Raw genomic sequence first — 72,089 nt, 5'->3', positions numbered from 1 at the left:
TCAGATATGTTACATATGGACCTAGTTAACCTAAGGAAAAAATGGGTTGCAGATATATTCAGTTAAAAGTCTGATTCACCGATTAGTCCCTTATCAGTCGCCGGCCTATATGGTACCAGCTACCGATATCCTGAACAGTGAGCAGATATAAGCCATGGGATGAAACTAATCTCGATGGAAAACAAAAGTCATTCCCAAAATTGTCTTGTGTAGGTACACCAAGAAGCATGTTAAGCACAACAGGCTAAACATCAACCAAAATTACACATGTCAGACAAAACAATCTCCAAAAGATAGCTTCAGTGTGCAGGTTTAAGCACACTAGTAAAGCAAAACAAGTGAAAAGGTGTGCTAACTGCAATAGGCCAAACATTTAACAACAAGCAAACATGGTCATTCAAACTGGTATTGTGCCAGTCTAAGTACACTGGTTATGGTTAAATAAAAATGGAAAGGTGTGTTAACTACAAGATGCAGCAACCAAATGTAGTCATTCAAAGTGGTATTGTTGAAACTAGAACTGATGAAATTGAACTACGCAGTTCATACTTGCACATATCGAACATCAAGTTGTGAATAACTAGAATAAACAAGGCATACTACGAACAACCAAAGATAGCATTTGAAACTGAACATATGCTAACTACAAACAACCGAACAATCAAAAAACTTTAAAAGAGGCATATGCTAGCTATAACAGGCTTGAGAACAAGCAAATATATGCATTCCTATCAGTATGTTTAAAACTGGATTGATGGAATGTACTGCACAGTAAATAATTGCACATATAGAGCATCACATTGTGAGCAACTGAAATAAACAAGGCATACTGCAAACCACCAGATATAGCAATTAAAACTGCACATATTCCCACTACAATACAAAAAGGGACTCTACAAAACAAATCATGGGTTTCCCCCTGTGAAGAGGCATGGAAAAACAAATCAATGGTTTCCTCACTTGTCATGGATGGGCTCATTCCCGTGGGAAGAGCACAGACCCAGGATGCGCTCCAAGTTGTCGTAGATGGGCTCCTTCCCCTTGGAAGAGCACGGCTGTAGGGTGCCCTCCCTGATGTCGCAGACGGGTGCTTTCCCCTTGGAAGAGCAGATGGGCTATTTCCCCTTGGAAGAGCCAGAGAGGGTGCCCTCCTCGTGGTCACCATCGATGAGGTTTGACATGGAAGCTGTGGATCCCAAGCTAGCGTCGCAGAACGTGTCCTTCAGAAATGACAAAAGGGCCTCGATGGCGATGTAGAATGGCAAATTGTTGACAGCAAGCTAGAGGAGATCAGCGGCGTGGCCATGGATGAGATCGATGGCGGTTGAACCCGAGGGGTTGGGGGTGGGCCACCTAACCCATGACACAGCCCGCCTCAGGGCATCGCTGTCGATGACCTCGATGTTGTAGCCGGCGGACGAGACATGCCCGCATACTCTAGCCCGCTGCTTGAGTGCCTGCCGCCAGTAATGGTCATCAGCTTCCTCGACAACATCGGGCGAAGAGACGGCTATACACCTCTTTTGGGCCAGTCGCTCCTCGAGCTCCACGGGAAGCGTAGCCGGGCTTAGGTTGCGACGCTCTGGAGTGGGGGATGGGGATATGTGGGAAAGGGGGCGTTTGGAAGGCGTCATCTAAGAAAATCAGGGCGGCCTGGGTATGGAGATCGGTGGGTAAGCTGCACGGGCAAACCGGCAGATGTTGACAAGGGCGGCCTTGCGGCGGCGGTGGCGGGGACTTTGCTAGGGTTTGGAGCGAGGGAGGGGGTGTGTGTGTGCGCACACCCGAGGAGGTTTTGGTGGGTGTGTGTGTGGAGGGGGGCACAGGGTGTTTGAGGAAATGACATGGGTACTGAAAATTTTACTACGCAGGAGTCAAAGGTGGGAGTGAAATGTCGGGCAATTGAAAATTTTGATGATAGTGCATCATACACGACTCGGAGATAACAACCGTGTGTCATGAAACAAAAAACCCTCGAGGCGGGCAGATATTTTCTAGGGATGCAGGCGGGATTGGGAATAAGAAACATCGCACACGGTCCGGAGATAACAACCGTGTGTTATAAAACAGAAAAATCCTCGAGGCGGGCATATATTTTTGAGAGGGGGAGCCTCGTGGAGCCCAATGTACTGTGCGGATGTGTGCGTGATAGGTGCACCAGCGTGGCACATGGTTAGTTTGAGTGAACCGTGTCTGTTGCGTCATCCGACTTGTCTAATGTTCATAAATTTGGTGAAAAATGACGCGGGAGAGGGTCAGAACACAAACACACTTGCATGTGGACCAAATTTATGTATCAAAAGGGTGGTTTGATTTTCAAATACCAAATGCAACTTCAATGTGGAAGCTCTCTCACAAAGAGCACGGTATTGCTTGCCCCCACCCCCACCTCCTCATGTCAGCACAAAGGGAATCATAAGCTATGAATGCATGCCCCCTCCCCCTCAACCGAGGTTCACCTATCAAAGTGCGAAGTAGCTAGCAGCCCCCCTCCTCCCTCATGTTGGCATGAAGGGAATCCTAAGCTATGAATGCATGCCCCCCCAACCGAGGTTCACCATAGCAAAGTGCGAAGTAGCTAGTAGCCCCCCTCCCTTGTGTCGGCACGAAGGGAATCCTAAGCTATGAATGCATGCCACCCAACCGAGGTTCACCTAGCAAAGTGTGAAGTAGAGCTAGCAGCCCCCCTCCCTCGTGTCGGCACGAAGGGATTCCTAAGCTATGAATGCATGCCACCCCAATCGAGGTTCACCTAGCAAAGTGTGAAGTAGCTAGCAGCCCCCCACCCTCGTGTCGGCACGAAGGGAATCCTAGCTAAGCTATGAATGCATGCCCTCCCCCCCAACCGAGGTTCACCCTAGCAAAGTGCGAAGTAGCTAGCAGTCACCCCTCCCTTGTCACGTCACGGAGGGAATCCTAAGCTATGAATGCACATCCCCCCAACCGAGTTTCACCTAGCAAAGTGCGAAGTAGCTAGCATCCCCCCTCGTGTCGACACGAAGGGAATCCTAAGCTATCAGCATGCCCCTCCCCCCAACCGAGGTTCACCTAGCAAAGTGTGAAGTAGCTAGCAGCCCCCACCCCCTCATGTTGCCACGAAGGGAATCCTAATTAAGCTATGAGTGCATGCCCCCCCCCAACCGAGGTTCACCTAGCAAAGTGCGATGTAGCACCCCCCACACACTTTCAGTCAGCGGGCCAGAGAGGCATATATCTCACCAAGATGGATCGTAAAACGAGCCAAGAATAATCCACCTTGGTCGTACAACATCTCTCTTGTTGTTGGTCAAAGTGATGGTCGTCCATGCGACCCCGGAGATGGGCTAGCTCGCCAATAATCACGCAAGTAGCTAGTCCCCGAAGACAACCACTGCATGCATGTGGCCCAAACATATGTATGGAGAGGTGTGTTTTTGAGTAACAATGGAACAACTTTGATGTGGCACCGTGATTTCGAACTAGAAATCCCCACACTGAGTGAGTGTTAGGTTCACGATGCATATGTATGTTACACCACACTTCAAGCCAACGACGGGGACTCATATATGCATGCATGCGTGCATAGTATATGCGCCCAAACTTAATTAGGTCTGAATCTCTCCATGACCTATACTACGATAACACAAACGAAATGAAGAATCCACCATGGTAACCTATCATGTTGTTGGTCAAGGTGATCATGGATGTCAACGCGGGCCCACGAATATAAAGGCTTGTCGCCGATAACCATGCGAGGGAGTGTATTGTTTGAAGGCAACCACTACATGCATATGTATGGAGGTGATGCGTGCATGCATGTTTGAATACACAACATTGATCTGGCGCGTGTGTCAAAAATCGTACACTAGCTCCCCACACAGAGCGAGATCGGTACATGATGGTGTCGTTGTACTAGCCACTTCGACTCAATGGGAGGGATTCATGAGTACACATGCATGTGTGTGTGCTCAAAGTGTATCATGCATGTCATCCCAGAGCAAAAATAATAATCCCCTCCTAAGTCAAATTAACCTCTCATGTTGTCAGGAAAAAAGAAGTGATGGACCAAGCGAGCCCACAAATGGAAAGCATCGATATCGCTGATAACCGCTTAAGTGGGTGCGAGAGGACAACCACCACCGCTTTGCATGTGGGCCAAACATATATATGTTGAATACCCAAAATGCACATCTTTGATGTGCCACATGCCTCAAGAACCGTAAACCATGCACCCACACAGAGCGAGGTTCATATCAAGCGTACTACATATGATGGTCCCCTCCCCCCCTCTTCACTGCATACTATATGCTCCTGCCGTAATATATGTACAAACCAAAAGAATCCTCATCGATGGTGAAATTAATTATAACCTCTCCCGATGTAGGTCAAAGTGATGCATGCATGCATCGATGATGGCCTCGTGGGCCCACAGATGGAAGTGTCACACGTGAGTGTCCTAGCTAGGATATATATGCATGTGGCCCAAAAAGGTGTTGTGTGATGTTTGAATAACCAATTTCACAATTTTGATGTGGCACGTGCCTCGGTAACCAAAAAGTCCCGACACTGAGTGAGGTGTACTTGTTCATGGACGCATACATATAGTATATATGCTAGTCCCCTCCCACCTTTTCGACGCATACTATATACCCCCATAACACAAACAAAAAAGATTCTACCTTGCTGGTCAGATTAATCTCATTGCCGGTTGTTCGTCAAAGTGATGGACGACTACCTCGCGGGCCCACAGAAAGCGTCACACGCGAGTATCGAGTGTCATGTAGGACAACCATCGACTGCATGTGGCAAAACATTTATGTATGAAAGGGTTGTGTAATGTTTCAAATAATGATTTCACGACTCTGATGTGGCACCAGCCTGAATAACAAAATGGCCAACTCACACGGTGGCTCACAACTTGTAGTGTACTGCGAGCCACCCGCCACACCCTGATAATCCCCAAGTGCAGGGAATCGTCGTAGAAATTCCCAAAGGTGGAAGTGATAAGTATGGAGTGTCGAACACACAAGGAGCTAAAATTAAGATCAATATTCTCTCAAGTCCTATCTGCCACTGATACGACTCTACGTACACCGAACGTTTGCTTCCAACTAGAAACGAGAAATAAAACTACGTTGTCGGTATGAAGAGGATAACTTTGCATGGTATCGGAGAGATAAAATATGAAAGTAGGTGATGTTATCATAAATTTAGAATATATTACTAAATATTATAAATAGTGAGTGTGGAATAATGATGGGTCAGTGTGCGGAATTGTCCTAGGCAATTGTTAACAAGACCGGTACTCGTCATTGCAATTTCATATGAGGGAGAGGCATAAGCTAACATAATTTATCTTCTTGGATCATATGCTCTTATGATTGGAACTCTAGCAAGCATCCGCAACTACTAAAGATCATTAAGGTAAAACCCAACCATAGCATTAAAGCATCAAGTCCCCTTTATCCCATACGGAACAACCCCCTTACTCGGGTTTATGCTTCTGTCACTCAAGCAACCCACTATAAGCGAATCATGAACGTATTGCAACACCCTATAGAGGGAATCACTCACACTTGCGCGACACGAAAGGCACAATAGGACATCACCAAAATAAAACATACAAGTCATACCAACCTAGATCATCAATCAACCCAAAGACAAAGGATATCTACTCAAAACATCATAGGATGGCAACACATCATTGGATCATAATATGTGGCATAAAGCACCATGTTGAAGTAGGGATTACAGCGGGGTGCGGGAGAGTGGATCGCGTAAAAGAGATGAGGATGGTGATGATGATGGTGATGTTGATGAAGACGATCACCGCGGCGATGATTCCCCTCCCGATGGCACTCTGGCGCCACCGAGAGAGAGGAGGAGAGGTTCTCCCACTTGTGCTTCCTCCTCCATGGCCTTCCCCTGGATGGAGGGAGGTTCCCCCTCTGGTCGTTGGCCTTCATGGTGATGATGGCCCCTCCGGGATCCTCCTCAATGCCCTCCGGTGATGATGGCCCCCTCTGGCAGGGTGCCAGAGAGGGCCTAGGTTGATTTCTTGTGGCTACAGAGGCTTGCGGCGGTGGAACTTCCGATCTAGGTTATTTTCTGGGGGTTTCTGTATTTATAGGAATTTTTTACGTCGGTTTCACGTCAGGGGGGTCTCCGAGTTGTCCACAAGATAGGGGCCCACGCCTAGGGGGTGCGGCGCGCCCCCCACTCCCGTGGACAGCTCGGGACTCTTATGGCCCAACTCTTTCATTTCGGGGGCTTCTTTTGGACCATAAAAATCATCAAAAATTGGCACGTCAATTGGACTCAGTTTGGTATTCCTTTTCTACAATACTCAAAACAAGGGAAAACAGAAACTGGCACTGGGCTCTAGGTTAATAGGTTAGTCCCAAAAATCATATAAAATAGCATATAAATGCATATAAAACATCTAAGATGGATAATATAATAGCATGAATACTTCATAAATTATAGATACATTGGAGACGTATCAGCATCCCCAAGCTTAATTCCTGCTCGTCCTCGAGTAGGTAAATGATAAAAGAAATAATTTATGAAGTGTGAATGCTAGCAAGTGCATAAGTTTCATCAATGATAGTTCCAACCACTTATCCTAGCATCATTACATATCATAGCAGTAGCTCAACTCATGAAACTTCTCATGATCAAGTAACAAGCTATTCGCATGTTAAAGTATAGATCATAAACTTTCTTGAAAACTAACAAACCATGCTCTTAGTCATCAAACAATTGCAATTCATCTTATTTTCGGGAAGGGTCTATGTAAGAGCTTTGATTCAGCAAACTCCACATACTCAACTATCATTTAATCTTTCACAATTGCTAACACTCATGTGATATTTATGGGTTCAAATTTTAATCGGACACAGAGAAAGATAGGGGCTTATAGTTTCGCTTCCCAACCTTTTACCTCAAGGGTAATGTCAACAATAATTATGAGAACCTACATCCAGGTGGATATATATATCCGGATCGATCCAACACAAAGTGCTTGCCAAAGGAAAAGGTGTAAAAAGGAAAGGTGATGACCACCATGACTCTTGTATAAGGGTAGAAGATAAAAGTAAAAGATAGGCCCTTCGTAGAGGGAAGCAGAGGTTGTCATGCGCTTTTATGGTTGGATGCACAAAATCTTAATGCAAAAGAACGTCACTTTATATTGCCACTTGTGATATGGACCTTTATTATGCAGTCTGTCACTTTTATTTCTTCCACATCACAAGATCGTATAAAGCTTATTTTCTCCACATTAATAGATCATGCATATTTGGAGAGAAATTTTTATTGCTTGCAATAATGACAACTTACTTGAAGGATCTTACTCAATCCATAGGTAGATATGGTGGACTCTCATGGCAAAACTGGGTTTAAGGATATTCGGAAGCACAAGTAGTATCTCTACTTGGTGCAAAGAATTTGGCTAGCATGAGGGGGAAAGACAAGCTCAACATGTTGGATGATCCAAGACAATATAACGTTTCGAATATAGGAAAACATAACCCATTAAGTTGTCTTCGTTGTCCAACATCAACTTTTTAGCATGTCATATTTTAATGAGTGTTCGCAATTGCAAAAGATGTCCAAGATAGTATATTTATATGTGAAATATCTCTTCCTTCAATATTCTTTCATGAATTGTTCAAGTGACCAATCCTACGTTTGCTAACTTCCAATAAGTTTACTACCTATACTTATTATGTGTGAAGTCATTACTCCCCATGTTGTAAGCATATGAAATGTATATAAATTCAGATTTATGATATTCAATTCATTCAACCATTTACTCATAGGATATTTGTGAAGCATGTGAGTAAATGACAAACTACTCCAAAAAGATATAAGTGAAGAACACTGAGTAGTCAAATAATTAACTAGCCATGGGAGGATTCTTTTTCATTCAAGATTTCAGATTCAATGATTTTATTCAAACAGCAAGTAAAATTGAAAATACGCTCCAAGCAAGACACATATCATCTGACGAATAAAAATATAGCTCCGAGTAAGGTATACCGATAGTTTTGAAGATGAAAGAGGGGATGCCTTCCGGGGCATCCCCAAGCTTAGGCGCTTGAGTATTCCTTGAATATCACCTTGGGGTGCCTTGGGCATCCCCAAGATTAGGGTCTTTCCACTCCTTATTCTCCTCATATCGATATCTCACCCAAAGCTTGAAAACTTCAATCACACAAAACTTAACGGAACTTCGTAAGATAGGTTAGAATGATAAAGAGTAAACCATTCACTTTGGTACTATCAAAGACAAGGTTCATAATTTTTCTCACACAATGCCTACTGTGCCATATCATTTCTACAATATATATTGAGAAATATAAGCCATAGAAACTAGAAAACAAGCAAACTATGCAATGAAAATAGAATCTGACAGAAATAGAACAGTCTGTAATGATCTGAATACCAACCATACTTCTCCTACTCCAAAAATTATGAAATAAATTTGTGGACGTGAGGAATTTGTCTGTTAATCTTCTGAAAAAGAATCAACTCAATCGCACTCTTCTGTAAAAAAAATGACAGCTAATCTCGTGAGCGCAAAGTTTCTGTTTTTTACAGCAAGATCACATTAACATTCACCCAAGTCTTCCCAAAGGTCTTACTTGGCACTTTATTGAAACAAAAGCTATAATACATGGTTAATACATTAGCTTAATCATGAGAACACACAAAGACAATAAGGGTAAATATTGGGTTGTCTCCCAACAAGCGCTTTTCTTTAATGCCTTTTAGCTAGGCATGATGATTTCAATGATGCTCACATAAAAGATAAGAATTGAAACATAAAGAGAGCATCATGAAGAATATGAATAGCACATTTAAACCTAACCCACTTCCTATGCCTAGGGATTTTGTGAGCACATAATTTATGGGAACAAGAATCAACTAGCATAGGAAGGCAAAACAAGTATAACTTCAAAAGTTTAAGCACATAGAGAGGAAACTTGATATTATTGCAACTCCTACAAGCATGTATTCCTCCCTCATAATAATTTTCAGTAGCATCATGAATGAGTTAAACAATATAACCAGCACATAAAGCATTATGTTCATGATCTACAAGCATAGAAATTTCACTAGTCTTCACATAAGCAAAATTCTTCTCATTCGAAATAGTGGAATCATTACTAACTAAAGTTGACACTCTTCCAGATCCACTTTAGATTATAATATTATTCATAATCCAAAAGATATAATTGAATTTCATGGAGAATTCTACAATTAATATAGACAAACCAATATCCAAGCTCAAAATATATAAGTGAAGCACACGAAGCATTCTATAAAACCATACTCAAAAGATTTAAGTGAAGCACAAAGAGCAATTCTATAAGATCATACTTAAAAGATATAAGTGAAGCACATGAAGCATTCTATAAATCAATGAAGGGATATCTCATACTAGCATGGTTCTTAAAGGAAAAGCAAAAAACACAAAGGACACAAATCATGTGAACAAAACAAAAAACCGAGGTATACCGATAATTGTTGAAGAAGAAAGATGGGATGCCAACCGGGGCATCCCCAAGCTTAGATGCTTGAGTATCCTTAGAATATTTACTTGGGGTGACTTGGGCATCCCCAAGATTGAGATATTGCCTCTCTTTATTCTTCTCACATCGGTAACTCCTCGCTCTTTGAACACTTCATCCACACAAAACTTTAACAAAAACTTTGTGAGATCCGTTAGTATAATAAAGCAAATCACTACCTTTAGGTACTGTTGAAAACTTATTCCAATTCCATATTAGAACTATATCTACTGTATTCCAACTTCACCATGGTTCATACCCCCCGATACTACCCATAGATTCATCAAAATAAGCGAACAAGTCATAGAAAACAGAATCTGTCAAAAACAGGATAGTCTGTAGTAATCTGGAAGTTTAGTAGACTTCTGTAACTCCAAAAAATTCTAAAAATATATGAAAATTTAAAAATTTGTACAGAAGTAATGTGCAAAAAGTTTCAGACCCATTTGACTTTCCAGTAAAAAATTTAAAATCGCGCGCTACAGCCAAAGTTTCTGTTTTTGTACTGCAAAAGTAAACAAGCAATCTAATCATCCTAAAACCAAGGCTTGGCACATTATTTTTATAATACAATGGATATATACAAGGGGATAATTATTTTCAGAGAATCTTCCATGAATTTTTTTACATTGTTTCCATGAGCATGAACGCAAGTGTTCAAGGTCGACCCTCACTTCTCCAATGCATAACCTTCCAATCACTTCTCTTATTGAAAAACTTTTTAGGTATGAGAGGCTAGTAATTTTTTTTGTATTTTCATTCTTTATTTTTTTATGTTTCACCCACAACTAAACAGAAACAAAAAAGGAAAAACAAAATCTACTTAGTGAAGAAAGCAAACAAGCACACATGAGAATATCAACCCCACGCTATTGCTCCCCGGCAACGGCGCCAGAAAAGAGCTTGATAATCCCCAAGTGCAGGGAATCATCGTAGCAATTCCCAAAGGTGGAAGTGATAAGTATGGAGTGTTGAACCCACAAGGAGCTAAAATTAATATCAATATTCTCTCAAGTCCTATCTGCCACTGATACGACTCTACGTACACCGAACGTTTGCTTCCAACTAGAAACGAGAAATAAAACTACGTTGTCGGTATGAAGAGGATAACTTTGCATGGTATCGGAGAGCTAAAACATGAAAGTAGGTGATGTTATCATAAAGTTAGAATATATTACTAAATATTATAAATAGCGAGTGTGGAATAATGATGGGTCAGTGTGCGGAATTGTCCTAGGCAATTGTTAACAGGACCGATAGTCGTCATTGCAATTTCATATGAGGGAGAGGCATAAGCTAACATAATTTATCTTCTTGGATCATATGCACTTATGATTGGAACTCTAGCAAGCATCCGCAACTACTAAAGATCATTAAGCTAAAACCCAACCATAGCATTAAAGCATCAAGTCCCCTTTATCCCATACGCAACAACCCCCTTACTCGGGTTTATGCTTCTGTCACTCAAGCAACCCACTATAAGCGAATCATGAACGTATTGCAACACCCTATAGCGGGAATCCCTCACACTTGCGCGACACGGAGGGCACAATAGGACAACACAAAAATAAAACATACAACTCGTACCAATCTAGATCATCAATCAACCCAAAGACAAAGGATATCTACTCAAAACATCATTGGATCATAATATGTGGCATAAAGCACCATGTTCAAGTAGGGATTACAGCGGGGTGCGGGAGATTGCACCGCGTAAAAGAGATGAGGATGGTGATGATGATGGTGATGTTGATGAAGACGATCACCACGGTGATGATTCCCCTCCCGATGGCACTCCGGCGCCACCGAGAGAGAGGAGGAGAGGTTCTCCCCCTTGTGCTTCCTCCTCCATGGCCTTACCCCTGGATGGAGGGAGGTTCCCCCTCTGGTCCTTGGCCTTCATGGTGATGATGGCCCCTTTAGGATCCTCCTCCATGCCCTCCGGTGATGATGGCCCCCTCCGGCAGGGTGCCAGATAGGGCCTAGATTGATTTCTTGTGGCTACAGAGGCTTGCGGCGGCGGAACTTCCAATCTAGGTTATTTTCTGGGGGTTTCTGTATTTATAGGAGTTTTTGACATCGGTTTCACGTCAGGGGGGTCTCCGAGTCATCCACGAGATAGGGGCCCAGGCCCAGGGGGATGGGGCGCGCCCCCACCCTCGTGGACGGCTCGGGACTCTTCTGGCCCAACTCTTTCACTCCGGGGGCTTCTTTTGGTCCATAAAAAATCATCAAAAATTGACACGTCAATTGGACTCCGTTTGGTATTCCTTTTTTGCAATACTCAAAAACAAGGGAAAAACAGAAACTAGCACTGGGCTCTAGGTTAATAGGTTAGTCCCAAAAATCATACAAAATAGCATATAAATGCATATAAAACATCTAATATGGATAATATAATAGCATGAATACTTCATATATTATAGATACGTTGGAGACGTATCAGCATCCCCAAGCTTAATTCCTGCTCGTCCTCGAGTAGGTAAATGATAAAAGAAATCATTTATGAAGTGTGAATGCTAGCAAGTGCATAAGTTTCATCAATGATAGTTCCAACCACTTATCCTAGCATCATTACATATCATAGCAGTAGCTCAACTCATGAAACTTCTCATGATCAAGTAACAAGCTATTCACATGTTAAAGTATAGATCATAAACTTTCTTGAAAACTAACAAACCGTGCTCTTAGTCATCAAACAATTGAAATTCATCTTATTTTCGGGAAGGGTCTATGTAAGAGCTTTGATTCAGCAAACTCCACATACTCAACTATCATTTAATCTTTCACAATTGCTAACACTCATGTGATATTTATGGGTTCAAAGTTTTAGGGACATCTAAGATGGATAATATAATAGCATGAATATTTCATAAATTATAGATACGTTGGAGACGTATCACCCCCAGACACACACACCCCCACACACACCGCGAATCCACCGCAACTATGATGCATGTTAACATAATTATCCCGCGGTGAACATACATGTTACCAAAGGAGGGACGTTTTAATTTCAAAAAAATCACAGAGATCATTAAGACGTTTTAGTACATTGATTCATTGATTTTCTATGGGTATAATGTGCAAAAACCTAATTTGAGCTACATGCACACGTGACAGTGCACCTAAATGAATTGCAAAAACACGTGTCTCACTGGGTGCATGTTTACTCCCCGTGAAACAAATTTCAAACATTGAGAATCTTGATTTTTAAATTCTAGTACATCCAAAACTTATTTGAAGTTCATGAAACTTATCATGTTGTTATATGGACACCAATACAAAGTGGCATTGTACTTTTTTGTCAAATTTGAGACCATCTTTGATGTAATATTTAGCTAATTACAGACGGGAGATTATTAATAATTAGGAACCAATATCCCAAACGGATTATTTATTCGAACCGTGAGCGTTAGACCAATACTGGATACGTGTCATGCTTCGGTTAAGCAATAAAGCAGCAGCATTAATCATCCAAATAGAAAAACAATATATGTGCCGCCGCGTGACCCGTGTGGCATGCGAGCAGATGTGAGTTGACGGGACGCATGCGAGCAGTCTGTCGCGTAGGCAGACGGGGAGGCGTGCGTGCAGGTGTGTGAACTGATGGAGGCGTGCTCGCTGCGCAGTGTCATCAGGAGGCGTGCAAGTAGCTGTGTGAAACTTTGGTAGGCATTCCAGCAGTCCGGTGCGCAGGCTCACCGGGAGGCGAGCCATCAGTTTGACCGCCGCCCGCCTCTTTCCCACAACTCCCACTACTCCATATTAATGGTGCACCCGAGCGGCCACACCTCCCATCCTTGGTGCGCACACACAATCCTCTCTCTCTGCTTGCATCCTCGACGCCGCTCTCAGTCCTCAAAGCCCTCAGTGTATGAGGATGCCGCCGAAGCGCCCCATCGGAGGGAGTGGCGACGCCGGGGCTGCTAAAGCACCGGAGCATGGTGTGGAGATGGAGACAGAGGTTGCCATCACCGCCGGCGAGTTATCGCTACACCCTGACGTCGTCGACGACGTCGAGCTTCCACAGCCAGAGGCGGAGTTCCACACTGACTTCGAGGACCACTCCGGCGACGACTCTGACAACCACTCCGGCGACGACGACGGACAACTGGTTAGTCATCTATACCCATTTATGTGTCAAATTTATCATAGGGTTTCTCTGGTTACTCCTTCCTCCCCCTTTTTGGAATAGAAATCTTGTGGTTATGTTCTCCCAGTCCATGAAATCTGAGTAAGTTTCATTAGATCCGTGTAGTGTATTGATTGTTTGAATGGTACAGGTGATAAGTGATTAGTTGTTTCATCTGTGCAAATGATTTCTGGTAGTAATCCGACTAGGGTTAGTGTTCGTGCTAATAATTCCTAGCCAGGACTTGACAATAGATTTTGAATGACCTACCTATGTTTGTGCCATTATTTTCTTCAAGATTGGTTTGTACATAGACGACTGTGCTTAAAAATCGAACCATGATCTCTGGATATGTATAAATAAATGCCATAAATTCCTAATCCTACTTCACGTCATGTAATCAGTGATTTGATGTCAATTTTTTTACTATTTGTATAGGTGCTGTCTGATGATGTGAACAACGAGGATGAAGATGCCCAGAGGAGATACAAGAGGCGAATCCTGAGGGAGCTTTATGCGGGAACACATAACAGGTGTATTAGCACCTGGAACGACAGCTATGGATTCCCATTTTGCAACCACAAGATTCATGATGCGTATCTATGTGTTATGGCGCATCCAAGAGGACGGACCATTGGCTCCTTCAAGTAGAAGTATTCTCGCAGGGTGGCGCACGGCGCGTATGCTGAGTACCTGGAGAAGCTTCAGGATTGTGCTGGTCGCATGTGAGATGAGATGTGGGATGGATCGAACAATGTACGCTTGAGTATGCTTAATGACGGTTGAACTATGTACTTATGGTTGAACTAAGCTCATGTACGTGCATGCTTATTATCTATGTCTGAGTATGTTAAATATTTCGCCGAATTTTGGTAAAAATTATAGCGGGGGACCAATAAATCAGGACGGAGGTAGTACGTCAATCACACATGGTTCCCAAAATTGAAACTGTGTGCAATGACTTTCATTTTGCCTGCTACGTCAATCACACATGGTTCGCTCTAGCAAACCGGCGGCCCCAAAAATTTTTGTGGGACAAAAAACCCTCACCACCCAATTCAAAAAATAAAAAAGAAAACCCTCACCATCCCCACGTCACAAAAACCCTCACCCCACCTGCCACCCCCTAGGCCCCTCCGGTACGTTCCCCATTCACACCTGCACAAGCTCCTCCGCGTCTATGCCATGGCACCGCCTATCGCCATGGTAAACACTCAGCTCGACGCCTGCCGCCGCTGCCAGGCTGCTGGCAAAGCCCACCGCATTTCGCCACTTCCGCTTGCCGCCGCCTATCGCCATCGACTTTCTCGACGCTGCTCGCGGTCGACCCAGCTCCGCACGGTTGGGGAATCTGACGTACTGAGGGTTCTTTCTCATGGACGACAATGTAACTCATGTAACGAGATATTATCTCATCTCTTATCCCAGTTCATCTGCCTCCTTTAATCACCCAGCGGAAATGGCCATGAATTCATTTTTATTCGAGCTGATTTGAGGGGTTTCTTTCATTCATAGAATGTACAGTGCGCCGACCCTTCAGGACTTGGCGACCGCCGCCAGAGATTCCATCTCATCGTACCAGACAACTTGAGGATGCATGAGGTATGTTCAATCTCACCCTAAATCAGTTGGCATGGCCTACTTTCCTGAACATATTCTAAATATTGCTACATTTGGATAAAAGGTGCCACATGCACCATATATGTCAAAGGGGATTTTCCCCCTCTTCTTTCTATATTAGGAAAATTAATGATTGTTCTTTCGATTACTCTCATATTTCCATGACATCATGTTTACCCTATCTGTTTAATTATAGACTTTTGTCCTTCGATTTCAACTGCTGTACAGTTTTTTCAATTTGGGCCCATATTTGCATGTTATCATATTTTCTTTAACAATCCTACCATTTTCTGTAGGACATCCATTGCTATGCAACAGATTATGTAGTGCACAATTTTTCCCTTTACATACATTAAGGCTCCACGAATGTCTACTGCACACAAATCATGGATTTACAATCGTTGCTACTGTAAGACTTGATGAACGTGGTGACTCCTATTTTGGCACTGGATTTTGGAATGAAATTGCAAAGTTTTATGTATTGAAAGCTGGCATTAAAATTGCACTGCACATAGAAGGGCCTGGTCATGAGATATATGCTAACTTCCCTGACAAAATCATCCGTCCAAACTTTGTTCAAAGTAAGTTTTCTTTTCAACTATCTATATATGTTGACTTACCCAGCAATGTCAAATGAATTGTGTAGTATTTAAGCAACCAATTGTTATTCCCTTTTCTTACTATATCCCTACCTAATAACTTCTAGTTACCAATACACTTTTCTATTGCCCTGTTTTAACTAAATATTCCCTGTACTCCCATTTCTATGAGAAAGCGCCGCTGACAAGGAGACTCCGGAGATGGAGAATGGGGCTGCCAACAAGTGGAGGCGGGGCGAGATAGAACCGCAAGCGACTCCAGCAGGCCTAGACTTAATCAGCAGCCTCCCCGATGATATGTTGAGAGTCATCATCTCCCTCCTCCCAATCAAATATGGGGCGCGGACAACCCTCCTTTCCCGGTGGTGGCGCCCCCTATGGAACTCCAGCCCTCTTGACCTCATCGACACCCATGAGTTCTGCCATGGCTATATGAAAAGCTTGGATGCGTTCTCCAAGATCCTTGGCCCAACCAAAGGCCTTACAATGGGAAAGTTCCGTTCCAACGGCAAGGACCAAGCCAAGCTTGACGACTGGTTCCGATCCCCCACCCTATATCAGCTCGAGGATCTCACTTCTGATGATGGGCATATGCGGTCGCTGCCAACGTCCGCACTTCGCCTCGCGCCCACGCTGCGCGTCGCCAAGTTCAGGAAGTGCCATTTCCCGCCCCTTAATGACGCGCCCGCTCTTATTCTACCACGACGAAAGCACCTCGATCTCATCGCCGTCTTCCTCTCAAAGGGTGACATGGAGCGCCTGCTCCGTGGCTGTACTGCACTCGAGTACCTTCGTCTTCAGGCGATCAATGGGTTGAGTACCTTCCACATCACCTCCATGACTCTCCGGACTATTTATGTGTGTTACTGGTGCGATAGGAACATCACAAAAGGTGGACCACGGTATGGTCATCCAGGACACACCTGCACTTGAGAGATTACTTGTAGTTGATCAAGAAGGTCCAACAAGAATCAATGTCATTTCTGCACCAAAATTGACAGTGGTGGGCTACTCGTCTGACAAATACTCCGAACTTGTTATTTGATCCACACCCGTTCAGGTACAACAACCGCCTTCTACCTCTCCTTCTACAAATTAACATTATTTCTAATTTTGAAGATGTTTGTTCGTCTGTCATCCAGAAAATGATTCCAGCAAGCTTGACCCCGAAACTGCGCATGGTGAAGGTCTTGGCACTAGAATCTATCGGGCCCAACCTGAAGCAAGTTGTCAGTTTCCTGAGATGCTTTCCGTGCCTGGAGAAGCTATATATCGAGGTGATGTTCCTTTCCTGTTAAATGTTAACCATAAGGGAGTTCAATTTGTGACACCTTTTTCCAAGTTTACAATGACAATGTACTACAATTTCCGAAGGTTCTTTTGGAGGATTTCAGTACATACATGCCCCCCCCCATATTGGTTGCTTGATCCATATGGTTACACCCAATAAGAATTTCTCCTTTGGATTCATCTGTACTAGTTTTCTTAGGGAACTTTTCATCCACTCCAACCTCTTGTGAAGAAGGCTACATTTTTCTAGAATGTAATCAAATGCCCATGTTAATCATGTCAGATCAAAGATGGCATGTTAGTGCATTTTACAAATCCTACAAACCAAATAGCTAGGCCTGTAGTAATGTTCAAAACTGCATGTAGGCACTAACACGTTTCCTTCTTTTGCAGATAAGATTAGGCCCAGTGGTGGATAATGTGATACAATATAACAATCACGTCGAATGTCTAGATCTGCATCTCTCAGAAATTACTTTGAACTCCTACCGAGGGACCTTACCGGAGATTATATTCGCCAGGTTCTTTGTTCTCAGAGCAAGGGTGCTGAAGGAAATGAGGTTTGCCCTACATTTATTTCGTAAAAATGAATGGTCTGCCGACCAGTGCCGGCGCTTGCGGCAGAATGGAGTAGGCTCCGAAAATGCTGAATTTCGTTTTGGAACTTCAGATGACAGAGTAATCAGAAGTCATTGGGTCAACCCCATACATGAGTTCTCAGTGGCTAACCCCTTTGCAAAAATTGTGAGGTTTCGAAGCCAGACTTAGAAGCGGTGATATTAGTTTGAACCTCTCTGATATCCATGTTCAGCGCATCAGCACGAGCGTTTGAAGCTGATGAGCTGAACTTCATTTCTAATATCAGTTTGAACCTTGTAATCTTCGAATTTGAGCCATATAACTCTGGAATTTGAACCTTGTAACATTTCGAGCTTTTGTGGTACAATCACTGAAATGGCATCGTTTCAGACTCGTATATTGCTAGCACTATTTTGCCCTTAATATGCAATGGTTTTAGATTTTATTAACCATTCTCGAATCAGTTTACGTTGTCAATCTCACAGCACACGATCTGTATAGCTAACTCGACTGCGATCTTCGACAATATTACCCACAGTTGGTTTCTTCCACCGTGTGCACTGTAGAGCGCAGAATTAATTATCGCACTCGAGTGTCCATTATCACCCTTCTATGTAACTTTGACCTCATCACTCAAGGGTAAACTTATGACCGAAGTCATTCCACACACTTTGTTTTTACAAAGCTTTTTGCCAATAAACGCCCACGATTTGTCACTCTTTTAGCCGACACGTGGCCAAACTAGCCGGGCGGGAAGCTTGCGCGGTAAACAACACGGTAGCACGGGAACAGGCTCTTCGAGCCCACGCCTGGGGTGCGGTGTTGTCAAGCGTGACTGGATTCTAGAATCCTCCGCTATGAACATTGTGACAAGACGTGACGATTACAGGCCGGCCGGCCCCCATTTATTACAGCGGCCATTTAACCTACCCTTGTGTCTCTTCAACCTTTCGATCGTGCCCCATCATTGCAAGAAGCACACCCACCATGAGAAATTCTTAGAGGGTATCCTGTGCGGCTCCAATGGCGCTCCGAGCGGCTGCCCACGACGAGCAGCAGTTCACCATGCGTGTCGTGGTGGACACCCACAGAAGGTTCATGGACCTCTCGGTGGTGTACACCACTGACCCGGTGTGGGCGGAGCACTCCATCCACATCATGGAGTTCTTGCTTGCTAAGGAGAAGTACAAGGTGGTCGGGTTCGACCTCGAGTACACCCGCGCTTGTGCCGGGTCTCGTCCCAAGGTTGCCATCGCCCAAATGTGCGTGCGCCACCCCGTCCTTGTCTACCACTACTGCCTGGCCACAAGGCCTTGCGAGCGTTTCGCTAGGTTTGTCAACAGCCCCCACTACATGTTCACTACGGTGGATATCACCAGCGATGTAAAGGCGCTCGAGAATTCGGGCATCGCCTGTCAGAATCTTGTCGACACCCAGGGCCAATACAAGATCAGGGGCAGCAAGGAGCATGAGAAGGACTCACTGGTTCACCCCGCCGAGGCCATCATCGACCCCTACTATAGAGACATGAAGGATTCGTGCAACAAGGGCAATCGTGCCTGGCACTCGGCCTGGATGGAGAAACTTGACAAAGCTCATGTCGTGTACGCGGCCAAGGAGGCGTACACGAGCTACGACATGTACATGCAGATCGTTGATATGAGGAAGTCCCTCCTTCCCCAAAACAGACAGGGATCTAGCCGGAAGCAGAGCAATGGCAAGCGTCGTCGCAACAATAAGTAGATGATTAGATCCTCGTTTCTCCTACTTTAGTATGCATTTTATTGCTTTCTTTGGTGTGTGGAAATGTTATGTGTGTAGTCACTTGTGTAACTGTATGCTTAATTTGGTTATGCAATGTTATCTTTTTAAGTATATATGTTGATGCTGTAGACAGAGCGTAGATGTTGTGCGGACAAAGAAAATCACATCGCACACGAACTAAACAATGGAACCCGTCGGTGATGTTTTCATCAATAACTCACAATTGTATACCAGCAATCGTTTGCTCACAACACACACGGCTTGTTAGCAGTAATCATCTGTGTTGTTATCCATCTTCGCACGCGTCTCTGATTACAGACCTGTTTGCCTCGTATCACACATCTTGTTCATTTGAACCATTTATGTTCTCATGTCTCAACACAAATAGTTTATCCGAGTGAACCGCATGCCGTATATCGCACACACCTTTGACCTGGCTGGCCATTTCTTTTGTATTGCCTAATCACAAATAGTTCATCCCAATGAACCGTATGCTGTGTATCGCACACGCCTTCATCTGGCTGCTCGTTTCTTTTGTTCCTCCTAGTCGCAAACAGTTCATTGAACTGAACCGTATTCCCTTCATCACACACGCAAATAAAACCTGAACCGTGTTTGATGCATCCGTCATCACAAACATTTTATACATTTCTGACGGTTTTCATACAGCATCATTTGCGACTATTACAACGCACACAGTTTCTCGAAGGGTCTCTGATCGTAGTGTCGTGTTAGCAGCATCCTGTAGTAGTGACTAGTAACTACATGTTAATATCTAATCCATGTACATGATAAAAAAATTTGTAGTTGCTTTCGCGCGAGAGGCAGGGTCGATGCGCCACAGCGCCGAGAAAGGGTGGCTGTGGAGAGGGGGCGAGCGGCACCCGATGGTCTTGTCTCTACGGACAAAATCGAGATAGAAAGCTCCCAAACGGCTGAAAGCCTACCAAAAGAGGTTTTTATTTAACAACTCTACCCTCATCTTGTACGCACAAAAATGAGTCGATCGAGGGGCTTCTTCTGAATCAACATGGAACCACCCGGTTCATCAGTTTTCCCAAAAACTGGCGGTTTGACCAGTTTTTTCCGGTTTGATTGCTCAAACGATCCATCAGGCTTAAAGAACCGCTGGGGTCGCATGTTCCGGTTTTTTTTGTCTGGCCGCTGGTCCGATGTTTCAAACTATGTTTGTACAACACCGTCATGGAGCAAGGCGGCTTCAGTCCAGAGTCTCTGATGGCTGCTCTTAGCCACCTACTGGATAACAGGTCGCATGGTGTTGGGTTCATTGTCATGGTAGACGTCCATACGGTGCTCTGGCTTCTGACGTGGTTGTGCAAGCACTATTACTATTGTTGTTTTTGGTGGTGGTGGTGACCGCGTGCATGATGATCGACGGTGATGATGATGATGATGATAGTGATATGCATTTTCTGGTAGCTAGGGCTTTAAAACTGCTGTTGACCTGTATATTTTGATGGGGTGGTATAACCCCTCACACTGATGGCAATCTTGCTGTGGCAGGATTACACCCTCTTTTTGAATGTGGTGGTAGGATGATACCATAGTAGTTAAGATGACTTTGCTCTGCCTTTATGATCATGAATGCCTAAGTTTCTTCCGTTCCATGTGTAGCATGTTTCTTTGCTTGCTGGTTGAATTGTTGCTCCTCTGCCATGCTCATTGTTGAGGAAATCGTTAATTGGTAGCTGCTCGGTTGGCTGGTGAGTAGGTGATTAATAGGCCAATCGGCAAGTTAATCGGCCACTTAATCAATTAATTGGCTAATTTATCTGTTTATTGTATACTTGGTGACCATACCAGTAGGGATTAACCGAAAAGTTTATTGGTTAATTGGATAAATTCTTGAACAGGGTTCATGCTAGAAGAAGTGGTATGTGGTGTACAGAGGGAGTGTTCCAGGGGTTTATAGTTCATAGAAAGCATGCCAAGAACAAGTGACATGTTCTCCTATGAATGTTTTAAGAGTAGGCATCAGACAGAGGATGCCTACTAAGTTTGTGCTCAAGCAGATGAACAATGTTAAAGTTCGCAAGTCTCTTGACTAGTTTGGTTGTGTGGGATGAAAACTTCATCATCATCGTTCAGCTCATCGCGATTGCAGTGTTGTTTTTCTTGGTGTGATTGTTGTGTTCGTATGTAAGGATAGATGCATCTTAGGCTCATCACACATGGTACATGATAAGCAAACCTGATTGAAAGTGTGCAACCAAACATCAGACTATGCATTAGCATAGCCGTAAGCCGACAACCAAATACGGGGCTGAAATTGGTGCTATTATGCAGGCTACCAAACGAGGTGAACACCATAATTTTTAGCATGCACTGCTCAACCTATCTTGGCCTCTTAGGTGAGACACATATGCAAGAAGGCAAAAGCGATGCAGGCTATCAAACACGAGCACATCATTAGACAATATCTGGCATGCCAATCGTGTAGCTAACAAAATATGAGCCATCACTTAACGTGCAGAATTGCGTACGCTCTCTGCATGGGAGGAAAAAAACTGGCTCTGCTGCTTAAAATGGACATTGCAAAGGCCTTTGACTCCATCTCTTGGGAGTATCTACTAAAAATCTTGCAAGCCATGGGATTCCGTGCTTGTTGGCGGGGCTGGATCGCCACGTTGCTCTCGACCTCATCTTTTGCAATCCTGCTAAACGGCATTCTGTGCAGCAAAATTTAGCATGGCGGAGGACTCAGGCAGGGCGACCCTCTGTCCTCCTTCCTCTTTATCTTAGCGATTGATCCTCTTCTAGGAGTGCCCTGTTTATTTAAAAATTTGGCGTCGCACGACTGACCAGCATGATTGCTTGCCACTGGATCCAGTGACTTGGTGACAATGCCGCACAATATGGGGGAGCAGATGGAGATGACTGTGACCAAGGCTTCGGCAGCGGATGGTCTGCTCGCCGGTTAGCATGATCACGGGAGCAATCAGAAGAGACATGGACTCTTGGCGCCTCGCGGATGCTAAGTGACTATAGACACCACTAGGCAATCCAGGGTTATGCTAGGGGTTCTTTTTTTTTTTCGTGCTTCTGCACGACTTGGGTTGCTTCTTGAAATTTAGCAGTTTCAAGTCCTCAAGTTCTCTTGTACCCCCCATGATCGCTTGATCATGTTGAATTTTTATTTTTTTGAAACGTGGTCATGTTAAAATTTTGGCGTCTTCTCCTTCTCAATATATTTGCAAGCCAGCTATCTTGGATCTTAAAAAAAAACTTTTTAGTTCAGGTAGAGGAAGACAAGCAATATATTTCAGCAGCCTCGTCTTAAGAGTGGAGCAGGTAAGGAGCTGGCCGGACGCAAATGTCCAGCAGGCAGATCACGGGATATAAAATCCCCTATAAAAATCGGACTGTACAAAAACAAGATAAAATTAAAGATCACGTGAGTGTGGTTTAGCAAGTCTGTGAGATAGGTTTCCCGTCTTAAAATAAAAAAAAACTTGCGAGATAGGAAAAGAGAAGAAACGTGAGTACACACATCCATACGTCTATCACCAGTCCAGACGTCCAGTCATTCGTTATCACGCCAACACGCGTACAGCTACGAATCCAGATGAGCGGAGAAGGCAGCGCTACTAATCAAGATGACGATAAGCCGTTTATCTTAGCACCATCAGTTCATCGCGCGGGCCGTCCAATCAACGAAGCCATTGGTCACAAGGTACAATTCCGTTTCAATCAAGGAAACGCTATAGCAAAATAGCGTTGGTCTTGAAATACGCTATTAGCAAGACTAAGTACATCAAATTTATTTTGCGAGACAATTTTCAGGATGCTATAGCATGATATTAGCAATATTATAGCGCGCTACTTTGTTCATTGGTTTTAATTAATATCTCAAATAAGTATAGCAACTCCGTTTGTCCGAGCCAGAACCATGTGCCGTCCCTGTTGAGAATTTCCCGCGACGGCGACGGTTAGATCGAGGCGATCGACGACCCGGCCCGCCACAGGTTCCAACGCGCGGCGTCGCAGCCTCCAGGTCGCCGGGCTGCACGGCCGAGGAACCAGACGCAACCGGATCCACATAAAAGGAACCCGGCGAAAACTGGGGCTATACGGCCGCGCGCTGGCCGGAACCGAAGAAGGGATTAATGGGGACAAGAAAGCAACAGCACAAGCCCCGGCCCGTGTTCGTTCATGGAACGCAGGAGGCAGGCAGCCGTGAAAGATCACGCTCGTGCGCTCTTGATGCGTCAAGATGAGCGAATGGACGCCACAAAATATGGCGCAAAATTACACCGGTCGCCTTTTGGGGGTCACTAAAAAGTTTCAGCTGGAGAGGCTTCTAGGTTTCAGCAGTTGGCTGCGTGCTGCTTGCTAGCCCTCGTTTGTCCTGTCAGGCGCGAACGTGTTCAAGCGTTCCTCACATGTTTCCTAGTAGTAGATCGTAAAATCTGCCCGTTCTATTTGTTTGGGGTGGTTGTAGGAGTAACATGTAAGGGTATTTCTAACCGATTCTCTAAAAATAGTGGGTATCCAGTGGAGTAAACTCTTAATGGAGTATATTTACTTCACTAAATTTTGGTCGGATTTAGCTTTTTTTTCTCTAAAAGATGCACGAGTGTGCATATCATATATTGCAGAAGAAAAGGGTGAAGAAACCCTTCACAAGATTTTACATATTAGTTACAAGGTCCGTGGACCTCCACTCCACATAGTGTCACTATAAGGGACTACTCACCGCCTACCCGCCTAGATATACTACCAAAAAAGGAGTCGAGATCACTCTTCAGGAGTCCTGCCGCCTTCCAGATCCGTCCTTCGCGCTCAATGTTCCGAAGCAGCAGTTGAAGTGACGGTGTTTCTCCATCAAAGACTATCTATCGTATTGCGGTGCTTCCACACTTCCCATAAAGCTAGCATGGTGATGGTCTTTAAGTCTTTGGTTGAAATATGATTTGCCACGCGTGTGGAGCACCAGTCCACCAAGGTATCCTCCGTAGCCGGGGCATGCGACGTATCTCCCAGGGCATTCCAGATCCAAAGTCATATAGTTCGTGCAAAGACGCAGGTGAGCAGGATGTGATTGATCGTCTCAGGCAGCTGGTTGCAGAAGGGGCACGATGCTTGGTGAGATAGCCCTCGTCTCGCCAAACGGTCAGAGGTCTAACAGAGATTTCGCATGGCCAGCCAGGAAAAGAAGCGACACTGTAGGGGTACCTTCTGTTTCCAAACAAACTCCGCATATGGTGCCACTTCTTGTCCCATGAACTTTGCCTCATCGGATGGAATATGCCCTATTGCTCTCGCAGGCCCAGCGTATGATGTTCTCCCTCTCAGCATGCAATTCCACCTATGCCACACTTACCCAAAGCCGCATGTATTCCTCTATCTTGTCGAGCCCAATGTTGGGTCCAACTCAAGAAAATATGCCCTAGAGGCAATAATAAAGTTGTTATTTATATTTCCTTATATCATGATAAAAATTAATTATTCATGCTAGAATTGTATTAACTGAAAACTTAGTACATGTGTGAATACATAGACAAACAAAGTGTCCCTAGTATGCCTCTACTTGACTAGCTCGTTAATCAAAGATGGTTAAGTTTCCTGACCATGCACATGTGTTGTCATTTGATGAACGAGATCACATCATTAGGGAATGATGTGATGGACAAGACCCATCCGTTAACTTAGCATAATCATCATTTAGTTTATTGCTATTGCTTTCTTCATGACTTCTACATGTTCCTCTGACTATGAGATTATGCAACTCCCGAATACCGAAGGAACACCTTGTGTGCTATCGAACATCACAACATAACTGGGTGATTATAAACATGCTCTACAGGTGTCCCCGATGGTGTTTGTTGAGTTGGTATAGATCGAGATTAGGATTTGTCACTCTGTGTATCGGAGAGGTATCTCTGGGCCCTCTCGGTAATGCACATCACTATGAGCCTTGCAAGCAATGTGACTAATAAGTTAGTTGCAGGATGATGCATTACAGAATGAGTAAAGAGACTTGCCGATAACGAGATTGAACTAGGTATGATGATACCGACGATTGAATCTCGGGCAAGTAACATACCGATGACAAAGGGAACAACATATGTTGTTATGTGGTTTGACCGATAAAGATCTTCGTAGAATATGTGGAAGCCAATATGAGCATCCAGGTTCCGCTATTGGTTATTGACTGGAGAGGTGTCTCGGTCATGTCTACATAGTTCTTGAACCCGTAGGGTCCGCATGCTTAACGTTCGACGACGATTTTATATTGTATGAGTTATGTGATTTGATGAACGAATGTTGTTCGGAGTCCCGGACGAGATCACAGACATGACGAGGAGTCTCAAAATGGTCGAGAGGTAAAGATTCATATATATGACGGTAGTATTTGGACACCGTAAGTGTTTCAGGGGTACCGAGTACATATCAGGTCGCCGGAAAGGGGTTCCGGGCACCCCCGGCCAAGATATGGGCCTTATTGGGCCTAGGGTGGGACAGACCAGCCCCTAGTGAGTTGGTGCGTCCCATACATGGCCGAATAGGGAGGATAAAGGAAAGGGAGAGGAGAGAAAGGAAGGGGGCAATTCGGCCTCCCCTTTCCTTCTCTCCCCCCTCCTTTTTTTTGAAAGCTCGGGACAGTGAGGGAAGCCCCCCACTGACTTTATATTACTTCAACCAACACAACTTACATCCCCTCTGGGGTTACATGATGGTGGAGATTTCCACCAGAGGGGGGAGTGTGTGTAGAGGACAGAAAGGAGAAAAGAAAAACTTTTAAGTCAATACGACCCAAGAAGTGATGAGTACTTGGGCATGAATTTGGAAACCTCCTATTTACCAATAGAAGTATTGGCCTACTTCTACACCCGATATATCGTATAACCCCTTGAGTGTTTTAATGGAACAAGGTATAATATTCATATTGTCCTCTGATAAAAATTGAACTTCAAAAAAGGAATTCTTTTGATTCAACCATCTCTTTCTCAACTCAGCAACTTGAAGTATTAATCTTATATTTAGGATACCAAGAAAGCACATCAGATCATAATATATATCAATATTCCCCTTCTTTTCTCTATGCAAAAAAAATTCTATGCAAAGAAAGATATAGTAAAGTAAGTGATTCCATAAATTTACGCAGTTGCCCAAGAATTCACTATATATTCTTAATCAACGATTTCTTATATAGAGAGAACGGCCCTCAAAAATTGAAAATACTAATTTCTTAAGAATCAATCGAATTGAAGTCATAGTGTCATCGTTGGCTGGAATCGATATATTCGCGAGATCCGGGTCACAATTTGTATCGACTAAAGAAATAGTAGGAATCCCCAAAATGGCACATTCCCGAAGAGCTATATACTCTTTTTGCTGATCAAGGACGACCACAATGTCTGGCAATCTCGTCATATATTTGATCCCGCCGAGATACCTTTGCAAAGTAGATAATTTTCTCTTCAAGATTGCCACATCTCTTTTTGGGAGATGGTGGAATTTTCCCATTTTTTCTTCTACTCTTAAGTCTCTAAATTGAGAAAGTCTAGTTTTCGTAATAGACCAATTCGTTAACATACCACTGAACCACTTTTTATTAACATAATGACAACGAGCCCTTATTGTAGCTGATGCTACTAAATCTGTTGCTCTTTTTTTGGTACCAACAATTAAGAAACTTTTTCCCTGACTTGCTGCATCAAAAACTAAATCACAAGCTTCTGATAAAAAACGAGCCGTTCTAGCAAGATTTATAATATGAGTACCTTTACGCTTTGCCGAAATGTAAGGGGCCATTTTAGGATTCCATTTCTTAATACCATGACCAAAATGAACTCCTGCTTCTATTCATCTCTTTCAAATTAATGTTCCAATATCTTCTTGCCATTTTTTTCCACACTCCCTTTTTTTAATCCTACCATTCCATTACGGAATTTAGTTCTTTTTAAAGATTAAGAAAGATCCAAAATAGCTTGAAATAAATAATAATTGTTCCGAGAGAACCTTGTACTAAGATAAGAGTTGTCCGTTGATACATGGTATAAACATAACCACCTTAATGAATTAACTGACTTGTTTTACTTATTAAAATAAAAATCTTAAAAGTCTAAAATTTGACCTGTTAGTGTTCTAAGTTCAAAAGTCTAGTAAAGTAAAAAATATTTTTTATGTATCCTTAAATGACATAGGGTTAAATGGGGGTTCTTATGTCTCATAAAAATTGTTTGTTACGTCAAAATCTGAAGAAACTAATTCTGTATGGAGAAACAAAAAATCTCTCATTTCCGACGCGAATAGATTTTTTATTTCAAAATAAAGGTTCTTGTCTTGTGGGGAACGATGCACAAATTTTTGGAATCCGTACCAACGGGTATAATCCCCCCCCCCAGAACTACGTTTTTTTTCAAGCCTTTCAACCAATCAATGCGACCTCATAGGGCAGCTTTTGCTAAAACTCGAGCAGTTTCTTGAAAACTTGCTTCAGATATGAAACTTTGGGTATTCAGGGAAGCCCTTGTTATTCCCAATAAGATTGCCTGATAATAGATCGATTCACCCAAAGCTCGTCCTGCTCGTTCCGCTCGCAATAGTCCGATTAATTCTCCAGGCGAAAAAACATTAGACATTCCATCTTCGGAAACCCGCACTTTTGACGTTACTTGGCGTATAATAATCTCTATATGTCTATTATGGATATGTACCCATTGGGATCGATAAACCTTTTGGATTTTATTAACCAAAGAGATACGACTTTGGGCTATGGTTAGCTCAGCTCCAATCAAGAATCCCCAAGGGACCCCAAGAATTCTTGGTATACGCTCATTCCAATCCTCAATTCTCCTTTCGAGATTCGGGGATAATGAATCAATTGAACGCGCTTCAAAGATTTGTTCCACTTTTGGAAGACCTTGCGTAATGTCACTAGATCTCGATTTTTCATATATAAATGTAACTAACCTATCTCCCTTGTAAAGGATTTCTCCATAATGACCATTAACAGTTGCTCCTGTAGTGGCCAAATAAGGTTTAGCTGCTCTTATAACAGAGGAATTCATATTTACAATAAAAATTTGACCGGATTTTTTTATGTGCGATTTAAATAGACATACATTTTCACAAATAAATTGTCCAAGGTGAATTATTGCCAATGTCTCTTCCCAAGAATCATGATGGACAAAGTGACAATTCAAAAGGAATGGATCCAACATTATGTTACTATCGAAATTAGAAATCCTTTTATTTTCATCTATTAAAGAGTATTTAAGTTCTTGAAGTACTTGGAAGGTTTGTTTTAAATTTTCAACAAACAAATATTTTTTTAACAGGATTTTATTATGCGTTAGTAAATAGTAAGATGAAGAAAAATGCGATATACTAGCTACAATAGCGCCTAAGGGCCCAAAAATTTCTCGAATATGAATTCTAGGATTCCATTCTTTTATCGCATTGGGATGTTTTGAATTCTTGAATAAACCAATTCGAGAACAGTTGGATGCCGACAAAATCATCAAAGAGTGGTATTCTTTATTTTTTCCTCTATGTGTATTTTACATACCATAGTAATTTGCTATAGAGAATTTCTAATTGTATTAAATCAAAAAAAGATAATATAAGATATTATATTATTGCTAGAAAAAATTGTTATTTGATTTGATACATTGTGATCCTTAACGTTGATGAATTAAGAAAAACGGAAAGAGAGGGATTCGAACCCTCGGTAAACAAAAGTCTACATAGCAGTTCCAATGCTACGCCTTGAACCGCTCGGTCATCTCTCCTACATAACATATTATGGAAAATAAACTGAGTGAATAGCGAGTTTTCTTATTACTGCAGTAAAGGTACAACTGCAACCACTCGGGGGTTCCGTAGTTCTATTGGAAAAATTCCTTTTGATCTAAGTGGAAGGATACATGATTTTTTACTAGAAATTGTGCTTGCTATAAAATAAAAGTTTTAATTTGGGTTTTCCCACAACTAAAGAAAAATAAAATGGAAGAATTATTCTTATTGCATAATAAAATAAAGAAACCTTAGAATTCCGTTTGCATAAGATATGCTACACCATACTATCGAAATCAAAAATAGGGTATGAGACAATTAATAACTTCGAAAACATGAAATAGTTGATAACATAAGTTGTTGTTCAGAAATAGGAAAGTGGAATGAAATCCAGTCTTAGTCAAATATTTCATATCTCTTCGTGTCCAAGCAGAAGGAAAAGGATACAATTTGAGCTGAGCGGAAAATCCATATCTCTCTTATCCATTTAAAGCATATGGATTTAGAGTAGAGCATATGGATCAATCTATTTATAATTATAAGAATCGAATGTGTTTTTTTTATGTTATTTTGTGAAGGAATGAAAACAATTCTATATAGAATGGGTTGGGAATTATGCCTAGATCCCGTGGAAATGGAAATTTCATTGATAAGACCTCCTCAATTGTAGCCAATATTTTATTGCGAATAATTCCGACAACCTCAGGAGAAAAAAAGGCATTTACTTATTATAGAGATGGTGCGATTTGACTCTTTTTTTTGCTTTTTTTAGCCCTACCTATACCTCGGTCTTACGAAAAAGAGAGGGGTTGGCATAGAGAGAACCAAATTTGTAAAGCAAACAAACCCACGCTTCGGGAAGGTGAGGCGAACTAACAATTCCTTCCGTCGTGTATCCTCGATTGATGCGGCTTCAGATACTTCAATTGTAGATTTGAGTATTGAGCGAAAGGTTACACCTACAGGATATGGTATGGTATGGATTACAGGCCAATCCTACTCTATTAGTATCCGTAGGCAGCATAGGGGAGAAAAGCACTACACCTAGAAATAGGAATCAACAAGAGAAAAACTTTGTTAGAAATTACCCCTTTCCTGATCAGTATTAGGGCTGAGAAGAATGGTTGGGATAACAAACAACCATCAGGTTTGTACTTTGGATACCCTATAACCACCAAAGATCGTTGAAGTAGCTAATTCCTCTAAATAGGAGGTGTTGAGAACAAAGAAATTATTGGAGCTATCGTTTTCCTCTAGCATTAATAGAATTAATTGGTGTTAAGAAAAACCTCTTGTGGGAAGGTTGGCTAGAGATTTCTCAGAAAAATACAAGCCCCTTTCGGTTCATAATGAGACGGGACTAATTCTATTTTGATTCTATAGATTATTCGCTTAGTACTATTATGTACAGAAGGGAGGAGCCGTATGAGATGAAAACCTCATGTACGGTTTTGGAACGGAGATTTTTTGAATAGAATGAACGACCGTAACGGATGTTGGCTCAATCCGAAGGAAATTATGCGGAAGCTTTGCAAAATTATTATGAAGCTAAGCGACTAGAAATCGACCCCTATGATCGAAGTTATATACTCTATAACATAGGCCTTATACACACAAGCAATGGAGAGCATACAAAGGCTTTGGAATATTATTTCCGGGCACTAGAACAAAACCCTTCTTACCGCAAGCTTTTAATAATATGGCCGTGATCTGTCATTATGTGCGACTATCTCCACTATAGAAAAAAAGAGGATCAAATTTTCTAGTAAATACTAGAAAAAAGGGCTTTCTACATAGGGATCATAAAAACAACGATTTTTCCCTATCAGCTGTAGGAAGGAAGGACACTTCACGAGAATAAAAAAACGAAGAAAGTATGGCCTATACTACTACTCTATGGATAAAGCTTCTCAAATTGATAGAGAAAGCACCGTAAAGATCAATCAGTGAGCGACTGGGTCGATACAACTAAAAAAATTACTTACTTATCCCATGATATGGGGCAAAATTTTGAAATCCGCTTATGTAATAGAGCCGATCCACTGAGGGATTAAGCAGCGGTGTAGTATCAGATCCCAAAGATAGTAAGTTCTTTTTTCTTTCTTATGGAAAAAAGTCTTTTTCAAGGATTCTATAGAGATTTCATATATGAAACCGGGATAGTTACCTTTCAGAAAATTTGAACGAAGGCTCTATATCTATCTATGCTTCATTCTTCTGAAGGTGGGAAAAAAGATCAAACTGATTATTGATAAAAATTAGGGTTTGAAACTTAGGTAATTAATTCTTCTGCTTAACCCAAGAACAAATTGGATCGATTTTTGATAAATCGAATTCAGTTAAGATAGGGGAAATTCAGATAGTAATTTCTGAGCCGTATGAGGTAGGAAACTCTCAAGTACGGTTCTAAGGGAAGGAATTTCCTATTCCGACCGAGGAGAACAGGCCATTCTACAGGGTGATTCGGAAATTGCGGAAGCTTGGTTTGATCAAGCTGCTGAATATTGGAAACAAGCTATAGTGCTTACTCCAGGAAATTATATTGAAGCACAGAACTGGTTGAAGATTACGAAGCGCTTTGAATTTGAATAAGACCATGCTCCTTCTTTTTCATAAAATGGGTGGTTTGGTTGTTGATCCATTAATCAAATAAATTAGGTCGTAAGATCGAATCAAGAATTTCATTATATCCATTTCTTGTACCTTCTATTTTATATGATATTTCATAAGAATAAACCATAGGGATAGGGCCTAGAATAGAAGTAATAAAGTGAATAAACAGAGGGGGCAATCTAAATATTGCTAATATATTAGGACCATCTTATTAATAATTCTAATGAGTTATCTTGGAATTTAGAATCAAATAAAAAAACCCTATATTATGCTCAAGGAAAGTAGATATAGATAGGAGCTTATGCCCTCAAAAAAATACACTAGTTTCTTAAATTAAAAATAAAAAATATTTTTTTCTTACGTCGAGAAATATTTGTTTTTCAAGATAAACAATGTCCGTTAGGCACCTAATCTTTATGTCATAATAGACCCGAACACTTGCCTCAGATTGACTTCAATATATAATTGCTCCAGTGAATAACTAAAAAATAGAAGGATGGTAGATAGTAAAGAAAAGAACTAATCACAATATCTATCTTTCAAAATCTATCTTTCAAAATCTATCTTTCAAAATATATATCTTTCAAAGATTCACTAAAAAGACAGTTGGCGGGTCTCTTTGTATGTCTTGTCCGGAAAGAGGAGGACTTAATGATTATTCGTTCGCCGGAACCAGAAGTAAAAATTGTTGTGGATAGGGATCCTGTAAAAACATCTTTTGAGGAATGGGCCAGACCCGGCCATTTCTCAAGAACACTAGCTAAGGGCCCTGATACTACCACTTGGATCTGGAACCTACATGCTGATGCTCACGATTTCGATAGTCATACTGGTGATTTGGAGGAGATTTCTCGAAAAGTCTTTAGTGCTCATTTCGGGCAACTTTCCATTATCTTTCTTTGGTTGAGTGGCATGTACTTTCATGGCGCCCGTTTTTCCAATTATGAAGCATGGCTAAGTGATCCTACTCACATTGGACCCAGTGCTCAGGTAGTTTGGCCTATAGTAGGGCAAGAAATATTGAATGGTGATGTAGGCAGGGGTTTCCGAGGAATCCAAATAGCCCCCGGGAAGAGATCCAAGAAACAATTTTTTTTGACACGAGGAACTACTCACCATGAATCCACTAATTGATGTTGCTTCTGTTATTGCTGCTGGATTGGCCGTAGGGCTTCCTTCTATTGGACCTGGAGTTGGTCAAGGTACTACTGTAGGACAAGCTGTAGAAGGTATTGCGAGACAGTGAGAAGCAGAAGGTAAAATACGAGGTACTTTATTGCTTAGTCTAGCTTTTATGGAAGCTTTAACAATTTATGGACTAGTTATGGCACTAGCGCTTTTATTTGCGAACCCTTTTGTTTAATCTTAAAAAAAACTTTCGATTTCGATTAGGTACTTTTTTCTTTTTTTAGTAAATTTTTATTTGCTTCCGCAATTCCAATTATATCAATACTTTATTTAATTTACTCCTATTTATTACTCCTGGAATTATCTATTACTCAGCCCATTCTAGGAAGGGCTGAGTTGAGTATTATTAATTTAGAAGATATGATCACCTTCTTATTTCCCGTCCTTAGTTTAGGAAAGTGGAAAGTTTTTTCCTTTTATTTTAGGAATTTTGGGAACAGAACATTTCAACAAAGGAAGTATTTCACCAGTCAAACAAGACGTAAGACTTAATCTAAAAGAAATTACTAGATTGATCTATTTGGCATAAAAAAACGATCAAAAAAGGGCGAGCGAAGTAAGTGATCGAAAAACTTTGTTCTTTGTTCGTCCTATCTATAAGAGGAGAGCATATTGAAAAATGTAAACCCATTTCTTTCGTTTTTTGCTAGCTCACTGGCCATCCGCTGGCAGTTTCGGGCCTTAATATCCGATATTTTAGCAACAAAATCTAAAAATCTAACTGTAGTGGTTTGGTGTTTTGATTTTTTTGGAAAGGAGTGGTGTGCGAGTTGTCTATTTCAAGAATAGATATCTATCCGGCTTGCACTTTATATATTTTTATATTTTTTCGGATTAAATAAGAAAAGGGTGCACGATTCTCGACGAATTACTTCTGAATAAATTCAGAAAAATCATATGGAGAACCATAGCATTTCCGCCGACTCATGGTAAATCAACTTTTGATTCTCTATAAACCAGAATGTGAGACCATTAACACGGTTAAAGCTAAACTGCTTGAAGTCCAGCAAAAAAAGGTACTCTTTTCTACAATAGTATAGTACCAATTTAAACGGAATAGCTAATGTAAAATTTATCTGATATAGAAACACTCCTATCGATAAAATGGTTTGAACTATTTACTAGAAAAACAGGGGGCAACCCTGCCCTTTTTTAACCATGCCGAATTCGATGACCTATGTATAAAAAAGAGAAAATTTTGGATTTGAAGAAAAAAAATAAAAAGAATTCTATTAATTTCATTTTCATTTATTAGTTACTTTTCTTAATGAAATGAAATTATTAACTAGATGTCAAATAAAAATAAAGAAACAACTTTGCTGACCATGATATATTTTTATCTAGGCGGAAGAGTCCTCTTAATATTTATCTAGTCTTATATAGGTTTCGGTATATTGAAATATAAACATAAAAAAGAAGATAGAGGATAGGCTCATTACTTAAAAAAAAGATATGGAAATAGCTATAGAAAAAAAAGGAGCGTGAGAGCCAAATGAATCGAAAGATTCATGTTTGGTTCGGGAAGAGATCATAAAAGTTGTAAACTTACAAAATAATCTACTTTCATTAAAAGATTTATTAGATAATCGAAAACAGAGGATCTTGAGTACTATTCGAAATTCAAAAGAATTGCGTAGAGGGACCATTGAGCAACTCGAAAAAGCTCGGATTTCGATTACAGAAGTCGAAACTAGAAGCGGATGAGTATCGAATGAAATGGATACTCTGAGATAGAACGAGAAAAAGCAAATTTGATTAATGCTACTTCTATTAGTTTGGAACAATTGGAAAAGTCTAAAAACGAAACCCTTTATTTTGAAAAACAAAGGGCAATGAATCAGGTCCGACAGCGGGTTTTCCAACAGGCCGTACAAGGAGCTCTAAGAACTCTGAATAGTTGTTTGAATACCGAGTTACATTTCCGTACGATTCGTGCTAATATTGGCATTCTCGGGTCCCTGGAATGGAAGAAATAATTAAATTAATTAGGCCTTGAACTTCTACTTTCGTTTAGAATTTAGGCATTATTTTTCCCCTTGCTTCCGAAAAAAGAGTCAAGAAACACTAATGGCAACCCTTCGAGTCGACGAAATTCATAAAATTCTCCGCGAACGTATTGAACAATATAATAGGAAAGTAGGGATTGAGAATATAGGTCGCGTAGTTCAAGTGGGGGATGGGATTGCTCGTATTATAGGTCTTGGTGAAATAATGTCAGGTGAATTAGTCGAATTTGCAGAAGGTACTAGGGGTATTGCTCTGAATTTGGAATCCAAAAATGTTGGGATTGTATTAATGGGCGATGGGTTGATGATACAAGAGGGAAGTTTTGTAAAAGCAACAGGAAGAATTGCTCAGATACCCGTGAGTGAGGCTTACTTGGGTCGTGTTGTAAATGCTCTGGCTAAACCTATTGATGGGAAAGGCGAAATTATAGCTTCCGAATCTCGCTTAATTGAATCTCCTGCTCCAAGTATAATTTCCAGGCGTTCCGTATACGAACCTCTTCAAACAGGGCTTATTGCTATCGATTCGATGATCCCTATAGGGCGCGGTCAGCGAGAGTTAATTATTGGGGACAGACAGACTGGCAAAACAGCAGTAGCCACAGATACAATTCTCAATCAAAAAGGGCAAGGTGTAATATGTGTTTATGTAGCTATCGGTCAAAGAGCATCCTCCGTAGCTCAAGTAGTAACTACTTTCCATGAGGAGGGGGCCATGGAATACACTATTGTAGTAGCTGAAATGGCGGATTCACCTGCTACATTACAATACCTCGCTCCTTATACGGGAGCAGCCCTGGCTGAGTATTTTATGTACCGCGAACGGCATACTTTAATAATTTATGATGATCTCTCCAAACAGGCACAAGCTTATCGCCAAATGTCCCTTCTATTAAGAAGACCTCCCGGACGTGAGGCTTATCCAGGGGATGTTTTTTATTTGCATTCACGCCTTTTAGAAAGAGCCGCTAAATTAAATTCTCTTTTAGGCGAAGGAAGTATGACCGCTTTACCAATAGTTGAGACTCAATCTGGAGACGTTTCCGCCTATATTCCTACTAATGTTAATCTCCATTACAGATAGACAAATATTCTTATCTGCGGATCTATTCAATGCCGGAATTCGACCCGCTATTAATGTGGGTATTTCTGTTTCCAGAGTAGGATCCGCGGCTCAAATTAAATCCATGAAACAAGTAGTTGGCAAATCAAAATTGGAACTAGCGCAATTCGCAGAGTTACAAGCCTTTGCACAATTCGCCTCTGCTCTCGATAAAACAAGTCAGAATCAATTGGCAAGGGGTCGACGATTAAGGAAATTGCTTAAACAATCCCAGGCAAATCCTCTCCCAGTGGAAGAGCAGATAGCTACTATTTATACCGGAACAAGAGGATATCTTTATTCGTTAGAAATTGAACAGGTAAATAAATTTCTGGATGAGTTATGTAAACATCTAAAAGATACTAAACCTCAATTCCAAGAAATTATATCTTCTAGCAAGACATTCACCGAGCAAGCGGAAATCCTTTTGAAGGAAGGTATTCAGGAACAGCTGGAATGGTTTTCTCTTCAGTAACAAGTAAATTTTGCATGTCTACTCTTGTTAGTAGAATAGGAATCGTTGAGAAAGCTTTTTCATTTGAATCATGCAAAAAATTCTTTGTTTTTAGTTTAGTATAGTTATTTAAAGAATAGATAGAAATAAGATTGCATCCAATAGGATTCGAACCTATACCAAAGGTTTAGAAGACCTCCGTCCTATCCATTAGACAATGGACGCTTTTCTTTCATATTTTATTCTTTCTTTTATTTTTTTGCTTCTTCCGAGAAAAAACGGTTAGACCAAAACTCTTTTAGGAAATCAAAAAATCCAGATACAAATGCATGATGTATATATTATATCATGCATATATCATAAAGAAGGATTATGGAGGCGGTAGTGGGAATCGAACCCGCAACCCCAAGGTTATGAGCCTTATGAGCTACCAAACTGCTCTATACTCTTAAACTAAAGAGGGCTAACTAGTGGATAAAAGAGGGACGCCCCTCTACCAATATCTATACAAATAGAATAGTCCATTTATACAGAATGGTGAAGAGGGCTCCTCTATGATTATCAATTCCAGAAATCCATACAAATACGAAAGGGTATTTTATCCTTACCAACTGGATCTTGTTGCACCCGGTAACAAACATTCATAAACCATTTCTCAAAGTACGTGTCCGGATAGCCCAAAATGTCGATAGTTAGCTCTAGGTCTTCCGGTCAAAAAACAACGTCGATGAAGGCGTGTAGGTGCACTATTATGCGGTAGGGATTGCAATTTTTCTCGCATCTTCGTTTTTTCACTCAAACTCAAGGGAGAAACTTTGCTTCTTATCTTTTTTAAAGATTGACAAATCAAATGATATTTTTGTTCTAATTTCTGCCGCTTCTTCTCCCTCTGAATCAAACCTTTTTTTTGCCATAATGTGTCGTTGCTATTATTACCAAGTATATGGTTCTAATCCTAGATGGAAAAATAAATAGAAAAAGAAATCTAAAAAGGCAGATCCTCCCTCTCTATCAAGAGTAATGAACTAGGTGCTGATACAGTACAAAAAAACAAACTAAATTAACCAAACTTGCCTGATGTTGAGGCAATCAAGAAAGCTGCATAAGTGAATATATAACCCACGGAAAAGTGAGCTAATCCAACCAATCTTGCTTGCACAATGGAAAGAGCCACGGGCTTATCTCTCCAGCGAATTAAATTAGCTAAAGGTGTGCGTTCATGAGCCCATGCTAAAGTCTCAATTAATTCCTGCCAATACCCCCGCCAGGAAATTAAGAACATAAATCCAGTAGCCCAAACAAGATGTCCAAATAAGAACATCCACGCCCATACCGATAAACTATTCATCCCAAAAGGATTATATCCATTGATAAGTTGTGAAGAGTTTAACCATAGGTAATCTCTTAACCATCCCATCAAATAAGTGGAGGATTCATTAAATTGTGAAACGTTGCCCTGCCATAATGTGATATGTTTCCAATGCCAATAAAAAGTAACCCACCCAATGGTATTTAACATCCAGAAAACTGCCAAATAAAATGCGTGCCAAGCAGAAATATCACAAGTACCGCCGCGCCCTGGGCCGTCACAAGGAAAACTATATCCAAAATCCTTTTTATCTGGCATTAATTTGGAATCGCGTGCATCTAAAGTGCCCTTTACTAAAATCAATGTAGTTGTATGCAAACCTAGAGCAATAGCATGATGAACCAAGAAATCCCCAGGTCCTATTGTTAAGAAAAGCGAATTACTATTCTCATTAACAGCATTCAACCATCTGGGCAACCATAGGCTTCGACCCGCATTGAAAGCGGGGCCATTCGTTGAAGATAAGAGTATATCGAACCCATATGTCGTCTTGCCATGAGCAGATTGTATCCATTGGGCAAATATAGGTTCGATCAAGATTTGCTTTTCTGGAGTACCAAAAGCAAGCATGACGTCGTTATGAACATAAAGGCCCAAGGTATGGAATCCTAGAAAGAGGCTAGCCCAACTTAAATGAGATATGATAGCTTCTTTATGGTCTAACATTCTTGCCAATACATTATCCTCATTCTGTTCCGGATTCTAATCCCTAATGAAAAAATAGCTCCAGGAGCAAAAGCCCCTGTCATGATGAACCCTGCAATATATTGGTGATGAGTATATAAAGCAGCTTGAGTAGTGAAGTCTTGTGCTATGAATGCATAAGGAGGTAAAGAGTACATATGTTGAGCTACTAAGGAAGTAATAACCCCTAAAGAAGCTAGAGCAAGACCTAACTGGAAATGAAGCAAATTGTTGATTGTGTCATAAAGGCCCTTATACCCACGCCCTAATCGACCCCTCGGAGGAGTATGCGCTTCTAAAAGATCTTTAATACTGTGCCCAATTCCGAAGTTAGTTCGATACTTGTGACCGGCAATGAGAAAAATAAATGCAATAGCTAAATGATGTTGAGTCGTATCGGTCAGCCACAAACTTTGTGTTTGTGGATGGAATCCCCCAAGAAGAGTTAGAATGGCAGTTCCCGCTCCTTGAGAGGTACCAAATAAATGATTACTCGAATCAGGGTTTTTGGCATAAAGATTCCATTGACCCGTCAAAAGGGGTCCCAACCCCTGGGGATAGGGTAATACATCTAAGAAATTATTCCATCGAACGTACTCCCCCCTGGATGCGGGAATAGCAACATGAACTAAATGTCCTGTCCAAGCCAAAGAACTTACCCCGAAAAGTCCTGACAAATGATGATTGAGACGAGATTCCGCGTTTTTGAACCACGAAAGGCTTGGTTTCCATTTGGGTTGTAGATGTAACCAACCCGCTATTAAGGACAGCGTAGAAAGAAATAATAGAAAAAGAGCTCCAGTATAAAGATCCTCATTGGTGCGTAATCCTATTGTATACCACCACTGATAAACTCCAGAATAAGCAATATTCACTGGACCAGCAGCACCTCCTCGAGTAAAGGCTTCCACAGCGGGTTGACCAAAATGAGGATCCCAAATCGCATGAGCAATAGGTCTTACGTGTAAAGGATCTTGTATCCATGATTCAAAATTTCCTTGCCAAGCTACATGTTTCCGGACGTCCATAAAAAGATTATTGCTAATTGCCCAAAGTGAGAAGCAAAAATGTTCTGATAAAGATGTTCTTCAGTAATATCATCATGACTTTCGAAATCATGTGAGGTAGCAATACCAAACCAAATACGACGAGTAGTGGGGTCCTGAGCTAAGCCTTGGCTAAACCTGGGAAATCTTAATTCCATAATGCCTTTCAAATCCTCCTAGCCACTATCCTACTGCAATAATTCTCGCTAAGAAGAATGCCCATGTCGTGGCAATTCCACCCAGAAGGTAATGGGTTACTCCTACAGCGCGTCCTTGTATAATGCTCAAGGCTCTAGGCTGAGTAGCAGGAGCAACTTTTAATTTGTTATGAGCCCAAACGATAGATTCAATGAGTTCTTGCCAATAACCACGGCCGCTGAATAAAAACATTAAACTGAAGGCCCAGACAAAATGAGCACCTAAGAAAAAAAGACCATATGCAGATAATGAAGAGCCATAAGAGTGAATGACTTGCGATGCCTGTGCCCATAAGAAACAATTTTTTTGACACGAGGAACTACTCACCATGAATCCACTAATTGCTGCCGCTTCTGTTATTGCTGCTGGATTGGTCATAGGGCTTGCTTCTATTGGACCTAGAGTTGGTCAAGGTACTGCTGCAGGACAAGCTGTAGAAGGTATTGCGAGACAGCCAGAAGCAATTACATATTGAAGTCAATCCGAGGCAAGTGTTCGGGTCTATCCAAGTACTCATCACTTCTCTCCCCCCCTCCTCTTTCCTTCTCCCTTCGGAACACATGGAAAGGAGGAGGCTGAATATGATTAGGCCCCAAGTAGGATTCCTCCTACTTGGGGCGGGCCTCTTGCTGCTCCCTCCCCCTCCCACCTATATATATATATGTGGGGGCACCGCTAGAACACACAACAAACATTGTTAGCCGTATGCGGCGCCCCCCTCCACGGTTTATGCCTCTGGTCATATTCACATAGTGCTTAGGCAAAGCCCTGCGCGGATCACTTCACCATCACCGTCACCATGCCGTCGTGCTGACGGAACTCTCCCTTGACACTTTGCTGGATCAAGAGTTCGAGGGATGTCATCGAGCTAAACGTGTGCAGAACTCGGAGGTGCCGTACGTTCAGTGCTTGATCGGTCGGAACAAGAAGAAGTTCGACTATATCAACCGCGTTGTCAAACGCTTCCGCTTTCAGACTACAAGGGTATGTGGACACACTCTCCCTGGCTCGTTGCTATGCATCTCCTAGATAGATGTTGCATGATCGTATGATTTTTTTTGAAATACTGCGTTCCCTAACAGTGGTATCAGAGCCAGGTCTATGTGTAGATGTTATATGCATGAGTAGAACACAAAGAGTTGTGGGTGATAATAGTCATACTGCTTACCAGCAACGTCTTACTTTGATTCGGTGATATTGTTGGATGAAGCGGCCCCGACCATGTTCATCAGACTGGTTCTACCGACGTGCTTTGCACACAGGTGGATGGCGGGTGTCTATTTCTCCAACTTTAGTTGAATTGAGTTTGACTACGCCCGACCCTTGTTGAAGGTTAAAACAGCACACTTGACAAAAAATCGTTGTGGTTTTGATGCGTAGGTAAGAAAGGTTTTTGCTAGAAGCCCGTAGCAGCCACGTAAAACTTGCAACAACAAAGTAGAGGACGTCTAACTTGGTTTTGCAGGGCTTGTTGTGATGTGATATGGTCAAGACGTGATGAGATATAAATTATTGTATGAGATGATCATGTATTGTAAAAGTTATCGGCAACTGATGACCCACAAGTATAAGGGATCTATCGTAGTCCTTTCGATAAGTAAGAGTGTCAAACCCAACGAGGAGCAGAAGGAAATGATAAGAGGTTTCCAGCAAGGTATTCTCTGCAAGTACTGAAATAAGTGGTAACAGATAGTTTTGAGATAAGATAATTTGTAACGAGCAACAAGTAACAAAAGTAAATAAAGTGCAGCAAGATGGCCCAATCCTTTTTGTAGCAAAGGACAAGCCTGGACAAACTCTTATATGATGTAAAGCGCTCCCGAGGACACATGGGAATATCGTCAAGCTAGTTTTCATCACGTTCATATGATTCATGTTCGGTACTTTGATAATTTGGTATGTGGGTGGACCGGTGCTTGGGTGTTGCCCTTACTTGGACAAGCATCCCACTTATGATTAACCTCTATTGCAAGCATCCGCAACTACAACAAAAGTATTAAGGTAAACCTAACCATAGCATGAAACATATGGATCCAAATCAGCCCCTTACGAAGCAACGCATAAACTAGGGTTTAAGCTTCTGTCACTCTAGCAACCCATCATCTACTTATTACTTCCCAACGCCTTCCTATAGGCCCAAATAATGGTGAAGTGTCATGTAGTCGACGTTCACATAACACCACTAGAGGAGAGACAACATACATCTCATCAAAATATCAAACGAATACCAAATTCACATGACTACTAATAGCAAGACTTCTCCCATGTCCTCAGGAACAAAAGTAACTACTCACCAAGCATAAACATGTTCATAATCAGAGGGGTATTAATATGCATATAGGATCTGAACATATGATCTTCCACCAATTGAACGAACTAGCATCAACTACAAGGAGTAATTAACACTACTAGCAACCTACTAGCACCAATCCCGGACTTGGAGACAAGAATTGGATACAAGAGATGAACTAGGGTTTTGAGATGAGATGGTGCTGATGAAGATGTTGATGGAGATTTCCCTATCCCAATGAGAGGAGCATTGGTGATGACGATGGCGATGATTTCCCCCTCCGGGAGGGAAGTTTCCCCGGCAGAACAGCTCCGCCAGAGCCCTAGATTGGTTCCGCCAAGGTTCCGCCTCGTGGCGGCGGAGTTTCCTCCGAGAAGATGGCTTATGATTTTTTTCCCATCGAAAGACTCCGTATAGCAGAAGATGGCCACCGGAGGGCCACCAAGGGGCCCACGAGGTAGGGGGCGCGCCAAGGGGGGTAGGGCGCACCCCCCACCCTCGTGGGCAGGGTGTGGCCCCCCTGGTGAAGTTCTTGCTCTCAGTATTTTTTGTATATTTGGAAAACATCTTCCGTGAAGTTTCAGGACTTTTGGAGTTGTGCAGAATAGGTCTCTAATATTTGCTCCTTTTCCAGCCTAGAATCCTAGCTGCCGGCATTCTCCCTCTTTATGTAAACCTTGTAAAATAAGAGAGAATAGGCATAAGTATTGTGACATAATGTGTAATAACAGCCCATAATGCAATAAATATTGATATAAAATCATGATGAAAAATGGACGTATCAACTCCCCCAAGCTTAGACCTCGCTTGTCCTCAAGCGAAAAGCCAAAATCGAAAAATTTGTCCACATGTTTAGAGATAGAGGTGTCGATAAAAATAAAATACGGACATGAGGGCATCATGATCATTCTTAGAACAGCAACGTATATAATTCTTGTCATATAATCTCTAATGCTAGAGTAATAATTCAATCACAATATCAAGTATGAATCTTAAACTTCATTGAAAACTAACAAACTATAATCTCGGTCATTGAAGCAATTGCAATTTATCATAACATAGGAAAGAGTCAATGTATAAGAGCTTTTCAGCAAGTCCACATACTCAACTATCATATAGTCTTTCACAATTGCTGACACTCACGCAATACTTATGAGTATGGAGTTTTAATTGGACACAGAGAAAGATAGGGGCTTGTAGTTTTGCCTCCCAACGTTTTACCTTGTAACATCCCAAATTTTCAATTTGGAATGTTATACACTAGATCATCATTGCATATCATATTTATTGCATTCTGGTTGATCCTAGAATTTTTTTGCAACTCAAGGACCCTCGGAGAGAGTTGGGGATTTCGTTGTTTTCATATTTGAGTTGTCTCAAATTTTGAAAATAGGATCATTTGATTTTATTTATTTTAACTTCAATTATTTCTATTACAAAAATATGAGAGAGGGAATAAAATGACTTTCGCAGAATAAATAAATATTGAGGATTTAATAAAGAAATCAAATAAGATTTTATTTGGTTTTATTTGCTATTTTATTTGGTTTTAGTTGTCTCAAATTTAGAAACCAAATAAATGTTCATCCTGTGCGGCTTGATTTTAGAAGAGGGGGAAAATTTATTTCAGGATTTTTGGAGTCCGTTTAGTAGTCCTTTTGTTTTTTTTGAGCGTAAGTTTTTTTTAAAAAAACGTCCGAACCGACCTACGGGCCGTGCTAGGCCCGGACTCCCCGGACCCAGCCTTTATAAGCCGCCGGCACACCCTGGGCTGAAACCCTAGCCGCCCTGCCTCGAACCCCGCGCCCGCCGCCGCCGCCCCGCCGGACCCCGCCGCCGCCGTCCCGCCGCCCGAGGTTTACCTCGATCCCGCCACCAGTTTTCCCGGAAAAACCTTTCGGTTTTCGTCGGTTTTTTGCTTGTTTCATTTTTTCTTTAGATCGGTTTTTTCCCGGTTTAGGCTAATTAGCGAGCGTTCGCTCGTTCGTTCGTTTTAATGAAAGTGTTCTTTGTTTAGATTCAGTTAACGAACGTTCGTTCGTTAAACTGTTCGTCGTTTTTCTTTTTCTTGGATTAAATCCGCGATTTTTTGATCGTGATTTCTGATTCGATTTTCGTTTTAGTTTATCTTTTCGCTCGTTTATCGAAATCAGGCGATTCAAGCGCCTGGAGTTTCGTCTCGGAACCCTCTTTCCGTTTAACCAACTTAAACAAGTTTTTGCTTCTGTAAAAATTGACTTAGATCCAGAATAGTAAATGAAGCCTGTTTCTTTTGTCGTTTGTCTTTCGTTGCTTCGTTCGATTCGATTCTTTTTGCCAACCGGAGTTCTTAAGTTGAACTTTCTGGTTAAATCTCTTATTTGAGTTTTACCTGTGCATTATTTGAGTACTTATTGTGTGCTTTTTTGTTTGCGATAGAGTTCCCGGAGTGCGCCGCTTGTTACTTCGAATCGCTACGTTTCCCGGATCATCAGCAAGGCAAGTAACACTTTGATCATACCTCCTACTACCCAGTTTTATTGCATTAGATCAATCCTTACACATTGCATGATTAGGATCTAATTAAATTGTGGGTTTGGGAAGTAGTTGAGGTAGTACCTATTACCTGTCTAATTATCAAACCTTTGGGAGTTACTTCTACGTTTGCTTATTATTGCTATGCTATGCTAGTAGACGTGGATTGGGTGAGTGTATCCATGACAGATGTGAGCTTTGTTAATTAATGATTTACTTAAGGTGGCAACCTAAACACACATCTGGGTGGATTGAGGCACCTGGGTATTCCAGGATTTGCCTGTTTTCTTTTGGACCGCCACCCAGGCTCAAAAGGATCATGAGATTATTCATGCTAGAAACTTCCGTGTGCATCCACAAGCTATTATGGGCTCTAGCATAGTTGACTAAGTCGTGCGAACTCTTATAGTGGTAGAGTAGCAGATGTAGGGGATGTAGGTGGTACGGTCTACCCATCATAAGGTGCTAGCGCTTCTGAAAGACTATGTCTCGGTCATCTGTTTCTCAAACACCGTGTAGTGCGAGAAACCAAAGGAGGCGATCGAGTCTTGTGGGGAAAAGTGCGCAAACCTGTGCAGAGTGTATAAACTAATCATGGTTAGCCGTGTCCCCGGTTATGGACATCTTGAGTATCTAGTACCTAGATTATCATGTGAATCTCAACATGTTACTCTAAAAGATTAATTTTGTTGGGTTTGTTTAATGATGATGTTTAATTGGGATTGAGAATGCTGTCAACCATTCTCAATGTTTAACAACCACCATAATAGTTAAATAAATTTATTCCTCTGCAGTAGGGAAAAATTGGCTTTATGCAAAACTGTAACCATAGAGCTTTCCACCAGCCAAATATGCATATAGTATAGCTGTTTCATTCCATTATTCTCTATGTGTTACATTGCCAGCATATTCCATGTGCTGACCCGTTTTCGGGCTGCAACATTAATGTTGCAAACTTTTCAGACGACAATGAAGGAGTTTTAGGTCGTGGTTCTATACTTAGTGATGTCGTTGGAGTTGATGGACTCACTTATCTTCCAAGCCTTCCGCTGTTATCGTTATTAGATGGCCTTAAGCCATTTTTATTGTAATAAGTTATCTTTGGAGACACTCGATGTAATAAGTGTGTGATTGCTACTCTACTATAAATCCTTCAAGTACTGTGTGGTGTCAGCATTACTGATCCAGGGATGACACCGGAGCATAGAGATTGGACCGTTTGAGGTCTGGTCGCTACATACCTCAAGGGTAATGTCAACAGTAATAATTCATGAAAACTCACATCCAACTAGCCATATATATACCAGGATCTTTCCAGCATATTGTGCTTGCCAAAGGATAATGTGTAAAAAGGAAGGGTGAAAATCACCATGACTCTTATGCAATGTAGGAGCTAAAATTAAAAGATAGGCCCTTCGCAGAGGGAAGTAGAGGTTGTCATGCGCTTTTATGGTTGGATGCACAAAATCTTAATGCGAAAGAACGTCACTTTATATTGCCACTTGTGATATGGACCTTTATTATGCAGTCTGTCGCTTTTATTACTTCCATATCACACGATCGTATAAAGCTTATTTCCTCCACACCAATCAATAATACATATTTAGAGAGCAATTTTTATTGCTTGCACCAATGACAACTTACTTGATGGATCTTACTCAATCCATACACTAGTGCCGAACCAGGCAATAGCACCGGTTCGTAAGGCCCTTTAGTGCCGGTTCCATAACCGGCACTAAAGTGTGGGCACTAAAGCCCCCCCCTTTAGTACCGGTTTAGCACGAACCGGTGCTAAAGGGCAACCACGTGGCACGAGCCAGCTCCTGGGGCCGGGAGCCCTTTAGTACTGGTTGGTAACACCAATCGGTACTAAAATGTTTGGGGTTTTTTTTGGTTTTATGATTTCTTTTTCATTTAATTTTGTGTTTTCCATTTTAATTCTTTTTTGTTTGCTGGTATTTTATGATACTACACATTGTACACGTTATGCATATATATATATATAAATAGAATTTCTAGTAGAACCAATCATATATATATCATCAATGTCTCACAAACCACCATATTAATTCACACATACACACATGTATAGCTATATACAATTTCTCCTACATATGCATGTTGCCTTCGGAGCCAGTGGCATTAGCCTAATTGGTGCCTTCGGAGCATGATGACAATTGGAAGTGGTTCATGACCTGGTCGATGGGGGCGGTAGCGGGTAATAGTATTCTCCCTTCGGATTTATGACCTGGTCGAGCAAAAATCCCGCTATTTCCTCTTGAAGTGCTTCTACGCGCTCCGTTTCTAGGAGCTTGTCCCGCACCTCTGTGAACTATTAAGAAGGAGATCAATATGCATGTGTATTAGTTGTGTGACTAGATATCGATAATGGTGTAAAAATTGTGAATAGTGTTCTGACAAGCGTACCCATTCCTGTCTTTGAGATCTGCTCCTTTCGGACGCCATCATGCGAATGTTCTCGCAAACGCATAATGCACATAGATCAGTCCCCTGCGCCTGCTTCAGGGCCTTTATTACGAGAATGGAATTTAATTTGATCAGATAATAATTAATCAAGCATGATAATTAAAGAGATGGTAGCTAGCTAGCTAGTACTACTTAATTACTTACCTTGGGTCAAAACCATTTCAGTTGTCATTTCCATTCGCCTTCCGTGACGCTGATGAACCTTGCCCAAGCCCTGCCAGCCTACAAAGAAAATGAATAAAGGGGTTATTAAATAGTTCATATCATGAAATGACGAACTAAATAGGCCGAGATATATAGTTAATAATGATTGAAATTACCTATTGACTATCCCAAACAAGATGTTATAGTCACTATTTGCTTTGAGTAGTGAGTCCAGTATTTCAACTGTTCCGGCATCAACTTTAATGATACACAAGATCCAGTGAAATCTACATGCACACACATTTGCATGTCTTAATTAAGCGGGCATATGTAAGCAAAAACATGTAGCTAGCTAGTAGGCAAAAACAGAGAATTTGTAGTACAAGAAAGTGTGACTCACTGGAAGTTGTAAGGAAGTAGTATATCTTCATTGTATTTGAGGCGCTTCAAGAGCTCTAGAATGCTGTCCTCTACCTGCTTTTCATGATGCTTGTTTATTTTCCCTGTGTATTCATTAACGGTGTTTGGGTCAATGAACCCAATGCCATAGCGTCCACCTTTCCTCATTTCATACATCTTCATCCTGCATAATACCACAGAAAAGAATATAGTGAGGATAATTACAGGTAATGATTGATCAAAAGGATCACTACAGCTAGCTTGAGACTTAAATTACAGAAAGAAATCACTTACAGACAATAGCAACTGATGATAGATTTGTCGAGTGCGTCTTGATTGTATAACTGAAATAGTTCAGAATACTCAACGGTCACAGGTTTCTGAAGGTAGTAATGATCCTTCTTGACTTGCACCATGAGGGACTCTCGATCGGATCTCTTGGTAATGTCCATGTACCATTGATGCAATTCATACATTCTCGTTGGGAGCTTCTGGACCTCTTCTGGCTTGACCAAAGGTTGGCCCCGGGCATATTTCCGTTTTATTTCCTCCTCTATAAGCACAGGCATGTCCTCAATCTCGAGGAGTTGTCCAACAGTGATGTTGAGAGTTTCAGCCTGCATTATATGCTCCTGGGTTATTACCACATCGCCCACCTCGGGAACGTAAACTGTTTGCCCACAATAATATTGGGCGCGCGTACTATCACGTGTTGTTGGCGGCACAACAAACGGGGGGATCGATTGCGCCGCCTGTTCTCCCAGCTGGGCAATGGTTTTCCCGCATTTTTTGACAGCTGCTTGTTGTTTGCTCGAGCTCGAGCTCGCCTCCTTCTGTAGACATTGTCGATGTAACTTCCTGATGTGGCGCTCATAGTCTGTGTCAACAGGCTTAGGAGCTGGTGGTTGAGCCATACGAATGAAGTGGTCAACTACTTCCACAGGCACTTTCTCCCTTGGCGGCGGTGGCGGTTTCGGTCCAAAATGGGCGTCGACTTCTGCCTGCACTATGGCATTGCTTTGCTCCTCGGTCCTGTCGTAAGCCCTCTCAGGAAGAGGAGTAGTGAGGTTTGGACCATATTTATATCGCTTGCCTCCGCCTGTACTTCCTGTACTATGACCTCGACTCGTACCACTATGCACCATAGCTGCGGGGTGTCTCTTCTACGATTGCTGAGGCGGCGGAGACGGCTGACGGGGCTGAGTTGGACGAGGAGGAGTGGCCTGAAGCTGTGCTGGACTTGGAGGAGGAGTGGCCTGAGGTTGTGCCGGACTTGGAGGAGGAGTGGACGTCTGATGATATGTCGGACTTGGAGGATGAGTGGCTTGACACTTTGCCGGACTTGGAGGAGGAGGAGTGGCCTCACGCGTTGGTGGACTTGGAGGAGCGGGAGTCTGCTGACTCGGTGGCAGACTTCGACGAGGAGTCGGGTGACGCGGTGTCGGTGGCCTTCGAAAGATGATGCAATCCTTTCTCCATAGGATGATACGATGTTTGGCATCTCCGAGTGTGTGCTCCTCGTCACCTCCAGGAATGTCAAGCTCTAGCCCCGAATATTGGTCCACCACCTCATCAACCACGACACGAGCATAGCCTGCTGGAATCGGGTTGCAATGGAAGGTTGCATCGGGGGAATTTGTATAAGCAACGCCGTCCGCCACCTTCAAGGATATGTTCTTAATTTTGAAGTGTAGCTCGCAGTTAGTGTTCTCCGTGATGTCATCCACGGGGTATCTATCCAGCATTGCGTCGAACGGGGCGGAACCCACGCTGCTTCTCGGCATGGATGGGGCGGTGGTATCCAATGCTGGATCACCCGCTAGCTGCTGCAGCTACTGAGACCCCCTTTGCTGGCTAAGTGAGTCGATCTGCTCTTGCTGCCGCTGGAATTTGACTACCAAGTCCGCGTGCGCTGATTCTAGGCCTTGAAGGCGTTCATAGTCCAGCTTCCTCTTCTCCTCCTCCATCTTCCTCTGCTTCTCCTCCGCAATCTTCCTTCTCGCACAGGTTCTGTAGTCGGCGTTCCAGTCCGAAAACCCCTCATACCACGGAATAGCGCCCTTGCCTCGTGTTCTTCCCGGGTGTTCAGGATTTCCCAGGGCACGCATAAGCTCGTCGTTCTCTCTGTTGGGCTGGAACACCCCTGTTCGAGCCTCTTCTATTGCAACAAGTATATTATCGTCGGCTCCGTTCAGACATGCCTTCGTCGAAACTTTGCCTGTCTTCGGGTCCAACTCCCCCCCATGCGCATAGAACCAAGTCCTGCACCTGGGGGCCAGCTCTTAGTAACCGGAGTGACACCTGCATCCTCCATCTCTTTCTCAGACTTATCCCACTTAGGCATTGCCACCGCGTAGCCACCTGGCCCCAGCTTATGGAACTTATCCTTTTTTCGGCATTCTTGTTGTTTATTCTCGACCGTTCCTTAGCTAATTCTGAATCCTTGAATTTCACGAAATCGTCCCAATGAGCACTTTGATTCTCTAGTGTTCCCTAGAATACTGGAGTCTTCCTTCCTCCCTTGACGTACTTGTCCCATTCACGATCCTTGTGGTTCTTGAATGCAACCGCCATCTTCCTAAGAGCAGCGTCCTTGACTTTCTGCACATCTGCTTCTGTGAAATGATCTGGTAGGGTGAAATGTTCCATGAGAGTATCCCAAAGCAGACTTTTTTGTCTGTTGTCGACAAAAGTAAGATCTGGACGTGGCTTTGCTGGCTCTCTCCATTCTTGAAGGGAGATCGGGAGTTGGTCCTTCACAAGAACTCCGCACTGACGAACGAACTTGTCCGCAATCTTCTTAGGCGCTAATGGTTCGCCATTAGGTTTGATTGCCTCAATATTATACTTTACGCCCTCCTTCAACTTTTTGTTTGGGCCTCGTTTCGTCCTGTTGCCTGAAGATTTGCTCGATCCGGATGGCTGAAAGAAGAAAGATCATTTCGTTAATATATCTTCAACTCATTTAAAACATGTGATGATCACCAGATGCCTGCTTATAAAAATATATATACCTCGCCGGTCATGACTTCATCAATTCGGTCGTCGTGATCGAATATCATATCACCCTCTCCGGTGTTGTTTAGACATTCGGAGCCGTCATAATCTTCTTCATTCTGATCATCATCTGGCCCACGTATTATATCGAACATGGTCTGTTCTCCCTCTCTGTCGGTATTGTCCGCCATAGCTTTTATTTAACTATGCCAAAAAAAATATAAAACAATTTAGTATTCAAATTAAATCGTCTCGAATAATAGATATAATCTCGAATACATCGTCTCGAATAATAGATATAATCTCGAATACATCGTCTCGAATAATATATAATATTGAATAGTACATCACTGGCTAGGTAGCTAATTAAAGATCGAATACTACAGAAGAATCTAGGACACTCGCGGTTCCTGCGGCGCGGGCGGTGGACACCCAAAGAGAAGGAACCCTCACAGGATCATAGCTGGAGTGAGATCCCTGAAGAAACTGCCAGGTATTGGAGAACCTGCCGCCCTCTAATGCAACCATGTAGCGATGGACGTGCTTGTCCTCCTCCCTGACACGGCGACGTACCACCTCCGGCGGGGCGGCTCCCTCCGCACCGAAACTGGCCCACGCGAACGCCACCAAACGAGATCAGGGTCGACGACGGGACCCGGGGCTGGGTTCCTCATCAAGCGGCGCGCCCCTCCAGGAAGCACCTCCCAGTGCCAGCCCGGCGGAGCCTAGTCCCGGACATGGGTCAGTCGGACGTCGTCGCGGATGGGTCGACGGCAAGGATGCGGGCCGGGCATCGTTGAGAACAAATACTAGCTATATGCCCGCAAAAAGTAACATTTTTTTAATGATTGGATTTTGATAACTAAAATTTCTAACATTTCTATATAACACTAATTATGCTATCATTGCATATGTCAAAATTCTATATGCTATTTCATACTAATTAAGCATCTAACACTAAAAACAGAAAACACAACTTTTATACATCCATTAAAAAACTGAAAAACAACATTATATAAAAAAATTCCATACTAATTAAACACTAATTATATCCATCTAACATGCATTCATACATATATACTAGTGAAAAAATAATAATCTAAAAAATCTAAACTAATTAAACATACAAAATATGTATATACTAATATATACATGCATTAATTCATACATATGTACGTGTGTGTGTGTGTGTTCATCATGCTTGTGTGTGTGTGTATGGGCTCGGGGAGGGGCGGCGCCCATGGTGGCCGCCGGGGGCGAGGGAGAGGGGTTAGAGGGGGAGAGCTCACAGCGGGGCGACGACGACAGCGAGGCGACGGCCGGGGGCGGCGGACGCGGGGACGGCGCGACGGGGACGGGCCCGGGGCGGCGACGGAGACGAGGGCGGCGACGGCGACGGGGGCGGCGACGGCGACGGCGTCGATCGATCGGGGCACGCGGGCGGTGCTTCAATGGGGAAACAGAGGAAGAAACGGAGGGAGAATGGAATTTTCGTAAGTGTTGTATATATAGAAGGAACCTTTAGTACCGGTTGGAGCCACCAACCGGTACTAAAGGCCTGTTTTGGCCTGGCCAAGCGGCGGGAACCGCACCCCCTTTAGTACCGGTTGGTGGATCCAACCGGTACTAAAGGCCCCCCTTTAGTACCGGTTGGTGCCACGAACCGGTACTAAAGGGGGTGCGCTGGCGCAGGTGCGGTGCGCAAGTTTAGTCCCACCTCGCTAGCCGAGGGGCGACCACATTGGTTTATAAACCCCCGTGCGGTAGCTCTCTCGAGCTCCTCTCCAAAGCAGGCCTACTGGGCCTACATGTTCTGTGCTGCCCTGTTGGCCTACTGGGCCTTTGTGGGCCTGCATTCTGGCCCAACAACAGGTTGGGTTTCTAGTCGTATGCAGGCCGCTCTGGCCTAGTACGCGGGCTTTTTTTTATTTTTTTTGCTTTATTTATTTTTGAGTTGTTTTTTGTGTATTTAGAATTTCTTTGTGAATATTTTTGCTTTAGGTACAAAAAATTACAAACTTTCTTTTAGTGCCCATAGTTTTCAAATTTGAATAGTTTAAATTTTGAATTATTTGAAATTAGTGTGAATCACTAGTTTGTGAATAACTTAACTTTAAAAATCAGTAAAGGCATGAAAGAATTTGTTTGCACATAAAATTTCTTCGCGTTTCAAATGCCAAAACACATAATTAACTACCCTAACTATTACAGAGATTCCCTTCTGGGTGTGAAACACAGAAGAAAGTGATGATAGTGAAGCCGATCACATCCCAGATCTTTGGGTGTGAAACTTTTTCTTCGCGTGTGTCCCTTTGCGCCGTAACCATGGAAAATCTTCATCATTTAACGGGATGCTCGGGTCAATATTCACTGTGAATGGAGCAATTTCATCAAACTTTTCATAATCTTCTGACTTGTCTGTCTTGTCATCCACTCCCACGATGTTTCTCTTCCCAGAAAGAACTATGTGCCGCTTTGGGTCATCATACGATGCATTCGCTTCCTTATCTTTTCTTTTTCTTGGCTTGGTAAGCATGTCCTTCACATAGAAAACCTGTGCCACATCATTGGCTAGGACGAATGGTTCGTCTGCATACGCAAGATTGTTGAGATCCACTGTTGTCATTCCGTACTGCGGGTCTTCCGTTACCCCGCCTCGTGTCATATTGACCCATTTGCACCGAAACAAAGGAACCTTCAAACCACGTCGATAGTCAAGTTCCCATATGTCCTGTATATAACCATAATATGTTTCCTTTCCCGTCTTGGTTTCTGCATCAAAGCGGACACCACTGTTTTGGTTGGTGCTCTTCTTATCTTGGGTGATCGTGTAAAATGTATTACCAATTATCTCGTACCCTTTGAAAGTCATTATATTCGAAGATGGTAACTGGGACAGCAAGTACAGGTCATCTTCAATAGAGGTGTCATGCATGGTACGTGTCTGCAACCAGCTGGCGAAACTCCTGGTTTTTTCACGTGTAATCCAGTCATCAGACCGCTCCGGGTGTTTGGAGCGTATCAAATTCTTGTGTTCATCCATATACGGAGCCACCAAGGCGGAATTCTGTAGAACTGTGTAGTGTGCTTCAGTGAGAGAATGTCCGTCCATACATATTATTTGTTCCCCTCCTAGCGTGCCTTTTCCATCCAGTCTGCCCTTATGCCGCGATTCAGGAACACCAATCGGCTTAAGGTCAGGAATAAAGTCAATACAAAACTCAATGACCTCCTCATTTTGACGGCCCTTGGAGATGCTTCCTTCTGGCCTAGCACGGTTATGAACATATTTCTTTAAGACTCCCATGAACCTCTCAAAGGGGAACATATTGTGTAGAAATACAGGACCCAAAACGTTAACCTCTTCGCATAGGTGAACTAGGATGTGCGTCATGATGTTGAAGAAGGATGGTGGGAACACCAACTCAAAACTGACAAGACATTGCACCAAATCATTCTCTAACCTTGGTACGATTTATGGATCGATTACCTTCTGCGAGATTGCATTGAGAAATGCACATAGCTTCACAATGGCTAATCGAACGTTTTCCGGTAGAAGCCCCCTCAATGCAACCGGAAGCAGTTGCATCATAATCACGTGGCAGTCATGAGACTTTAGGTTCTGGCACTTTTTCTCTGCCATGTTTATTATTCCCTTTATATTCGACGAGAAGCCAGACGGTACCTTATGTCGGTGTACTGGAGTAGGGGTACCCCAGTATCCCGAACTTGTGCTCGGGCAGTCGCAGCATCCCGCGGCAAGGCTTGCCGGGTGACCGCCAAGATCCTCCATGGTTCCTTTGGAGCCATTCAAGAACAAAGTACTCAAACCAAGGCCCCGGCAAGAGGAGCTGGCCGGGAAGGAAACAAAACCCCGGCAAGAGGAGCTTGCCGGGAAGGCCAACCAAGGCATACCAAGAAAACTTGCCGCGACGCGCCGCGCGTCCCGGCAAGGCCCGGTGAGCGACAAGCTCCCGAACACGACAAGACGACGACCGCGGCAAGGAGCTTGCCGCGGGAAACCCCCACTTCGTGCCCGCGCTCCAGCACACCCGCCAACGTGTCGCTCTAGGACCCTCCCAAGCACACGTGGCGGGAGGCCGTGCAGCTAGGGGTGCGAGGTGGCAAGCAGGCGCTGACAAGATAACCATCGTGGCAAACGGTGGCGTCCCTAGCGGTCCCTTTAGGTACTGTTTAGGCGACACAGACGGGCAATTAATGCCCTTGTCCCCTGCCGCCAGGGTTAGGTATGATACACTGTAGCAGGTAGCTGTACCTACCACAGCACCTTTCCATTTTTTCCCTTTACCTCCGTTGCCACCTGTCGGTAACCCCTTGAGCATATAAAAGGAGGCCCGTGTGCAACGTAGAGGGGGGTTAGTTGGCCAGTTCGAACACTCACGCTCGGTCTTGCTAGCCGCCGGTGTGTACTGTAGCACTCCGCGCTCCTGAGCTAGAAATCAATACAAAACCACAAAGCAGGAGTAGGGTTTTATGCATCCGTGCGGCCCGAACCTGGGTAAATCACTCGCGTGCTTCGCCTCGATCTGCTCTTTGCGCGACCTCCGCCCCCGCCGAACCGAAAGGGACCCGGTCCGCCGGTCCCATAGGTGCCCGTGGATCAGCACCCCGGCATCTCTGGCGCGCCAGGTAGGGGGCGTCGAAGTTGTGTGAACCAGATCCGGCGTTCTTGCGAGCTAGATCTTCACCAACATGCCACCGAAGAAAGTTTCGGAGGCAGCTGCTCCGTCCGCGCCGAGCCAGCCACCGCCAGAGCAAACGGTTGGTGGGGCAGGCACCGGCGGAAGGACACGCATCGACGAGGGGACTCACGGTGCTGCCAGGTCCCAGGACAAGGCTGCGCCGCAGATAAGTTGCCAAATTTTGGGCAATCAAATTTTTTAAATTTTAAGTTATCTCCCTTGAACGACCACACTTTGTATGGGAAACCTGTGCATGGAGGAACCAACTCATAGCTAGTTGCGCCCTTACTTTGCTTCGAGTCGGTTCAACAACTTAAGTGAGCTGCCAGCGCCCTTACTTTGTTTCGAGTCCGCTCAACAACTTAAGTGAGCCACCAGCGCCCTTACTTTGTTTCGAGTCCGCTCAGCAATTTAAGTGAGCTGCAACTAGTTGCGACAAGGTTTCTTGTCGGTAGCGGCACCGCCAGCAGGCTGCTGACGTCCCGCACTCAGCGCTCGCGGCTCAGGTGCCTGCACCGACAAGTTCCCTAAAAGCGTAGGGCATAGACATACAAAGGGAGGAGTCAAGTAAAGGGAATAACATTGCAATGGCTACCCAAAATAAAGTTATATTACAAAATAGCTTGTCGCAGCTCTAACAGATCGTTTTCATAACTTGATCGACAGCGACAAGAAAAAGGAGAAATGAGCGGCCTAATCTACGCGGTCGCCTTCGACCCGCTTGATCCCGCTCACCTTGTCCACAATGGGTGCGACAAGGGCCTTGAGCTCCTCCAGATCAGCTTCTGGCGGCAAGGGCCTGAGGATGTTGGTAAGGCAGAGGCCAGGATTGCGGAAGGCCACCTTCATCAACACTTTCTCGAGGGCCCCTGCGCAGACCCTGCGCGACTCGTCAGCCAGTTGCTTGGGGATCCTCTCTCGGAGTCGCTGAAGGGCCGTTGCCACGCCCTTGAAGAACAGAACAAGCTTGGCGCTGGGTTGGAGGTTCTCGTCTGCGGAATACCCGAGATCCTCCATCTCCAGTTGCGCCAGCTCCTTGTCGATGTCCGTGGCGGCGTTCACAAGGCTCTCCGTCCAGTACGTCACGGTCTCCCTGAAGGCGTTCTGGGCGGTGGCAGCACTCTCCAGCAGCGCCTTGTCGGCCTTGATTTCCTCCTTCAAGGCCGCCTCCCACTTCTTGGCGCTGTCCAGAGTCTTGGTCAAAGTGGTTAGCTTCAACTCAAGATCCACGTTGGAGACCTTGGCGGCGCTGAGCTCCTTGCCCCTCTCGGAGAGATCGGCCTCCAGCCGCGCCACCTTCGTCTTCAACTCCTCCTTGGCAGCCTCAGCGGCGGCGGCAGCGTCCTCCGCTTGCTTGAAGGCTCCGCCAAGCTTCTCCTCGCGCGAGGCAAGCTCCTCCTCGTGGGCGTCAAGATTGACCTTCCGCTGCGCCAGCTCGCCCTCCTCTGCGGCTAGCTTCACAGCGGCAAGTCGCTGGCGCTCTTCGGCTTCGGCCTTCTCGAGGAGAAAGGCCTTCTACGCTTCAGCGAGCCGCTCACGCTCCTCCGCCAGGGATCGGAGGGCTTCCCGGTGGAAACCCCCGAGCTCTTCCGCGTGCTTTTCAATGTCTGCCCCCGCCTTCGCGACAAGCGCCTCGCGGGACTCCAGCTTGGCCTATCGCGCGCGGTAGAGCGACATCAACCTCCACAGCAGCCGCTCTTCTTCGGGCTCGTTGCTGCTGCTGCTTGGTGCGTCGACCAGCGTCAACCCCGCGGAGGCAAGCACTTCTCCGTCAAAGATCTCCCCCTCGACCGGCGCTCTGGAGCTTGATGCCCAGGGAAGATTGATGAAGACGTCGTCGCCGGCCTTCAGGTAGACGCCTGGCTGGGGCTCTCCGGAGCCTGGTGCTGCGGAAGCGGCGGACGGATCGGCGGTCGGTGTAGCGCCTGGCACTCCTGCGGCCTCAGGGCCGTCAGTGCGATCGCCGGACCCCTCGCCAGTCGCCGCGGCGTCTGCCTTGGCGGCCTCTGCACCAGCGACGTCGCCACCACCAGTTGCCTCGTCGGCGACGACCTCGGTTTCCATCTGCTCCGCAGCGGGTGGATCTGACAGCCGGAAAAAGGGGAAGAGTCAAGCAAAATCCAGCAAAAACTCAAGAAGATCAAAAGAAGAAGAACCCAAGGGAAGATTTTGAAGCAAGAGGAGTACCTGCACTAGGTTCTGCAGTCGTGGTCTCCGTCGTCGGGGGGCCGCTGGCGCTGTCCCTCGCCAGAGATCCCTCCCTTGCCGGAGACTTCTCTCTCGCCGGAGAACCCTCCCTTGCCGGAGAATTCTCCCTTGTCGGGGGATTCTCCCTTGGCTCCTGGTGGGGCTGCTCGGCTCCTACACAAGTCAACAAGCAGATATCAGCAAAGACAAGTACCCAAACGCGCCTCGCAACGGAAAGTAAATCGTACACTTACGCTGGGGGCTGCCCTGGAGGAAAGTCGCTGGGTCCGGCAAGCTTGTCTCGGGCGCGCCACCTGCTGTCGCAGTGGGCTCGTCCTCGACAACGATCACCGGGGCTTTGGCTCTCTTTGCTGCTCTCTGAGCCAGAGTCCTGAGAAGAAACAGATTCAAAGCGAAGCAAATGAGATACAAGACAAACAGCAAGATTTGAAGAACCATAAGTACTACAAGAGAAGCTTACTCTTCTTCTTCTTCGTCGTCGGAGCTGAACGCGGAGAAGTCGAAGTCCGGCGCGCGCCCGGCGTGAGGAGGTGGAGGGGTAGCTTCCCTTGGCCGCTTGGCGGGAGCGGTGGTGGTAGGCTGAGACGACCCCGCTCCGGCTGTCGGCGCGGCGTGAGTAGCGGCAGGGACTGAAGCGGTGGTCCGGCTAGACTCCGCTCCAGTTGCCGTCGCAGCATGAGGCGCTCCTGCGGCAACGGTGTTTGCCGCGGTAGAGCGTGTCACGCGGTGCGGCGACTGTTGACCCGCTTGCCGCTCTGCCACGTCACAAGCCTTGCAGAGACGCCTTCTTGGCGGGGATGGAGGCCCTGCTTGCGGCAAGCTGCCTGAAGACGAGGAGGAAGAAGAGTTGATTTCCAACGAGCCGCTCGTGTCCCCGGCGGGCTCGCTCGGCTCGGCGTCACGCCCGGCAAGCTCCTTCTTGCCGGCGACTTCCCCTCGCTCGGCACGGCTTGCCGCTTCCGCTGCATCAGCCTCCTCCACAGTAAATCCGAACTCGCCCGCGGCTGCCGCTGCCGCTGCCTCCTCCATCCTGGTGGCGATGAGCGCCAACTCCGCATCCGTGCTGTCGCGGGTGAGGCCGTCCTTCTCGTCGAGGCGGACTGGCACATCCACCAAGTCGTCGAAGAACTGTTGCACGACCTCGTCGGCAGGTTCCTGCCAAGTTGGCACAATTCCATGCGAGTCACACTCCGGCATCATTGCACGGATGCGGTCGAGCGAGGAATTGTTGCACAACGGCACGACGCCCCCCGGCAGCCTGAACACCTCGGGATGTTGGGGGTCATATTTGAACAACTCCTGCAGCATTGCGTTGAGCTCCAGGACTGTGAAGTTATAGTTGAGGCCCGGCCGCAGCCTCATAATGTCTGCCGCGTTCTTGAACTCCCAAGTAGGCCTCCCCCGTTCCTGCAGCGGGGCGATGCAGCGGCGAAGGAAGTCTGCGCCAACAGCGCCAACAGTAAGCCCGGCAAGCCTGAGGCGCAGAATCGTAGTGACGGCAATTCTCAGCCTGTCGTCTTCCGGGGCCACGTCGCTCCAATCGCTGCCGCGTGCTACTGGGGTTTTGCGCCGGATGGTGAATGGCTGCGGATCCTCTTCGTCAATCCAGCACCAATCCGCTCTCCACTCCTCCCACTTGCCGCGGAACTCTCCCTCCAGATAGGTCTCCCTGCCGGCCCTTGAGATCCAGGCAATCCTGCCGGATAGAGGCTCTCCTCTCTCTACTCGGGGTATGAAGAAGTGGCGAAAGAGGGCTACGTTGGGAAGGACTCCGACAAAGTTTTCGCAGAGGTGTGCAAAAACTGCCATTGTCAGGACGGCGTTGGGAGTGAAGTCGAGGAGATGGAATCCATAGGTGTTCATGATGTCACAGAAGAAATCAGAGAAGGGCGGACAGAGCCCGCAGTAGAAGAACAGAGCAAAAAAGGGGTATCCGCTCGGAGCCTTCTTCCAAGCAATGGCGGGGAGTACCTTTGTGCGCGGATGCGCGCGCGTCTCCGCCGACCAGAAGAGGTAGTACCTCTCCTTCAGCTCCTTCGCGGCAAGCTTGGGGGGGGGGGGAACTGCCCGCTCCTTCCGCAGCGCCGCGAGCCGCTGCGCCTCGGTCGACTTCAGGGCCTTCCCCTTGTCGGCTTTCGGAGCCATGGCGGAAGCAGTGGAGGAGCCCGACGGCGTTGGTGATGCTGGCGACAATGGGGGGAGGGGCGCTACTCTCTCTCTCTGCTCTGGGAAGGCGGGGGAACGGCGGAGGTTTCTGAGATTGGGAACGGCAACGGGCGAGCGGGCCAACTACCCCTGTTTTCCCTGCTTATAAAGGGGGAGGGGGCGGACGTTCCGCATTTCCGAATAAAATAACCACCCACGATCTCGCCCACGACGCCGCGTTCAGCGCGTGCCGTTCGAGGAGGGCGCGGTGGGTACGGAGTAAGATACGGCATAACCTAGGCCGCGTGTGCCCGTGCCCTGTTTTGGGCCTGGCCCAACAGCGCTCGGCACCGTGTCTGGCCCAGGCCCGGGGGCTCCTGTCGGTGTACTGGAGTAGGGGTACCCCAGTATCCCGAACTTGTGCACGGGCAGTCGCAGCATCCCGCGGCAAGGCTTGTCGGGTGACCGCCAAGATCCTCCGTGGTTCCTTTGGAGCCATTCAAGAACAAAGTACTCAAACCAAGGCCCCAGCAAGAGGAGCTGGCCGGGAAGGAAACAAAACCCCGGCAAGAGGAGCTTGCCGGGAAGGCCAACCAAGGCATACCAAGAAAACTTGCCGCGACGCGCCGCGCGTCCCGGCAAGGCCCGGTGAGCGACAAGCTCCCGAACACGACAAGACGACGACCGCGGCAAGGAGCTTGCCGCGGGAAACCCCCACTTCGTGCCCGCGCTCCAGCACACCCGCCAACGTGTCGCTCTAGGACCCTCCCAAGCACACGTGGCGGGAGGCCGTGCAGCTAGGGGTGCGAGGTAGCAAGCAGGCGCTGACAAGATAACCATCGTGGCAAACGGTGGCGTCCCTAGCGGTCCCTTTCGGTACTGTTTAGGCGACACAGACGGGCAATTAATGTCCTTGTCCCCTGCCGCCAGGGTTAGGTATGATACACTGTAGCAGGTAGCTGTACCTACCACAGCACCTTTTCATTTTTGCCCTTTACCTCCGTTGCCACTTGTCGGTAACCCCTTGAGCATATAAAAGGAGGCCCGTGTGCAACGTAAAGGGGGGGTTAGTTGGCCAGTTCGAACACTCACACTCGGTCTTGCTAGCCGCCGGTGTGTACTATAGCACTCCGCGCTCCCGAGCTAGAAATCAATACAAAACCGCAAAGCAGGAGTAGGGTTTTACGCATCCGTGCGGCCCGAACCTGGGTAAATCACTCGCGTGCTTCGCCTTGATCTGCTCTTTGCGCGACCTCCGCCCCCGCCGAACCGAAAGGGACCCGGTCCGCCGGTCCCATAGGTGCCCATGGATCAGCACCCCGGCACCTTAATACTGAGCAGGCATTCAAAGAAGATTTCCTTCTCTTCTTTGGTAAGAGCGTAGCTTGCATGACCCTGATGTATGCCGTCTTTTCCGTGCATACGTTGCTGGTCCTCTCGTGCCTCAGGTGTATCTTTTGTCTTCCCATACACGCCCAAGAAGCCAAGCAGGGTCACACAAAGATTCTTCGTCACGTGCATCACGTCGATTGCGGAGCGGACCTCTAGGTCTTTCCAATAGGGCAGGTCCCAAAATATAGATTTCTTATTCCACATGGGTGCGCGTCCGTCAGCGTCATTCGGAACAGGTTGTCCACCAGGACCCTTTCCAAAGACCACCTTCAAATCCTTGACCATATCATGTACATCAGCACCAGTACGGTGGCGAGGCTTCGTCCGGTGATCCGCCTCACCTTTGAAATGCTTGCCTTTATTTCTTACGGGATGCCTGCTCAGAAGAAATCGACGATGTCCCAGGTACATATTCTTCTTACAATTAGCCAAATATATATTGTCGGTATCGTCCAAACAGTGTGTGCATGCGCGGTATCCCTTGTTTGTCTGTCCTGAAAGGTTACTGAGAGTAGGCCAATCATTGATGGTCACGAACAACAATGCCTTTAGGTCAAATTCTTCCCCCATGTGCTCATCCCACGCACGTACACCTGTTCCATTCCACAGTTGTAAGAGTTCTTCAACTAATGGCCTTAGGTACACATCAATGTCTTTGCCGGGTTGCTTAGGGCCTTGGATGAGAACTGGCATCATAATGAACTTCCGCTTCATGCACAACCAAGGAGGAAGGTTATACAAACATAGAGTCACAGACCAGGTGCTATGGTTGCTGCTCTGCTCCCCAAAAGGATTAATGCCATCTGCGCTTAGACCAAACCATACGCTCCTTGCGTCATCTGCAAACTCCTTCCCGTACTTTCTTTCGATTTTTCTCCACTGCGACCCATCAGCGGGTACTCTCAACTTTCCGTCTTTCTTACGGTCTTCTCTGTGCCATCGCATCACCTTGGCATGCTCTTTGTTTTGGAACAAACGTTTCAACTGTGGTATCATAGGAGCATACCACATCACCTTGGCAGGAATCTTCTTCCTGGGGCGCTCGCCCTCGACATCACCAGGGTCATCGCGGCTGATCTTATAGCGCAATGCACCACATACCGGGCAAGCGTTCAAATCCTCGTACTCACCGTGGTAGAGGATGCAATCATTAGGGCATGCATGTATCTTCTGCACCTCTAACCCTAGAGGTCAGACAGCCTTCTTTGCTTCGTACGTACTCTCGGGCAATTCGTTGTCCTTTGGAAGCATATCCTTTATCATTACCAGCAACTTTCCAAATCCCTTGTTAGATACACCATTCTCTGCCTTCCATTGCAGCAATTCCAGTGTGGTGCCCAGCTTTTTCTTGTCACCTACGCAATTCGAGTACAACAATTTTTTGTGATCCTCTAACATGCGCTGCAACTTCTTCTTCTCCAAATCACTTGCGCAGTTTCTCTTTGCATCAGCAATGGCCCGACCTAGATCATCAACGGGCTCATCTGATGCCTCTTCTTCAGCTTCTTCCCGCATTGCCGGCTCAGCTTCTTCCCGCATTACCGGCTCAACTTCTTCCCCCATTGTTGTATTGTCGTATTCAGGGAACCCATGGCCAGGATAGCTGTTGTCGTCCTCTTCTTCTTCATTGTCTTCCATCATAACCCCTCTTTCTCTGTGCTTGGTCCAAACATTATAGTGGGGCATGAAACCGGACTTAAACAGGTGGACATGAATGGTTCTTGACATAGAGTAATTGTGACCATTCTTACAGCCAGCACATGGACAAGGCATAAAACCATCCGCCCGCTTGTTTGCCTCAGCCGCAAGTAGAAAAGTATGCATGCCCTCAACGAACTGGGGAGAGCATCGGTCATCGTACATCCATTGCCGGCTCATCTTCATTACACATCACCGAATAGACCAAATTAATACAAGTTCATACAACACTTAAATGCAACAAACAAATAACTCTCTAGCTAAAGCATTTAAATGCAACAACAAATGCGATCAAGATCGCAACAAAGGTAACAATGGATCCAACAGCATAATGATACCAAGCCTCACTATCGATGGCATATTTTCTAATCTTTCTAATCTTCAAGCGCATTTTCTCCATCTTGATCTTGTGATCATCGACGACATCGGCAACATGCAACTCCAATTCCATCTTCTCCCCCTCAATTCTTTTCAATTTTTCTTTCAAGTACTCGTTTTCTCTTTCAACTAAATTTAACCTGTCGACAATAGGGTCGGTTGGAATTTCCGGTTCACATACCTCCTAGAAAAAATTTCTATGTCAACTTGATGGGCATAATTTGTCATAAACACGAAATGCAACTAGTTTTAAAAGAGAATATATATACCACATCCGAATCATAATAAGGACGAGGGCCGACGGGGACGGATATCAAAACCATGGCACTATATGTATAACAAACAACGTACGGGTAAGATAATTATACGAGTAACTATATATCCAAATCACACAAACATCAATTTTTATATAAAATTTCATGAACAAGAGGCTCACCACAAGGTGGTGCCAGCGACGGGACGGTGCGGGCGATCGACGGTGGTTACGACGGATATTTAGAAGGCACTAAGTAAACCACACCTACATATGCAAACTAAGTGTTATGTTTTACCTCAAATTGCATATAAATCAAATACTAGCACATATATGTATATATATCTTCCCAAATTACTAAAATCACAAATTAATCACTATATAAAGCATTGCAAGAGCTAATCTAGCAATGAGAGATGAAAGGACAAAGTTGCTAACCTTTGTGAACATTTGAATGGATGGGGGCCTTCAAATCTTGACAAATTTTGGGCAAAATGTGTGATGAGCTCGAGAGGAAGAGGGGAAGAACAGAGAGAGGAGAGGGGAAAGGGGAAGAACAGAGCGAGCTCGGGTGGACGAAGGGTTTATGTAGGACGACCTTTAGTACCGGTTCATGCCAAGAACCGGTACTAAAGGGGCTGGAGGGGCCCCAGTCTGACAACATCCTGCCACCACTCTCATTAGTACCGGTTCGTGGCACGAACCGGTGCTAAAGGTTCGCCACGAACCGGTACTAATGAAAGCGGCCCGGCTAGCCGTTGGAACCGGCACTAATGTATACATTAGTGCCGGCTCAAATACAAACCGGCACTAATGTGCTTCACATTTGACCCTTTTTCTACTAGTGATAGGTAGATATGGTGGACTCTTATGGCAAGACTGGTTTAAGGGTATTTGGAAGCCCAAGTAGTATCTCTACTTGGTGCAATGAATTTGGCTAGCATGAGGGGGAAAAGCAAGCTCATCATGTTGGAAGATCCAAGACAATATAATTCATCTCAGATGTAAGAAAACATAACCCATTATGTTGTCTTCCTTGTCCAATGTCAACTCTTTAGCATGTCATATTTTAATAAGTGCTCACACTGATAAAAGATGTCCAGGATAGTATATTTATATGTGAAGACCTCTCTTTCTTTATTACTTCCTATTAATTGCAACGATGACCAAAACTATGTTTGTCAACCCTCAACAACTTTTATTCATCGTACTTTTTCAATGTGAGCTCATTACTCTCCATAAGACTCACATGATCTCTTTGTTTCTTTTTATTTCTTTCTCTTTTCTGTTATTTCTTTAGGATCATGGCAAAATAATCAAGCCCTTGACTCAACACTAATCTTTATTAAATAGCTCACGGACTCAATTACATAGAAGGATTATAAAGCAAAACTCACAACTAGATCATACTAAGAACTTTTATTCTACTAGATCAAGATATTACCAAAAGGATCGAACTAGGAAAAACGGTAAAGATAAAAGTGATGGTGATACGATACCGGGTCACTCCCCCAAGCTTGGCAGTTGCCAAGTGAAGTGCCCATACCAGATACTAAATTCTTCTTTGTTGGTGGAGACGGTGGTGATTTTGTTGAGGGCGTAGGCTTCTTCCTTAATTTGCGTTTGAGGACAGAATTTTGGTCCCTTAGGTCCTCGATCTCCTGTTCCAGGCTCAGTATATTCTTGCATAGTTCCTGCTTGTTTTCCTGCAAGAGGCGAAAAGGGGTGAACTTGATCTTAGGTTTCATTACTCTATCCGGGAGACTTGACTTTTTGAACTCCACATGCATGTCCCTAGGTTGAGGTAGTGGGACTTCATCTTCATCTGATCTCGTCTCCTCCTTTCCCTTGGGTTCATAGTCTTCTTCTTCTTCCGTAGTCCAACCACAATGCTCCACATCCCCTTAGACCTTAGGATCTGCAAGATAATCAGCCACATAGCTTTATCCTTCTGAATCCGGGGATGACATGTTGCTCTCTCTACAGCAGGACAGCTCAAAACAAAGGCAAGAGATTTTTGCGTGATACGGGAGTCAAAACCCCCGGGAGATTATATAATGAATTTTTACCGACCGAAATATGTGTCGTGTACAAAAACGGAGTCCGGAGAGCACACGAGGTGCCCACGAGGTAGGGGGCGCGACCAGTAGGGTAGGGCGCGCCCTCCACCCTCATGGAGCCCTCATGTCCTTCCCAGACTGCTGCTTATTTTTCTATTTTTCTAAATATTTCAAAACAGAGAAATATTGCCTCAAAAACTGTTTTGGAGTCGGTTTACTTACCGTACCACATACCTATTCCTTTTCGGAGTCTGAAACGTTCCGGAAAGTGTCCCTTATGTATTCCTCCAGGGTTACGGTTTCGATAACATTGGTTTCAACATTTATGGGATTACCTGAGATATAGTGTTTGATTCTTTGACCGTTCACCACCTTCAGATTGGTGCCTTCGAAGTTGTTGATTTTTATGGCACCGGAACGTAAGGACCTTCCCATTTAGAGAGAATTTTTCCTGCAAAAAATCTTAAATGAGAGTTGTATAGCAATACATAATCGCCTACATTAAACTCACGCTTTTGTATCCTTTTGTCATGCCATCTTTTAACTTTTTCTTTAAACAACTTGGCATTTTCGTAGGCTTGGGTTCTCCATTCATCAAGTGAGCTAATATCAAATAACCTCTTCTCACCGGCAAGTTTAAAATCATAATTAAGTTCTTTAATATCCCAATAAGCCTTATGTTCTAGTTCGAGAGGTAAGTGGCATGATTTTCCATAGACCATTTTATACGGAGACATACCCATGGGATTTTTATATGCAGTTCTATAGGCCCATAATGCATCATCTAGTTTCTTGGACCAATTCTTTCTAGACCTATTAACAGTCTTTTGCAAAATTAATTTGAGTTCTCTATTACTCAATTCTACTTGACCACTAGACTGAGGGTGATAAGGAGATGCAATTATATGATTAACATCATATTTAGCAAGCATTTTACGGAAAGCACCATGAATAAAATGTGAACCACCATCAGTCATTAAATATCTAGGGACTCCAAACCTTGGAAAAATAACTTCTTTAAGCATTTTAATAGAAGTGTTATGATCAGCACTACTAGTTGGAATAGCTTCTACCCACTTAGTAACGTAATCAACAGCAACTAAAATGTGTGTATAACCATTAGAGGAAGGAAAAGGTCCCATATAGTCAAAGCCCCAAACATCAAATGGTTCAATAACAAGTGAATAATTCATAGGCATTTCTTGACGTCTACTAATATTACCAATTCTTTGACATTCATCACAAGATAAGACAAACTTACGGGCATCCTTGAAGAGAGTAGGCCACTAAAAACCAGATTGCAATACCTTATGTGCGGTCCTATCTCCAGCATGGTGTCCTCCATAAGCTTCGGAGTGACACTTGCGTAGGATCTGTTCCTGTTCATGCTCAGGTACACAACATCTAATAACACCATATACTCCTACTTTATAAAGATGTGGGTCATCCCAAAAGTAATGCCTCAAATCATAGAAGAACTTTTCTTTTGCTGGTATGTGAAACTAGGTGATATAAACTTAGCAACAATGTAATTAGCATAATCAGCATACCATGGAGCAGTATAAGAAGCATTTATGACATTTAATTGCTCATCAGGAAAGCTATCATCAATATATAGGTAGTGGGTCATCAAGCACATTTTCTAACCTAGACAAGTTGTCTACAACAGGGTTCTCAGCTCCTTTTCTATCAACAATATGCAAATCAAATTCTTGTAGCAAGAGAACCCATCTAATAAGTCTAGGTTTAGCATCTTTCTTTTCCATAAGATATTTAATAGCAACATGATCAGTGTGAATAGTTACTTTAGAATCAACAATATAAGGTCTAAACTTATCACAAGCAAATACAACTGCTAACAATTCTTTTTCAGTAGTAGCATAATTTCTTTGAGCATTGTCTAGAGTTTTACTAGCATATTGAATAACATTTAGTTTCTTATCAACTCTTTGTCCTAGAATAGCACCTACGGCATAATCATTAGCATCACACATAATTTCAAAGGGTAAATTCCAATCAGGTGGCTGAACAATAGGTGCAGAGATCAATGCTTTCTTAAGTATTTCAAATGCTTCTACACAATCATCATCAAAGACAAATGGTATATCATTTTGTAATAAATTATTCAAAGGCCGAGAGATTTTTGAGAAGTCCTTAATGAACCTCCTATAAAAACTGGCATGACCAAGGAAACTTCTTATACCTTTGATGTCCTTGGGACATGGCATCTTTTCAATAGCATCAACCTTGGCTTTATCAACTTCAATACCTCTTTCAGAAACTTTATGACCCAAGACAATACCTTCATTAACCTTAGAGTGGCACTTTTCCCAATTCAAGACAAGATTAGTTTCTTCACATCTCTGCAAAACTCGATCAAGGTTGCTCAAGCAATCATCAAAAGAAGATCCATAGACGGAAAAGTCATCCATGAAAACCACACAAATCTTTTCACAAAAGTCAGAGAATATAGCCATCATGCATCTTTGAAAGGTAGCAGGTGCATTACATAAACCAAAAGGCGTACGTCTATAAGCAAAATTACCAAAAGGGCATGTAAAAGTAGTCTTTGATTGATCTTTGGCTGAGACGGGTATTTGAGAGAAACCAGAATAACCATCTAGAAAGCAAAAATGTGTATGTTTGGACAATCTTTCTAGCATTTGATCAATAAAAGGTAAGGGGTAATGATCCTTTTTAGTAGCCTTATTTAATTTGCAGAAATCAATTAGCATCCTATAACCAGTAATAATTCTTTGAGGAATCAATTCATCTTTATCATTAGGAACAACAGTAATACCTCCCTTCTTAGGGACACAATGGACAGGGCTTACCCATTGACTATCAGCAACGGGATAAATTATATCTGCCTCAAGGAGCTTTAGTATCTCCTTTCTTACCACTTCTTTCATTTTAGGATTCAGCCGGCGTTGATCATCACGAACTGGTTTAGCATCTTCTTCCAAATTAATTTTATGTTGACATAGAGTGGGACTAATGCCCTTAAGATCATCAAGAGTATACCCAATAGCAGCGCGGTGCTTCTTCAGATTTTTCAATAATCTCTCTTCCTCATGCTCTGAAAGGTTAGCACTAATAATAACACTATATATCTTTTTCTCATCAAGATAAGTATATTTAAGAGTATCAGGTAACGGTTTAAGCTCAAACACGGGATCACCCTTGGGTGGAGGAGGATCCCCTAGGATTTCAACAGGTAAATTGTTTTTCAAAATAGGTTCCTGTTTAATGAATACTTCGTCTAATTCCCTTCTTTCATTCATAAACAAATCATTTTCACGGTCTAGCAAATATTGTTCTAAAGGATCACTAGGAGGTACGGCAATAGAAGCAAGACCAATAATTTCATCCTTACTAGGTAATTCTTCTTCACGGTGTTGTCTACTAAATTTAGAAAAATTAAATTCATGAGTCATATCATCTAAACCGATAGTAACAACATCTCTTTTGAAATCTATGGTAGCATTAACAGTATTTAGGAAGGGTCTACCAAATATAATGGGACAAAAGCTATCTTGTGGGGAACCAAGAACAAGAAAATCAGCAGGGTATTTAGTTTTCCCACACAATACTTCTACATCTCTAACAATTCCCATTGGTGAAATAGTATCTCTATTGGCAAGTTTAATTGTGACATCAATATCTTCCATCTCAGCAGGTGCAATATCATGCATAACTTCTTTGTATAAGGAATAAGGTATTGCACTAGCACTAGCACCCATATCACATAAGCCATGATAACAATGGTCTCCTATTTTAACAAAAATAACAGGCATGCCTACCACAGGTCTAGGTTTATCTTTATCACGGGGTTTAGCAATTCTAGCAGTTTCATCATAGAAATAAATAACATGCCCATCAATATTATCAGACAAGAGATCATCAACAATAGCAATATTAGGTTCAACTTTAACTTGCTCGGGAGGTGTATATGTTTTAATATTGCTTTTACGAACCACAGTTGGAGCTTTAGCATGATCCTTTATCCTAACAGGGAAAGGTGGTTTCTCAACATAAGAAGTAGGAACAATAGGATCATTATAAGTAATAGTCTTTTCTTCAACTTTAATAGGTGCGGCTACTTTTACTTCTATGGGAGGATGATATTTAAACCACTTCTCCTTGGGGAGATCAACATAAGCAGCAAAAGATTCACAAAAAGAAGCTACTATCTCAGAGTCAAGTCCATATTTAGTGCTAAATTTATGAAAAATATCAGTATCCATAAAAGATTTAACACAATCAAAACTAGGTGTCATACCTGACTCCTTACCATTGTCGAGGTCCCAATCTTCAGAGTTGCGTTTAATTCTTTCCAATAAATTCCATTTGAATTCAATAGTCTTCATCATAAAAGAGCCAGCACAAGAAGTATCAAGCATGGTCCGATTGTTACCAGAAAGCCGAGCATAAAAATTTTGAATAATCATTTCTCTTGAGAGCTCATGATTGGGGCATGAATATACCATTGGTTTAAGCCTCCCCCAAGCTTGAGCGAAGCTTTCTCCTTCATGAGGCCAAAAATTATATATATAATTGCGATCACGATGAACAAGATGCATAGGATAAAACTTCTGATGAAATTCCAATTTCAATCGTTTGTAATTCCAAGACCTCATATCATCACATAGCCTATACCATGTCGATGCATCTCCCCTCAAAGATAAAGGGAAGACCATCTTCTTAACAACATCTCCGGGTACACCTGCAAGCTTAAATAATCCACAAACTTCATCCACATATATCAGATGTTCATCAGGATGTTTTGTTCCATCTCCTAAACAGGATTAGCTAGCAGTTTTTCTATCATACCCGAAGGAACTTCAAAGCAAGCATTTTCATTTTCATTTTCAGTGGGTTGAGTAGGTTGAGGAGCAACTCTTTGCTCTAATGGTCGGGGTGAAGATACCCCGAACAAGCCCCTCAGAGGATTACCTTCCATGGTAACAAGTGACAGTAAATTTCAGCACACTATATAAATTTTTCCTTACCAAATTCCACCTACCAAAGGCGCTTCACTCCCCGGAAACGTCGCCAGAAAAGAGTCTTGATGACCCACAAGTATAGGGGATCTATCGTAGTCCTTTCGATAAGTAAGAGTGTCGAACCCAACAAGGAGCAGAAGGAAATGATAAGCGGTTTTCAGCAAGGTATTCTCTGCAAGTACTGAAATAAGTGGTAACAGATAGTTTGATGATAAGATAGATTGTAACGAGCAACAAGTAACAAAAGTGAATAAAGTGCAGCAAGGTGGCCCAATCCTTTTGTAGCAAAGGACAAGCCGGAACAAACTCTTATAATAGGAAAAGCGCTCCCGAGGACACATGGGAATATCGTCAAGCTAGTTTTCATCACGTTCATATGATTCGTGTTCGGTACTTTGATAATTTGATATGTGGGTGGACCGGTGCTTGGGTGCTGTTATTACTTGAACAAGCATCCCACTTATGATTAACCTATATTGCAAGCATCCGCAACTACAACAAAAGTATTAAGGTAAACCTAACCATAGCATGAAACATATGGATCCAAATCAGCCCCTTACGAAGCAACGCATAAACTAGGGTTTAAGCTTCTGTCACTCTAGCAACCCATCATCTACTTATTACTTCCCAATGCCTTCCTCTAGGCCCAAATAATGGTGAAGTGTCATGTAGTCGACGTTCACATAACACCACTAGAGGAGAGACAACATACATCTCATCAAAATATCGAATGAATACCAAATTCACATGACTACTAATAGCAAGACTTATCCCATGTCCTCAGGAACGAAAGTAACTACTCACCAAGCATAAACATGTTCATAATCATAGGGGTATTAATATGCATATAGGATCTAAACATATGGTCTTCCACCAATTGAACCAACTAGCATCAACTACAAGGAGTAATTAACACTACTAGCAACCTACTAGCACCAATCCCAGACTTGGAGACAAGAATTGGATACAAGAGATGAACTAGGGTTTTGAGATGAGATGGTGCTGATGAAGATGTTGATGGAGATTTCCCTCTCCCAATGAGAGGAGCGTTGGTGATGACAATGGCGATGATTTCTGTTGGGGAACGTAGTAATTTCAAAAATATTTCCTACGCACACGCAAGATCATGGTGATGCATAGCAACGAGAGGGGAGAGTGTTGTCCACGTACCCTCCTAGACCGAAAGCAGAAGCGTTAGCACAATGCGGTTGATGTAGTCGTACGTCTTCACAATCCGACCGATCAAGTACCGAACGTATGGCACCTCCAAGTTTTGCACACGTTCAACTCGATGACGTCCCTCAAACTCCGATCCAGCCGAGCTTTGGGGGAGAGTTCCTCAGCACGACGGCGTGGTGACGATGATGATGTTCTACCGACGCAGGGCTTCACCTAAGCACCGCTACAATATGATCGAGGTGGATTTTGGTGGAGGGGGGCACCGCA

General features: G+C 43.8%; 2 protein-coding genes, 1 non-coding gene and 1 pseudogene across 3 annotated transcripts; 2 read left to right on the top strand and 2 right to left on the bottom strand.

Moving 5' to 3' along the window:
* The first annotated feature begins 29,625 nt into the window (after positions 1-29,625).
* LOC125524299 lies at positions 29,626-31,974 on the top strand (annotated as a pseudogene).
* A 2,830-nt stretch (positions 31,975-34,804) lies between these two features.
* LOC125521792 (ATP synthase subunit alpha, chloroplastic-like) lies at positions 34,805-36,708 on the top strand. The gene is given in 2 exon segments (XM_048686853.1): positions 34,805-36,182; positions 36,184-36,708. Coding segments are annotated over 2 exon segments (1,515 nt in total). The 5' UTR covers positions 34,805-35,177; the 3' UTR covers positions 36,694-36,708.
* Positions 36,709-36,825: 117 nt separating this feature from the next.
* TRNAR-UCU lies at positions 36,826-36,897 on the bottom strand. Its single transcript has one exon. It is a non-coding gene; the product is annotated as a tRNA-Arg (tRNA).
* A 433-nt stretch (positions 36,898-37,330) lies between these two features.
* Positions 37,331-38,761, bottom strand: LOC125521793 (photosystem I P700 chlorophyll a apoprotein A2-like). The gene has a single exon (XM_048686854.1). The coding sequence runs from the start codon at positions 38,705-38,707 to the stop codon at positions 37,733-37,735; it is 975 nt and encodes a 324-aa protein (XP_048542811.1). The 5' UTR covers positions 38,708-38,761; the 3' UTR covers positions 37,331-37,732.
* Between the last annotated feature and the right edge of the window lie 33,328 nt (positions 38,762-72,089).

The sequence above is a fragment of the Triticum urartu genome, chromosome 7, assembly GCF_003073215.2.
Source record: "Triticum urartu cultivar G1812 chromosome 7, Tu2.1, whole genome shotgun sequence".
In the NCBI taxonomy this organism is placed as follows: Eukaryota; Viridiplantae; Streptophyta; class Magnoliopsida; order Poales; family Poaceae; genus Triticum; species Triticum urartu.
The sequence above is the reverse complement of the archived record's forward strand: the minus strand, read 5'-3'. Positions and strand labels throughout refer to the sequence as shown.

Bases quoted from the DNA above. Each gene is read 5' to 3' on its own strand.
- LOC125521793 (XM_048686854.1), bottom strand. From the start codon at position 38,707: ATGTTAGACCATAAAGAAGCTATCATATCTCATTTAAGTTGGGCTAGC.